Genomic DNA, 72,089 nt, shown 5'->3' on the forward strand with positions numbered 1-72,089 from the left:
TATTAATTGTGTATTTTCTATTGAAACTTGAAGTTGTTTACTTGATCAAAATTAAGTTTTAGAACTAGTCGCTAACAGTAGTTATTGAAAAGGGTTAGCCGAAATATGTCTTACATGTGTTTGCTCTATAAAACATATTTGTATGAGTTGCGTCTCAAGTTTTTAAATAAAATTTAAATGTTTAATTTAATTCTTGTATTTTATTCAGATAGAATAAGATTTATAATAATAATGTTTTAGTTGGAACCTCTTTTAATGGTATGATTTAGTGCGGACCCTGTTCAGGGTTCGTGCGCGTCAGGCTAAATCAGGCTAAGTCAGTCTAAATCAGGCTAAGTCAGTCTAAATCAGTTTTTTTGAAAAAAAGTTGAAAAACGTCAGGCTAAATCAGTTTTTTTATTTAAAAATTTGAGAATCTCAGTTTTTCTCAGTTCAAATGCTTGAAAATTTTTGATTAAAAAAAATTGAGAAATCTTTCTAAGATCAAATTGAGATGTGAATTTATTTCTAAATAAAGATTTAGTTATTAAGGACAAAATCAGTCAGTATTTATATATAATGATTTAGACCTTTTATTGAGTCTCTAAAACATTTTTAAGTTAATGCGTTATTTTGTTTTGAGTACATTGTATACGTCATAATTATAAAAGTTCATAAAAAAAATACAATTTAAACATTACAGTTTAGTTCAACAACTTAGCTGTTTGTTTGAATTTTAATACTTATGTAAGCGTTTCATTTTAAATTTTAATAAAACACAACAATGCACGTTGTTTTATTATAAATCTTCTGGTTATAATGTTTTTATAGTGCTTAATTAAATTAAACAGTTGTGTTTAGTAATATATATTAAATTTTACACTAGAAATAGATTAGATATAAAACTTATTTTAAAACTTATCACTGAATTTGTTATGTTAAGGGCAAAGGAGGGTTAATCACTTTTTCACAATTTAGTCTTATTTTATTGAGTTGTAACTAAGCTAGGAGTTGCTTTTTGCATATTTTTAAAGCTCAAAATATTTTTGGTTTAAAGCTTGTTGAAGTCCAGAGACTACAATAGTACAAATCAAGACCCCCCAGTACCTAAAATGACTTCCAAAGGGGATTTTCCTTACTTTGAAAAAATGTCAGGCTAAATTGGTCTCAGTCAGGCTAAATGAAAAAAATTTCGCGCACGAACCCTGCTGTTGCTCAAAAGATAATTTTATTGTACCTGTATATGCAGTGCTCTGCTATAAAGTAACAAAATATATAAGTTGTCAAGCATTCAGAAATAAAACCACCACCTTCAAATTATGGATGCCTACACTGTGTTCTTAGAGTTGTATAGAAACAAAAGATCACAAATACAAAGTGTTGAGACATACTTTACTTTTAGCCAGCACATGCTTTGCTAGCTCGGTCATTTCTAAGGATGAGCAACAAGTAAACCTCACTTTCTCTGTTGTGTACCAAAATAGTTATTGGCAAACACAATTGCGGTTGTTAAAAACTAGGTTTTAAAGACATCTGCAAGAGCCACAAAGAGATTCTAAATTATCATTTTATGAGTTTTAGGAGCTCGCTAATTACTGCAACAAAGTATAATCCTCATATACATAATAAAACTAAAAGAGAGAGAAAAGCAACAGTTATAACACTCAAGCAGTCAAAGAAACAAGAATCAAACAGAATTTTATCATATTTATATATATATATATATATAAACAAATTATACAGAATCTTCCTATATTATACCAACATATGATTCTGCGTGTTAACTGATTAACACACTTCAACTGGGTTCTGCTCTTTTAAGCATGTAAATAAAAAGAGTATCACAAGATTGTCAGATTTTGTTTGGCAGTATTTTGACATGTATGGTACCAAACCAGAAATGGAATGGAGCATCCTTCACCACGCCAACAATAACATCACTAGCGCGAGCAATATCTGCTAAATATGCAATCTTGAACAAATGGCAATTTTAGCAGAAGATAGTAAACAATTACTAAATAAAAGACGTGATATTTTAAACAACTGTAAGACAACCCACAGTTCTTCTTCAAATAACACCTTGGTGCTTTCTCACCAACCATATTTTCATTTACCTTTTACATAACAAACACATTCACTTAATATATACCAATATAATTATATACCCTAATTAAAATATAGTTTTATTCATATATTATTCATATATTTATTTCACACAAGTCACTTTCTATTCTCCAACATTTTATATATTCATTTTACCCTCCTACTATAATTCTTCATATCTTGAAGTCTGTGTACAAATCACAGATAAACTGTGCTTTTTTACCTACTAAGCTCAAGAGAGCTAGTAGGTTTTTTACTGCAGGTTTATACTTAGCATATGAGCACCTTGTTGTTTTATGTTTTACATTTTAACTTTCATATAAAACTCAACCTGTAATTAATAACACAGTTTAATTATTAAATATTTAAAATATCTGTATGGGATCTTTAATTTAAACATCGTACTTCTTCTTTATAAAACAATAATCAATTATTTTAATAATTGTTATATACAACATACATGCAATTTAAGTCATTGTGGTTTTATAAATGTTGCTGTAATTTAATTGTTGGTCAGTGCTTTGTAAGCTTAATAACAAGTTTTTTTTTTTTGTGCTTTGTTTTCTTAGATTTACATTTAAACTAAATCTGCTTCCAAATCACTTTGATTTTGATATAATTAAAACTTAATCACTATAAACATTAAATATGTAAATATACATTATATTATGTTCCTGTGACTTTTATTGTCTTTACCGTTGTTAAATTTATCGGTTGTTAAATTTATTGATTCATCAACTAATGGTTGTTGTTTTACTTTTTATTCAAAATAGATTACATACTACTTTTCATATTAAAGCGCTTACTGCTTTCCCAAACATAAAGACTAAAAAACCTAACTTTATATTACAAATTAAATAGCTGTCCTAATGTTCATATATATTATGACATAATTATTAAATATACTTTGTTCAATCATTAGTAACGGTAAATAAATTTGAGTTAGGTATTCCCTTCCATTCATGTAATTGGTTTATATTATGATTTGTTGTTTTGTTGTGCATTTTAGTTTACTTTATTTAATTTAGATTAAGGGCATATGGGGGGGGGGGTAAACACTCTTGTTTGGTTTTTGATCTTATTTTATATAGTTTTTTATAAGCTACAAGATAATTTTTACAGATTTTAAAACTTCAAAATAACTTTTGAGATATAGCCGGTCAAAATCGAGCCAACAATAGGTTCTTTATGGGAGGCGCGAACTAAAACGGCTAAAATAGACTATTTCACTAAAAATCTATCTTCTCCTACGTTTTTTGAGACAACTACCTCAAACTTTCAGGAAAAGTTCCTTGATATATTTAGAAAATTATGTCTGAACAGAATTTAAAAAAATAAGAAATAAAAATTTTATATAAAAAATAAACAAAAAAAACAGTTTTTTTTTGTTATTTTGTTATAAAATTTCCAACTTTTAATTTTTTAAATTCTGTTCAGACAAAATTTTTAAGTACTACAAGGAACACTTCCTGAAAATTGGAGGTAGTTATCTCAAAAAACGTAGGAGGAGATAGATTTGTAGTGAAATAGTCTATTTTAGCCGTTTTAGTTTGCGCCTCCCATAAGGATACTATTGTGGCCTCTGACTTTAACCTGCTATATCTCAAAAATTATTTTGAATTTTTAAAATCTGTAAAAATAATCTTGTAGCTTAGTAAAAACTATACAAAATAAGATCAAAAACCAAAAAAAGGTGTTACCCCCCTATGCTTTTAATAACTACAAATATTATATAGTTTTCTAACAGTCAGATTTAACATTAATAATATTACCTATTATTAACTATTAACCTTAAAAATCTGTCGAAATTATTTTTATTTTAATAAACACATGTATACACCTACTTTAGCTTCTATTCTTTCATTACAGTATTAATTTTTTACAGAACCCAGTTGAAGTGTGTTAATCCGTTAACACACAGAAACATATGTTGGTACAAAAAGGAAGATTACTGTATAATTTGTTTTTATTATATTCTAGTGACCTTGTTTCATTAGGATCTTTTGTTAGCAAACACTTTAATTTATATTTTGAATAGTTATATATATATATATATATATAACTATTCAAAATATAAATATCTATATATATTATATAAACATATATATATATATATAAAAGGTTTTATACAAAGTTCTGATCGAAAGTGCTTGACAAATTAAATACTAATAATAACTGTATAATGATAATAATAAATAACTGTAACTTACTGACGATCACATGAAATTTTACATTTCAATGTGTGAAACAGCTGTTTAAATTTGAGTTTTTATATAATTAGATAAATATATATTTATATAAGATGTAACGTTATAAGGCGTTAAATCCTGGAGATCCTGATAAGCTAAGCTTATCGGAATGTATACCACAGATGTTCTTGTGCTAAAACTTTATTTCAACTAACGGCGTTTCACTGCTCTCAAATAAATTTAAGAACAGATCTACGGAGTCTATAAAATGTTAACACACATTAGAAAAAAAGCAGAAAAACGCATGTATAATTATGTATAGTATTTATCTAGGTAGTAACTATAAATGGACTTTATGGTTTAAAAACAAAGTTTGGGATAAAAGCATAAAATTATAAAATTGTCTACAAAAAAAACAAATTTAATAAAAGTAGGCACTAACCTCAAAAAGCTCTAAGAATAGGCAGGTTTTAAAAATGAAAATTAAATTGAGTTGTGCAGAAATGTTACGTCATAATAATTTTAACAAATTGTTCAATAATTTATACAGCTTAAAAACATGAAGTATTAAACTTGCAAGTATATGTGAGTTTTGTGAAATAAATTAGTACATAAATAGACAGAGTTATTTAAAGTAGAATCGTCGGTTATGGGGACAGATATTCGATAAATCTTGCCGCTTATTCAGAAGTAGATCTTTATCTTCTGCTGCAATTACTGCTCTTTCTGTATAGCAAGTTGGGCAAATTCTACTTACTCCGTTGGATGCATGTTTGATCTTTGAAACAATACTCCACTCCATGTTTGGCCTTTTACCGTACCTGTGAAAAAAGCTCCAGACATAATCCGATAAACGCGTGCTTTGTTTTTTATTTATATTTTTAGAAGTATGTTTATGATTAGCATATCTATCCTTGAAACTACCTGCTGTACTTCCGATATAAATTTTATCTGGGCCCTTACTTTCAACTTTAACTTTATAAATTACATTTTTAATTAAACAATTACCTTTTAATGGGCAGTTATCTTTGTTTAGTTTACGGCAATTACATGTTTTAGGCATATTACTTAACTTATTACTATTAGGGTTAGTTGGTTTTGAATATTTATTTATAGTTTTATTGTTATGCATTTTACTTATACTTTTAGCGCTATTATCACTTACTTGTTCTAAGTTTTCTTTTATCATTTTAGAAATACTTCTAGTTATACGTTGATTATTATAATCTACACTATTGTTAGTACTATTGATATGGATATTTTCATTATCATTAATATTAAAGTTATCATTATAGCTTATATCTTTAATGTTTAAAGTTTTAATATGTTTTACATTATTGTTACTATAATTAAAATTTTTACTATTACGATTATCATTATTATTACTGTTATTAAAATTATTATTATTATTATTATTATTATTACTGTTATTATTAATTTGATTAGTATAATTAGAAATATTGTTCATATCTACGTTATTACTAACTTTATTACTAGAGTTATTATTTGTGTTAGCTTTGATATGTCTATTTTTAAAATTTGAAATTACTGTTTTGTTGTGCGATTGTATTAAAGTTTTAACATTACTCATGCAACTATAAGAAATTTTAACTGTCTTTCTATTAAAAATTTTGTTATAAAAGTGGCTATCGGGGAAGTGTTTATCGACTAGCTTTAAAAATTCTTTACCTAAGTTTATATTAACTGAAGAGCAATATGGAGGATTATACCACATTATATGTCGGTTACGCGGTTTTTTGCGTTTTTTATCTACATCTAATTTTTCATACTTTAATTTACATTTAAAACCTTGATTTTTTAATTCATTTTCGTACGGTGCTTTTATTTCGTTAAATATCTTTTCATTCGAAGAGAGGGTACTTAGACGTTTTTGTGTCATTACCGGGAGGCATTTTTTTACATGATAAGGGTGGTCAGAATTAATATTGATAAAGTTTAATAAAGAATTCGGTTTACGGTACGGACGGTAAGTATTATTAGATAAATTTAAAGTAACATCTAAAAAATTCCTTATTTGCGCTCCTATTTCTAAAGTTATTTTAAAACCGATATCAGACATCAATCTAAACGTTGACTTTTTAATTTTTTCGTAAACAAGAGGTTTTGAAAGATCAATAACACCGAGTCCATCATCTCTATACAACCCACAATTATCAAAAATACTTTTGAGTTTATCTAGGATGTATAAGCCTACAAGATCGCATACCTCCGCTCCATGAAAACTATGCTTTTATCCCAAACTTTGTTTTTAAACCATAAAGTCCATTTATAGTTACTACCTAGATAAATACTATACATAATTATACATGCTTTTTTCTGCTTTTTTTCTAATGTGTGTTAACATTTTATAGACTCCGTAGATCTGTTCTTAAATTTATTTGAGAGCAGTGAAACGCCGTTAGTTGAAATAAAGTTTTAGCACAAAAACATCTGTGGTATATATTTATATATATATATATGCTTATATATTATATATAAATAAGTTGATTAACTTAGTTAATTAAATTTTTCAACACAGAGCCCACGTTAAGAGCTTTTTTAATAAAAAGTTTATTTCAAGATGCAAAAACTCGAGTTTAGAGCCTATGCACTCCTCAACTGCAAAGTTCAAAATAAAGCACAAAAGAAAACACACAAATGAAACTTAAAAATTTGAACATAACTAGATTATGACGTAATTTTGAAACTGTCAAAAATCATGCAAAACGGCTTGTGCAAAAATTAATTTACCTATCTATAATAAAATTGCACAAATTCATAAAACTTCAGTGAAGACTACATATTTGAACAGAAAATTGAATTACAAATAAATAAGATAAAAAGTGTAGTAAAAATTGAAATTTAAATTCTTGTAAGATGAAATTAAAACTTATTAAATTTCAAAAGAGGTTTTTTTATTTATCTATAAGACTATAAAAACTCGCTTATTTTGTTTAAGCATCTCTTATTTTTCAGTGCATATACAACGGCTGTTGCTTCTTTGAGACATAGCTTACATGTCGGGCTATTACAGTCAGCTATAGGCTGTTCTCTTTTTATAACTTTCCAGGATATTTTAAAGTCAATTCCTCTGCGCTTTAAGCCACAAACATACTTTGAAAGCTCAGTGTATGCTACCTTTTAAATTTTTTTTATAATTGGCATACCTGAGTCTAAACTGATTCGAGCACAAGTCGACGTAGAACCTTATCTCAATGCCAGAGTTAATACATATATATATATATATATATAAACATTGATTTTAAATTAACTTGGGAGGTGATAAAAAGAGCACAGCCAATAGCAGATGGTAACAACCCTGTTTGTAGGCTGTGCTTAAAAGAATCAACAGCCGTTATGTGTGCGTTAAAAAAGGAAGGTTGTTTAAATAAGCGAAGCGAATTTATATCGTCTTGTCGACATATAAAAAAGCTTCTTTTAAAACACAACAAATTGTGAAGCATTTTATAGTCAAATAACTGTTGTTTTCGTTAATTTTAGTTGTTTAATTAGTTAGAAGGTAGATCGATTTTTGTACTGAATATTTGTAATGTACAATATTACGTCATACTGTTTTTTGTTTTTTTACATAACTTTTGTATCTTTGTTTAGTACAGTGCTTTGTATTTTGAATTTAACTGGCTGATGATCAAAGCTTTATGAAAAATTAAAGCTTTGTGAAACATATGTTCCAGAATTTTTAAAATCGCCATTTGAATAAATTATTTAAAAGCCCTTCAAGTGGGCTCAGTCGAAAGTGTTTATGTTTAAACATTAACCTTGTTTTATATATATATATATATATACATAATTTATTGAAATGGCGATTTTAAAAACAAAAACAATATGACATAAGAATTAAACATTGTACATTACAAATATTCAGTACAAAAGTCGATCTATTTGAAATTTGTAAACTTTTGCATCTTTGTTTACCAAAGTGCTTTTTATATTAAATTTGAACTGGCTGAAGATTAGAGACAATCTTCTTTGTCTTTATGAAACTTATGTTTTAGAATTTTAAAATCGCCATTTCATTAAATTATTTAAAAGCCCTTCAAGTGGGCTCAGTAGAAAATGTTTAAGTTCAAACATTAACCTTATTTTATATATATAAACACAGATATATATATATATATACAGAGTTGCCACACACTCATGATAAGTATTTTGAAGTTTTTGAAAATCTCAGGATGACTCAGGACAGTTCAGGATGACTCAAAAACAATTTTGAATTTTTTTTCCAATTCAGGCTGACTCAGTATAGTTTTCATTTTTATAAAAAATTCTAGGTAGTTTTTAGATTTTTAATATCTCATACCAGTTTTTTTTAAAGATTTTGAATCAGATATAGTTAGTATAATATTTTGTTAATTTGTAAGCAATTAATAGTTAAAGACCTTAATTTTTATTAGTTTAGGAAAAAAACTTTTTGAGGATTCGAAAATCCAGGATGACTCAGGAAAGTTCTTTGACTAAAAAAGTGGCAATCATGTATATATTTATTTTTTTACTTTTTATTAATTTGTTTTATTATTTGTTGTATTAGTGTGTTTGATATTAGTGTTGTGTGATTTATACATAATCTTTTTTCGAGCACAAATACAATGCTTATTTCAGCTGATATAAGGCCTATTGTTATAAACTTAATGATATATAAATTGAAAAAATTACTTCAGTTGTTTAATGTAGAGTTTAAATTTAATTTAAAATGTCGTCTAGCATATCTAGCTGGTTTACTAAAGTTTCTAATCCCAAAAAACAGGAAGAAGAAAATTCTACAACCAATGAGGTTTTTGTTATAATTATATGAATGTACAAACTATAAAACAAATAATAAATATATAAACTAAATTTAATTGTTCTTCTAACTTAATTTTTAGTTAATTTTTATTTTGATATTTTTCATAAAATACTAGCTTTATAAGTTAAATCAAATTATAAATTGAAAAAGCAGCATAACTTACGGTTTTTAGTATCTATATTTGTAGTAGTTTTTATCTTGGTTTAGAAAACATAGAACTTAATTTATTTATTTTCTTTTAAAGCTGATACACTTTGTTTAAATGGATAAGTCTGGTTGAAAACCAGAGCCTTATTTTTGGCAAAATTACAATACACACAGTAATGAAAATTTATATTTGTATTATAAAAGACTTCAAAAATTCTAAATTTTAATTCCACCCGTTCCATAATTACAGGGTTGCTATAGAACCTAAAAATACCTGGAATTTTGTTCAGAAATGGAAAAAGCTGGATTAAAAAAAAATTGATTTTTTAACAATCTTATTATAGAATATTGTAATTTTTAGCATAAGACTTTAAAAAATGTGTATTTATAAATATTCTTTTTGTTATGGCAACAATAATATTTAGGCATTAATTTATATTATTGACTTTATGTGTGACTGATACTTGATGAAACGAGACAATCATAATTTTTTGACTTTTTTGGTTTTGTAGTGTTTTATCACTTCAAAATAAAAGAAGAGTAATAATATTATAATGTAATAAGACTAATAAAAAAAATCTAAGAAAATAATTATTTTGCAAAAGAAAAGTTGCTGCCAAAAAAACTGATTTCAATCACAAAAATCACATATTTTTTGATTTTTGGGCAGCAACTTTTTTTTTTTGCAAAATGAAAATTATTTTTTGAATTCTTTTTAACTAAGCAAAATGACATCAAAATCATATTTACTTATTTTAATTATACAATATGACCAAAAAAATGTGCTGTACTCCCTACCTCTACATTTTACAGACAAATTTTGCACATATAGGGTGATTATAACGTCATAATACATCAAAAGCATATGTCTTTTAATATATGTCAATAAGTATAAGCTTTCATTTAAGACATAAATTATAAGTCTAGGACACGTATAGGTGATTTTATTACTGTTTAAGTCAAACATTCGAAAAGTATGTGATTTTTGGGGTTCAAATTAGTTTTTTGGGCTGCAAGCACACTTTTTTTTTTTGAATTTTATTTTTCAGATTCTTCTTAATGAAGCAAAAAACACATCCAAATCATATGGACTCATAAGTCCAGCAAACATCACCCAAGTACTTCCTACCCCTAGTAGTAGGTTAATTCTTTAAGTAGAAACTTCACCTTCATGTTACACATATGTCCCTAAACCCACTAATACATAGTCAACACTCAAAGTCTGAAAAATTAAAACTTAATTATTAGCTTTATGATGTCACTTGAAATAAGTTTATTAGTATTTTTAGGTATTATTGAAAAATAACAAATTGAAACTGATATCAAATTTTAACTTCTTTTCTGGCTATTTATGTTATATCAACATAAAGACTTTTCAATATTCATATGAGAAAAAAACTTTAAAGTAACTTATTAAAAATGTTTGTACAGGTTGCAAAAGAACAAAACAATATTTAAGTAGCTATTAAGTATCTTAATTAAGTAATTTAAGTCTATTGAAAAACACCTAATTTAGCCTAAGAATAACTTATTATTAAAAGATGCACTTTCAAAAACCTGAAAGAAACGCAGAAGAACTGTTAAAATTCAAATAAATTGTGGCAAACCTGTAATTAAATAACTGTTTTTTAATAGACAAAATCACAATCAAATTCACACAAAATATGAGTATTTTTTTAACATAAATTTTTAATACATTAGTTGAAACAGCAAAAGCAAACAACATGTTTTCAAAATTAGAACTGTTTTAATAAAGAATTATTTGTATTATAGTGCATTGGGTAATAGCTTATACTTTACAAAGCAAATACAGATGTTTTTTTGAATGTTAAGTTGAGATCAGGGTTTCCCAAACTTTTTTCAAAAGACCCCCTAAACAGAAATTAAAAAAGCTATGGCCCCCTCTAACAAGATAACTCAAAAAACTACCATTTAAAACACCTAAGACCTTTTGTTTTTTTACTCTTTGTCATCAACTCCGGAATGTCTAGTGTAAGTTTTAAATTATGACCTCATGGCCCCTTTACATCTCATGACCCCATTTAACCCCTTTCCTCCTCAAGGCTCCCAAAGAGCCCACTTGGCCCATTTTGGGAAACCCTGGTTTAGATGATTGTGAAATTTAAAAAATACTGATTAGAATAGTAAAACAAACAGGATCATAAGTGTACAGTACATCTATAACAACATGTTCATATTAAAAAGTAAGAATTTTTTTTAAGAGTTGTGCTAGAGTCCTTTGTCCAGTAAAAAAAAAAGATTTAAATAGTTATGAGGTTAAACTCAAAAATGTAAGTTGTACAAATACACAAATTTAAAATAAAAATTGTTGATCAACTTTGTATTATAAAGGGAATTGAAAAAGGTCTTCAATAGTACACAAAACAAATTTAATAACGATATGTGCAGAAATTTTACAAAAAATAAAGTTTTTGTACAGAATGTAACTGCCCTTTAAGCTAACAGTAAATATTTTTCTTTAAATGTTATGTTGTTACAGTGTTTTTACAACTAAAGTAAATTTTGGGACTTAATTCATATAATATTTTCAGAAAAACTCAAGTGTTTAAGTTTAATTAATAGTATATTATAAGCTAAAGTTAAACTCTAAAAACAGAATAATACAGAAGAAAAAGAAATTGTCAAAGAAACCAATGAACAGCAAAAAGGTTTGTTTTTGTTTTCTAATTCAAGTTTAATAGTAAATCAAAAACAAGTTCCAAGCTTAATTTACAAGTAAGAAACTAAAAAAATAAAAAGTGAAAACAATGTCAGTTTTACAAGCTTTAGTTTTTTAGAAACAGTTTATTAATTTATCATTTGATTAAATTAATTACTTAAATAAATTGCATTAATTTCAACAGTTTATTTTATACTTATGAATGTCTAAAAAAGAAAAGCTATTTTATTATTATTCAGAGTACATATTTAAACTTTGTTGATTTTAAAAGTTATTTTAGTTGAAACCCTGTAGTTATAGTGACTGAGACTTGGTTACTCAAGCAAGTTGTTTTGTCTTAAAGAAGGGCAATAGTGTGCTTAATAATATGGCGTCCTTTGAGTTTTCAGCTAGAAAAGTTCTTAAACTTGGTAAATACCACAAAAATTTAAATTTCTTAAAAATCTTAAAATTTTTAGTTAGTTGGAAGTCTTTATCATGTGGAAAATTACCACGAAAACACACTGTGCACAGTTTAAGGCTATACAAAGAAAGTTTTATGGTGTCACTTCTTGATTAAAAAAACATGAAAATTTTAGAAAACTTACAAAAAATAATAAAAATTACATAAAATCAAAAATTGCCTCCTTAAAACTTTTAAAAAATTGTCTTTAATTGTGCAATTTGTGTTTTTGTGATAATTGGCTACATGTAAAAAAAAATCCAGCTTAAAATTATAAGGTCAAATTTTTTGTGTCTTATACAGTTTGCAATGCTAAAAACTTAGGGTGCACGACTATTCAAATTTGGATAATTCAAATTCCGACAATTCAAACTCTTAAAAAATATTGAAACGGCCACAAATAAAAAAACAATGTACATTTGTCAAAAATAAAAAACACATATGTTAATCTTATAAATATCTACAGGGGATTTTTTTCTTTTTGCAAAAAATTAAATATTTTTTGCGATATGGCTTTAATAAAGTAAAAAACATGATATTTTTAGTAATTTTAAAATATCTTGAAAAATATTTTACATTTTTCAAAAAAAAGGAAAAAAGTGGCTTGTAGATAGTAATAAGAACTACATATGTATATTTTATTTTTTTCAAAATTATTTTAGTTTTTGAGATATAGTCTTTTAAATTTTTTCAAAGAATTTGAACTGTTGGAAATTGAGTTGTCCGAATTTGAATTGTCATGCAGCCAAAACTCAAAGATTGCTGTATTTATAAGAACCCTAAGAGGCATCTGTGTAAAACAATTCATCAGTAATTTTAAGACCCAAAACAAAAAAGTTTCAGCTGTTTTATTATAGATATATAAAAGCTTTAATAGAATATATTTAATAAAAAGCTGAACATTTAAGAATTTCTATAGAATCTTGTGAAAATTCAGAGGATATCATACCTGCAGAAGTAGTTGAAAAAACCCAAAAGCTAATGAAATCTGCTTTTTCGTTTGGAAGTAAGTTTGTAAAAATCTTCATTTTGTATTATGTATTAATGACTTTCATAGATTATGTATTACCACTTTTATTAGAGTACAATTAAAGACTTGGGAAAAAGACTCTAGAATAGCATAGATATACTAATTCTAGATAAAAACTTTAGACTAAATAAAAATACTTTAAATAAAAAATTAAGGACATATGAGGTAAATTACTTATTTTTAAGTCTAGAATTTTTCATTTAGTAAGATTAATAACTAAGCTATTTCTTGCTTTTTACAGCTTTTTTAGTTTCAAAGTAATTTTTGAGACAAAAATTATTAAAGTTTGATAGGCTGTTAATGGAAGGCTTAACTAAGAAGATGAAAAATATATTTTTATTTAAAAAAAATATCTTTTTTTAGTTTTTTTAATTGTTTTGTTACTTCATCTGTCTAGTCTTAATATAAAAAAATAATTAGAAAATATTTTTTGTAAACAAAAATATTCATAATTTTAAGCCTTCCATAAGAGCCTATCCAACTGCTTTTTTTGATAAACAAATAAACATATTTCCTTGTTTCTTTCTAATCATAACTTTTTGTGGTAATTTCAGAACTCTGTTTTAATGACATAGTTTATTATTATATTTTGAACAGATTTAAGAATTTTTTTTGATTATTTTAAAGAACGTTTTCAAGCTGTTTAAGTAAAATGAAGAAGAAGGAGATAATAGATTTATACATATTTTTTTTACAGCTTTTAAATAAACAGGGTTGCCAAAAAAATCTGAAAATACCTAGAATTTAACAATTTAGACAAAAAACCTGAAGAAACCTGGAATTAAAAAAAAAAAAACCTGGAATTTTGAATAAAAATCGCTAAAAAACGAATTTTAAACAATTTTTACCTATAAAGTAATGAAATTTAAATTTGACACAAAATATTTGTCATATAAATAGTTTTTTTAATAGATATTAATCTTTTTTTATTTGTAAAACAGATTTAAAGTAGCTTTCAATGTTTTTATGCTATGTAAGACAGTTTTTACCTTAACCTTAATTTTATACATACTAAAAATATACCCAAAAACTTAACTTTCGAAAACCTGGCAGAAATTTCTTAAACATTTTTAGCAACCCTGTATAAAGGTCAATTGTTAACAAAATAGTTGGAAACCTCCTATGGCCTCAAATCCTGTATTTAAGCACAACAGATAAATTAAGTAAAAACAATTAGTCTTTTATATAATGTTATTAAAACATAAAACAACACCCTGCGGTTTATCTTTGCACTTTTGACCTTGGGTTTTGACTCTTTGTAACAGATGTTAAGGCATTCAGCTAGTTTTGATATAATAAACAGCTGTTTATTTTAAAATTTGTGTACATATTTTTACGACCTTTCATTGTTAATTTTCTTGTAATTTGAACATAATTATCACTTACTCTTTTCAAGCTAGAAACCTTATTTAATAAATAAATATTTTTTAATGCCGTATTATAAATGTTTAATGAAAAATTATAAGTATTAAATTCTTATATGATTAAAATTGTATTATAAAGAAAACTTTTACAAACTTTTATTTTTATTTTTTTTTAAATAAGTTAAAAAAATTTCAAAAGTTGAAATAAAACTACTTGATGACAGTAGGCTGATCTAAGTTTAAAGTCAACTTTTTCTCTTTTTTAAATTGGAATATAATAAGAAATTCATTAAACATGATTGTTTTTATATAAATATTTAACATTTGAAGTTAATTGTTTGCTAATAAAGATCCTAGTAAAGAAAGTTCACTAGAATGTATAATAACAAGTTTTCATACATTTATATTTTAAGTAATGAAACATTTTCAAATTATATTATATATCTTGTAGTATATAATAAACAGTTAAAAATAATTAGTAAGGCTATTTGAGGCAAATTAATTACAATTAAGTTATTTTTACTCGATCAAAGAGTACTAATTCTAGTTTTTAAACGTTTTTCAAACAATTTTACTTAAATTTTACAAAAAATATCTTTTGTGGGCTAAACTTCTTTCAAAAATTAAAGTTGTTATGAATAATAATTAGATAAGCACTGTGTACTAAAAATCAAATTAAGAATCTATTTTAAAACATTCTAAAAATTTGAAAACACATAGTTCAAAACAAGACTAAGTTTGTTTAATAAGAACACAATGGCTTCAAGCTAAAAAAAATGTTGCTGGCTGGATCCAGCCTGCAAGCTGCACAGTGCACATTGTCTATTTCTTAGCTAAATAGCTAAAACTAATTTGCGTGTTCATATTATATTCAGTTTGCTTTGCAGATTATTTACTTGAAGTTGCTTCAGAAACTACCAAAAAAGTTTCGTCTAATTTGAATGAAACTGCAACAAACCTCAAGAAAACAGTGGAAGAAAAGGTGCAAGTTTAAAACTAACAAAATTTTTGAGGCTTCTTAAATTGGCTATGTTCTAAATTTACTTTTACTGTTTGAAAAGTTGTTAAATTTTCACCAGTGGTCCTCAAAATTAAAAAAAAAATGTGCATTTTAAATCACTATAAATATGTTTTGTGTGTATACTAGGTAATTATCTAAACATACTTGTTATAAAAAAGATAGTTTTAATGTTTTTGTTACTAAAAATAATATTCAAACTTCAAACTGTCGGAGCTTAAAAGAAATATAATAAGTATCAGCTTTAAAAATATGTCCTTTAATTTTTAACTCCTAAAAAAGTTTTGTTATTTAAGGAGTAGGAAGTACACCACATCTTTTTGGTCATGTTGTCAAATTCACATGAACTGGTTGAATTTGGATGTGTTTCTGCTTCATTAAGAATAATCACGAAAAAATCAAAATTTTGATTTTTATGGGTTACACCCCAAAAGCTAATTTGCCCTTAAAAGTGTCATATTTCTTGCTTTTTTGACTTAAATAGTTGTACGACTCTAATACATGTCATAGACTAATAATTTATATTTTAAGTGAAAGTTTATATTTATTATGTTATTGTTAATTAAACAACCAACGAAAAACCGCTCAAAAAGTGTGGTTTAAGGACCTAGAGTACGAAAATGCCTTTTAGTTATCGAGTCATACTCCACAGATACAGTTTAGTGTCCAGTCCAGGTCCATAACCTAATAGGCATGTATTAACAGATATTTAAAATACTGTTGATGTATTTTGACATCATAAACACACAAAATATACCAGTTTAATCTATAATGTGGTACTTTTTGCAAATTTAAAAAGTATTTATTGCTGTTTAAGTCAAAATAGCTGAAAATATGATATTTTGGAGGTCAAAAAATCTTTTGGGGCGCAAATTGAAAAAAAATTGATTCTTTTTCATGAAACCAAAACACATCTGAATCCAACTAGTCCATGCGTGCAACACACATGGATGACCTATAGTACTCCCTTCCCCTTGTAAATTTTATGATTTTTTTTGTACAGTACATCAATGTTTACTAGTGCATACTTTAAATAATAATACTGCTTTTGACTTTAAGTAACTATATGTATTAATGGTTTATTTAGTTGGAATCTTTAACATAATTTCATTAGGAATCTTTTCTGAGAAGTAACGAAATCCTCAGTGAGGTTATACAACTTTGTACTCAATTTTATTTTTGATTTTATTTTGGTAATCACTGATTAACTGATCTAATTTTATTCTGAAAAAAATTATGTTTTTAGTTAAATTAATCTGTAGAAAATACTGGAAAATTATAAAAACGTTCAATTTTACAGGAAAACGCCAGATAAAATTTAAATATTTCATAACAAAAAACAAGATTCTATTATTTTTTTGATTAATGGCAAACCATTTTTTAATGATATATAAATACAAATGTATATAGTTACAACTTATGTTGTATGATAGAAAAGTTTAGTTATAACCAGGAAGCCTTTAATATAAACTTTATTTAATATTTAGTGTCCTAATTTTCTTTATAGTCACATTAGAGGTGATAACTTTAAAAATAAAAATAGTCTTACTTTTTAATTGATAACTAAGCTACCTGTTGCTTTTTACCACTATTATCAAATTTAAGCAACTCTTGAAAATAAACTATCTAAATTTCAGAGTTAACTAGGTTCTTATATAGTTTCTATATAAAGGTAACTGCTTGATTTTTTGAAATAAAATTAAGGAATTTAAGAAAATTTACAAAAAGTGATAAAAATTACATAAAATCAAGAAGTGCCTCCATAAAACTTTTTTTAAATAGTCTTAAATTGTGCTTTTTTTTTTTGTGATAAGGTTGAATTTTTTGGGTCCCATTAGTTTGCATTGGTGTGGTTTTCAGGAAATTGAATAGTGCCAAGGTGAAAGTATTTTCAAATTATATAAATTTTTGCACATGGTGCTTTTGTGGTATTTGATAAATGTAAACACTTTTTTTTAGCTGAAAACTCAAAGGTTGCCGTATTTATAAAAACGCCACTGTACACGGAGTTCTTATAAAAAATATGTTTCTAATAAAAAATATTTTATTGAGTTTTCTTTGTACAGTTTATCATAAAGTGCAATTAAATGGATAGTATTAATGAAAAATATTAAAAACAAAATTAGATAATAAAAATGACTTTACAAATGTTTTCAATACTCATTTTAGTTTATCTCCAGTTATATTAATGAGCAATTTTTTAAAACGCAGACACACAAACTGACTGAACGATTGAATTGCTGATTAACTAACTACAGCAACTAACTGGGCCGAATAGATTTTTTATTAATTTATTTTTTTTCTTAAAGTAATAGCACAATAGTTTTACTTACAAACAAAGGATTTTATTTTCAAAAATTTTTAGGAATCCGGAGTAGTTTGAATTTATTTTGTGATTAAAATATTTAGTTAAGAAAAAATTAAGTTTTTTATTTCCAAAGGATTTCAGGTGAAAAAACTTATCTCTAAATGCATGCAATTCAATTGATTTTACAACAACTGCTGTTAATGTATAATTGCACTTTTGTTTTATTTATAAGTGTTTGATTTTAATCTGAAAAAAAGTCTTTAAATTTCAATAGTTTTTAGTTAATGAAATATTGAAATTTTAAAATAAATACTGAGAATTTATGGCTTGAGAAATAAAATAGTTATATTAAAATTTTGTGATTTTTTTAATGCTTTAGAAATGAAAATATATATGTCTTAAAATATTAGTAAATTTAATTATAAATTTTTTATCTTAAAAGCAACGGCCTGGTTATTTTAGAACACAAAGCGTACAATTATGTATATATTTAAAACCTCTACCCTATACTTTTAAGTATTTAAAAGTATTTCAGAAGCAGCTTTTTTTTCAGAAACTGGCGTCTATGATAAAGACTCTAGCTTGTTAATTAAAAAAATAGCTTATTTACGTAGTAAAAACTTTCATCCAAGTTTTTTACAAAAGTATTTTTTAAATTGTCAGCTATCATAAGCTTAGACTAAAAATTTGCAACCTAAAGTTCAGATAAACTACCTCTTGACTTTTAATAAAAACATAGTTTTATTATCAAATTTATATATTTATTTGCAAAATTTTACAACTATGATATAGAAAAAGGTTCTGCGTAATTTTATGCTTAGTTCCTGCATTAGCTTACATGAATGTATTTACAATTGATTTAAGTTTTATTTAAGGTCCCAAGAACTAGTTTGTTTGAAATTTAAAGTTGTAATTTTTCAAAATGACATATGTAATAGCTGATATTTTTTTATTGGCTATATCGCCAATTTAGAACAATTATTTTTTAATGTAAATGATATAATTCTTTGAATGACTTGGTTTTCTCTTATATATAAAGAAATTTATTAAAAAAATATAAGCTTAAGTTGTAGTCTACATAATAAGTTTTGCAAAAATGTTTTTATAAAAGTTTTGTAACAACATTTACACTGTTATAGTTTTTATAATTAATGTTATTTTTGTGGAACTGGAGTTTTTATTAATTTTAAATTTTAAAACGGTTAAACAAACTTTTTTAAAGTAAATTATTTTAGTGCTTATTTAAAGGCTTTTTTTTATAACTTAAAAACTTAACCAGTAATTATACTGGTGAGATTATTTTAGTGTAATACTTCAAAGTTTTTTTTTGAATGATAAAATAAACTATTAGTAAATGATGTCTCTTACATTTAAAATATTCAATCTGCTTTGATACTTTTTTAAGTAGTTAATTTATGTTTTAAATTATTTTATTTAATTCAGTATTTTTTTTTTAATTTCAAGTAGATACTTATTTATATAAAAACTCTTTATTTTTAAATGTGATATAAACTTAAAAATTTGTATTGAATTATACCTTAGTTGTAAACGTATATTATAAGATATGATATAACTTTTAGACATTACTGGGAGATTTGAACAAAGAACAAAACGAGTTTATAAGAAACAAGAAGTCTTTTGGAGGTATAAGTATTTAGTATGAATTTAAGAATTTAAATATAAATTGATATGTTTTAAGTAAAAGTTTTCTTTTAATTAATTATTTTTATGCATATAATAAATATTTATTTGCTGTAAACTTTAAAGCGAAAAGTTTAATTATATGTACCAAACTAAAATAATACCTATTATAAAATATATTAAACTAAAATAATATTATGAATTACTTTGTTTTTAAAGTTTGAAATAATTGCAAATTAGAAATGATCGGCTTCTGATACAAACGTAAAGAAATATAAATTTTTAATAGCCAGTTTTCCTGAATTAAAAAAAAAGTTAATATACATCTATATATTTCCTTATAAGGTTAAAAAATAATTTCTTCAAGTTTTTAAGATATTTTTTTTTAAATATTACAAACAACTTATAAAAGGCGGCTTTTTGAAAAACAACTTAAAAAACTTAATGACTAAAATAAAATGATTTTTTTTCAAATAATATCAAAATTATAATAGAGTCAAAATTTATTGATTAATAGGTCGAGAAAAAAAAATAGTTCAAAAACTGTAGAAGGAAATAAAATAGGTAAATAGTCAATTTTATGTTTTTGATTTGTGCTTATCAAGGAACCTGTTGAACACTCTATTTTTAGTTACTTATATTTCATAAGTTAGTTTATATTTAAAAATTAAAAAAATACTAAGTGGTTAGTTATTAAAAAAGTTAGACTTCGAAAGTGATTTACATCCCCATATGGTCTTAATGCTATGTATATGTTTTGAAACATTTTAAATTAAATAAATAATTTTTACTATTGCATTTAATTAATGCATTTAATTATCCCTAAGATCTTATAAGATTAGGCTTACTGAAATACTCTAGGTACACACATAATCAATATGCAACTTGTCTTTGAAATTTGTAAATACTTCTTGTTATTAATTATAAATACTTTTATACAACATAATTTTTTCATGTAGTCAATAGGTTGATTTGAATTTTTTTAAAAGGCAAAACAATGTGTTTATGAACTGTTTAAAATAGGAACTGATCTGGATTGCACGCAGACAAAATTGCACGAGTGCACAAAATTTGCATGAGGGCAAAAATTTACACTACTAGGGAACAAAGTTGTACGAAGACGATTTTGCACCAAGGATCAATTTTGCACGAGGGTAAAAAAATACAAAAATAAACAAAAAATAATCTAAAAAATAATTTAATAAAAAAAAAGAAAAGTTACTGACCAAGGGTTAAGGTTAACAGTGATAGTAAATAAAAATAACTAATATAAATTATTAAAAAAAAATTTACAAAAAAAAAACTACCAACAGAGGGTAAGGGTTAGTGGCAAAAGTGATATAAAAAAAATAATAATAAAATAAAAAAAACTAATAAAAAAAATAACTTATCAACCAATGGTAAGGGTCAGGGTTAACAGTAATAGTATAAAAAAAAATTTAAGCCGTGCAAATGTGACCACTTGTGCAAAAGTATCTTTGTAAAATTTTGTGCACTTGTGCAATTTTAACAGCTATCCGTTTAAAATAGCTACAATTTGCAAAGTAAAAAATGCTTCTTTTAACTTACTTAACAAGACAAAACAAACTACTGTTAATGTTATATGTTATTGAAATGAATTATAAACTTAAGATGTAAAAGTTTTTGTGCGACTTTAACTTGCTATTTTTAGATGATGGAGCAGTTCCTGTGTGGTGTGGCTACCAAGAGGAAGAAGAAATGAAAAATCAAATTTTGCAGTTATCTATGGTTATTAAGTTTTTGAGTACTTAAAATTAAAACTTGCTTAAGACATTATTTTGTTCACTTTTTATTTAAAATATAAATTGTTGTGCAATGGAATAAAATTAAAAATAATAATTTCTGATATTTAATTTTTTAACACCGAATAATAGCTAAAATGTATTTATTTTTACTAAAATGCGGTTTATTTTAAAGCAGGGTTTCCGAAACTTTTTTCAAATAGCCCCCTTCAAATAAATTAAAAAAGCTATGGCCCCCTCCACCAAGACTACTCAAAAAAACTACCATTAAAAAACACCTGAGAGCTTTTTTTTTTTTTGCTCTTCATCAGCAACTCAAGACTATCTAGTATAAGTTTCAAAATTACTAATAAAAACACCCAAGATCTTTTTTTTGCTCTTCACCTGCAACTCAAGAATATATAGTGTAACCTTCAAATTATGACCTCATCGCCCCTGTTGCTCCTTTACTGCTCATGGCCCCCGAGTTCTGTCATGGCCCTTAAGGGGGCCACTTGGCCAACTTTGTAAAACCCTGTTTTAGAGTAACAAGTTAAAAAATTAATTAGATTAGCATCATGTTTTTCTTAATTTTATTTTATTTGTTTAAAAAAAAAGCTTATGATTCTATTCATTATAGAGATTAAGTACGTACCTTATGCAGATGCATTATGCAGGTGCGTACGTTAACGATGTCCCTAATGTACTTTAAATACGAGTAAATAATATATATAAACGCTCTAAGACACGAATCGAGGTATGCTATTAAAATTTTAATTAAAAATTTACAAAGTTTAGAACACTGAATTTTGATCTAAATACGTACTTGATATGAAGTAAAATTATAAAATACTGTTAACGTTACTAGTATTATAAAAGTAAGTTTTAGATGTACGTAAAGCCAGGGTTGTCAAAAAACCTGGAATCCTAGAAAATCCTGAATTTGACAATTAAGACTATAAAAACCTGGTAAAACCAGGAATTTAAGAAATTTAGAAAAAGACCTGGAGTTTTAAACAAAAATACTAAAAACCTGGAATTTTAAACAATTTTTACATGGCAAGATTAGTGAAATTTTGATTTAACACTAAAATTCTATCATATATACAAAATATTTTTGACATCAAATTTTTATAAATAAAAAAACATTTAAAGTAGTTTACAGTATGTTTTCAATGTTGTTATACTATTTAAGACAGTTTCTACTTAAAACTTAAGTTATACCAAAAATAGACCCCAAAACTTATAGTTTTTAAAACCTGGAAGAAATTTCTCAAAAACCTTTGGCAACCCTGGTAAAGCACAGAGTTATCAAGCAAGTTGCCTTTAAAAAACTTTATTTTTCCAATATTTTTTATTAACTATTTATTTTACTTGCTGTTTAATATTACAAAAATTTGTATACTTTTTACTTTCTTTAAAATAAGTTGTTTATAAGTTTACTAATTATAGCTCACAACCATAGTTTGCTAAAGTATCCAATTGAGCATCAAATTAATACTCGAATAGGGCAAACAGTTTTATAAAAAGTTTATTGAAATTTTAATGTAAGCTTAAATAGTTTAAGTTTTGACTAAATAAGCCTATTTAAATTTTAATTAAGTTACAAAAATCCTTGCCCTGGGTCGTGACAAAATGCCTTTTCAATGTTTCATAAGGTTTGGTTTACTTATTGATAACTTTATATTAGTTGTTTAACAGTCGTTTTAGTAGTTTTGGTTAAACATAGATATAAAAAAAATTAACTTATCAATACAATTAAAAAATTTATTTTACTATTCGTGTGTAAATGCTCTTTATAATTTTTAAGGTAATAATTACATAAGTTGAAGTCGTTATTTTAATGTAGAAATAAGTCTAAACTTAAATTAAAACGTCTATTAAAGGTTAAAAAATTTCGTGTCTAAATGCTGTTTCAGTAATATTTAAAAATATAATATATATAAATACTGTTTAAAAGTTATATTAGTTGTAGTTTTATATTTTACAATCTTAATTCGTATAAAGTAGAAGTTGTTTAGTTTTTTATTGGTGTTTAATCTTTGATTTCTGTGTTTTGTTTTACAAGTAAATCAGCGTCACCTTTTAAATGGTTTTTATCAAATAAATTTTCTCACTTGAGACAAACAAGTATTTAAAAGAGATTGTGGTAGGTTGTTTAGTTCATACTAGTTTGTTTTTTTGTTTTTTTTAATTAATATTAACAAGTTATCTTTGAATTTTTAAATGATACTAATGTTGAATTGGGGTTAATATTTTATAGTAATAATATTTTAAGTCATCTGAATCAAAAAGTTTAAACTTAAAATCAGTTTTAAAATAAATAGTTAAGCTGTATTCAAATATTTAAGTTTCATCATAGTCTCTTATGAATAAGAGATTGCATTTTACAGCTAATAAAACAGTATATATATTAAAATAAACATTAAAGTAGTAAGCACATAATAATTATTAAAAAAAAGATAAATTAGTCTGAAAATACAGTTATATGGTTCAACAATATTTCCCTAAGTCTTATGAAAGTTTCACAATTATTTCTCTTAATTTTCCATTTAAGTCCATAGTAATAACAGTTTAGCTTTGTTTTTATTTTAGTTTTTAATAAGTCAACCCTGCAAAATTTACGCTTCTATGACTTTAATTATTATATTTAACTTAATTTTATTAACTTTTATCATAGTATTTATGTAAGCATTGACAAGGTCGTTGACCGAAACTGAATTTTCATTAAAATGTCTTGAAAGAATTAAATAAATATAGTTTTTATACTGTTATATTATTATATTAAAGGAATCATACTGACTATTCTTTTGTAGGAATCTCGTAACTTTTTGCGCAGTCCACCAACAGGAATTCAATTTAATTTTGAAATGGATCACTATTTTCCAACTGCAATTGCCACGCTAAAAGAAGACAAAAATTTAAGAAAAATGAGATTTGCTCTAGTACCAACTAAGTAAGAAACTATGAATACACTTTGCTTAAAAGATTTAACATTTTTATTGTTTATACAGTAACCTATTCAAGTATTTTTTGATAGCACTTATTTTTGTATGTTTGTCGCTGATAGTTTTGACTATAAATTTTTAACAATTGTTTCGTTCATCTTCTGAGTGTTTTTTGTTTATGTTATTTGATCTGTAAATGAAGTGTGTGAGTTTTTCTTCCAACGCAGCCAAAATGGAAATAACAACTGTAACTATAAATGTTAAACATGAAATGTACGATGATTTACAGACTATCCTTTTGTGTTTAAAGTTCTGTTTATACTTGAACAAAAATTGTTAAACTAAATTATTAGATAATTGATGTAAGTGGTGCTCAGCACGTGTGAAATACGTCTTAAACTAAATATTGTGATATTAGAATGTTAGTTTTGTTATAAAAAGTTATAAACTTACAAATTTAATCTCAGAGAGTATAAATTTTTTTTAGACAATGTAGTAAAATTTTTGATTAGTTTTCTATATACTCTTGAAATGAAGTCTCCTTTAGGAATCTTTAACTGTTAAAACATTTCTATCTTTCACAAGTGAAAATTATGCTATAATTATATTCAGAATTACCTAATTCTAAAACTATTTCAGTCACATCTGGCCCTCCGACTAAAGAAGTTACATAATTATATAATAAAATATTCAGTAAAGTGTACCAAGGATAACTGATTTAGAAACTAAACATATTCATTAAATTTCAAAACAGTTCAAAAAGTTCATATATATTCAAAAAAAGAAGCCAAATTACAATTAATCACCATTATTTTTTATCAAACTAAGGAACACATGTGCTATTACAGTTCAAGTTAAATATTTTTATTGAAAATTTTCGTTTAGCATTTTCGGAACTTCTATAACAACGAAAAAATACATCATTACAGTTTGTAAAATTATCTTTTACTAAGTATTTGTTAATGCTTTATGGTTTACTTGTATTTTTTAGGAAACTTTTCGTTATAAATTTAACGTGATTAATAAAAAATATACGTTTTGTTTAACTGAAAAAATGAATTTTGCTCATTTCGATTCGGCCGCATCTTATAAGAAAAGGTCGGATCCAGGTTTCTTTAACCGATAAATCACTAGTTTTACAGCTTGGAAAAATAGATTTACTTTAAAAGTTTAAAAGTATTTTCAACTAAGTTTGCCTGCATATAAACTTCGAATAATCTTAACTAAAACGAATTTAACTCAAAAGTACTCAAAATTTTATATTCAATACAAAATTGTCGATTTTTTACAAAAAGAGTCCTTTTATCAACTATTTTTTTAGATTTTTTCTACTTTTTTTTTATACTAGAGAGCTCTAATTTTTAGCAAGCTTTTAAAAAATAGTTTAAGAGTTTTGTAATGATGAAGTTTTTAAATATTAAAAATAAAAATTTTGGATATGAAATAAAAAAGGTGTAGTTGTTTAAATGTTTATATTTAGTAACATAATTTTCTTCACTAGAAATATTAAAATATTAGCAATAGACTTACTGTTTAAAAAAAAAATCGCTTGATAATTGAAAATAAAATATATTTTTAGAAAAATAGCATTTTGTGATATAGAAAAATATACACATGTTGAACTCATTAACTTTGATCCCATATGTCACCAAAACTGTTTTAAATTTTCATAAGCAGTTTAAAGTGTCTGTCTGATAGCTAAATTGATAAATAAGATCAACTTGTAAAAACAAGGAGGAACCCCCTTTGGCCAAGATAAGATAAGAAAATTACTATAAAATAATAAAGCAAAGTATATTTTAACTTAGTTTTTAACCATATTTAACTAAATTAAATTGTCTAAAATTTAAATAAGGTGAAAATGTAGTTAAATGAAGTAGTTACACATTTCGTAAAAAACATTTAGTTTTGCTTTTTTTATATTTGTAAGTATTGCAAAGTGTTACTCTAAGCATGTTGTTCGTCTATCAATACTTATTTGGTCTTTTAAGTAAAACATAAATGGTGTGATAACTCTAACTTTTTAAATATTACAACTCAATAAAGTTAAAAAAAAAGAATGTTATATGCATAATGGTATAATAAAAGCTTATTAAAGATATAATCAATAAATAAATAGAATGATTTCTTCATTATATGTATTTATCTATAATAAATATGTCTATAGTTTTTGATTGTTAAAAATGTTATTTCTAATCTTTAAAAGTTTTTTGTTGTTGTTTTTAGGTGAAATCTGTGTTTCTTGTTTTTAGTAGTCTGCACTATGTTTCTGAATAAACGCAGTGAAAGTATATAAATAAATTTAGAAAAAAAAATCGTTAATACTTCATTTATGTACTGATAAATTCTAAAAATATACTTTAGTGTTAATCGGAGATAATCTGTATGTTTTTTAAGTAAACTATTTTTTTTTTACGTAATTCTAGGTGTTATATTTATAAACTTATGGACTTGTAAGTAATAAACTTAGGTTGTTTTTTTTGATATTTTAAGTTTTGAAATAAATCTTAGTAAATTCTCTTTTATTTAGTATGCATTTTACTAACTTTCATTTATACTTTGATAGTTAATGTTATATATTAAAAGACAAACGTAAATTGATATAATTATTTATATATCAATCTCTGCTTCAATAAATACTTAATAAAAATAAAAGACTTTAAAAAAATCGAAATTATCTTAAAAGTAGAAAGGAAATTAGTTTTGTTTTCAAAAACAAAGCATTATGTATAAAAAAGTTTACCAGTCAAAAATTGTTCTAGAAAACGTTTATATTCTTTACTCAAAAGTAGTTTTTAAAAAGTATTAAAACAAATTATTCAAATATAAATAGCATTAAAACAATAAAATTAGTTTTACCTAAATTTAGTTCATAGATAAATTTCCTAGTCTAGAAAAAAACTTATCTCAGTAAATATAATTTAAACTTATTTTCCTAAAATAAGTATGGAATTAGACATGAAAAGTCTTTTAAAAGTTATGTTTTAAAGTTTATTTAAAAGTAAATTAACTTTTTATTAACTTGTGTAAATATGATTCACATGCTACAATAAGTAAACTAATTACTATCTTAAACCACATGAGTTACTTTACTTTTTACGCTTGTTATTAGCGAACAGTTTCTTTATTTAAAGAATAGCTTTATTCATTAATTTATTTAGCATTCTAGCAAAAGTTTTTTTTTGATGCATATCAACAAACAAAATTAACTTAAATTTATAAGCTTTGTCACTGACATTTAATAAATCTTTCAAGTACTGGTGCTTATAAACGTATCATCATCAATAAAATTAAAGCCACAAAATGATAAGTAGGGCAATTTAATAAAAGAGTAAAATTAAATAGTTATAAAATAAGACAGTTTTTTAAGCATCAATTTACAATTATATAAACTTAGTTATGTTAATTAGAAGTTATAGATTATTGTTGTTTCATATTTGTTAGTGTGATGGTTAATTGGAATTATGTATTAAATCCGTTGGAATAACATTTTTTAAAGATAAAGTTACTAATTTAATAAGTAGTAAATTATTGTAAAGAAAAGTAATTTTTATAAATTAACAAAAAATAACTAGTTGAAGTTAAGGAAGCAAATGACTTTTACAATGAATCATACATTAAATTTAACAATTTATAATTTTTTTTTTTTTTTAAGAATGTTACCTGAAACGTAGGTTATACAGATTTTATTTCATTTAAAAAACTCGAGTCAAAAAAACATTTATAAATTTATCAAGTTTAAAAGTATTTTAAAACAAATCTTGAGCTACCATCTCGATTGAAATCTTCAGAACCAGATTGTAAAGCATAACAGAAAAATGCTTTGGATATACAGTAACCTCTCGCATCTTTACGCACTCGTGATGTTACGTTACTTTCGTTTGGTTACGCATTTTAAAAAATTCAAAAAAAAAAAACTTCGTTTTTTTTAATATTGCACAAATTAGGTTTATTGTATATTTTTTTATTAAAATTATGTTTTTAAATGCTAACTCACCTCTCTATATCTTTAGACTTTGTATGTATTAACATTAACAATTTTTATTAAACATTTTTCTTATATTTTATGTATTTTTGTTCAAAAGAAGAAATCCATTACAGCACTAAATGCATATTTTTGTAAAAGGCTATAGAAACAAATTTTAATATAGACACCACTCCATTTCTTAGCTGTAAACAAATGCTTAATTATAAATTGAATTTGCTAAGTAGAACAGAATATAAATGTCAAGTATCAAATAAGTCACATAGAAATAAAGATAAAGTCTACTTATTAATAAAGTTAGTAAAACTTTTCTGCCAGTATTATTATTTTATATAAATATAAATCCCGTTTTTTTAATATGTCTATAGTTGTATATTTTGTTTTCATATTTATAAATAAAGTAGACAAGTTGTTAAAAGTTGGAAAGTTTCAGTCTGCTTTTAACTAGAAGTAATATCAAAAAACAGCCGTTGTAGTAAGTATACTTGGTACCTCTCGTATCTACGATCTCTCAGATCTTTACGCATTTTTCTGTGGACACAATGTGCGTAAATAAGCGAGAGGTTACTGTATAAAGAAAGTTAGAGACTTGAAAACAAAAGAAAATCGAACAAAGTAAAGAAAACGTTATAAAAACTGTTTTTTAATAATAAAACTAATTTCTGTTTTGATACAATCAATGAAACCCATTTAAACTTTACGTACACATATAAAAAAAAGAATACAGACAAGAAAAAAATACAGCTGGATATAAAATAATAGAATTAATTGTACAATTGTTGAAATACTTATGTCGTTATCAATATCTAACTAATTTGAGGCAAAACTAATAAAAATGCTAACACACGAATTTATTAAACTTAGAATCTATAGCAGTAGAAAAATAACTATTGCAGATATTAGTACAAAACAAATTTATTGAATAAAATGTTTTTATCTCAAATGAAACAAGCCTATTTTTTGTTTGTTAGTTTTACTCACTATAAATAGTTGAATACTTTCTATAATGCTCATACTTAAATTATGCACTTGAATATTGTGTTTACAGTTATTATAGGACTAATTTTAGGTTATTGTTTATGTTATTAGTAATTAATTATGACCATAAAAAATTAGACAATGGATTTTAAAATACCTATTCTATCTAAGTTTAGTCTTAATTATAAACTATTTAAGGTTATTTACTTAATATACAAAGCTTCAGTTTTATTACATTTGTAATTAGATTAAATAAATTTATTAAAAAAATCAACTATTTTTAATTAACTCATCGTTTTCAATTAAATAAAAGTCAAAAATATCAAACAGGATTAAAGAGGAGTTGTTTTGGCGCAATTACTTTTACAGAGTTTCGTTGATAAAACAGACTCTGCAGTTGCACACTATTCAACAAACTTCTTCTAAACCACAGCAAGTAGTTAACAACAGCGATACTTCATGTGACTCTTCTATTGTTGTTGTTTCGGGAAATTCCACAAATACTAATAATCTAACCGATGCACCAAATGATAATCTGTTAGTAAACTGAATTTGTTTGTATATTCCATAAATGTGTCTAATTAAAACATCAATCTAAGGTTAAATGATTACTTTGTAAATTTATGTTCGATCTTACATTTTTGGGTATACACATACAGTTTCGATATTTAATTAAAATTTAATGTTTTAGATTTGCATAGTACTACTATTAGTTAAAAAGGCTAATTATCAGATCAATAATTTAAAATAACATCAAAACGTAACTTTTTAATAGTTAAGTCATAGATAATTTTTTTTGTAATCTAGTTTTTAATAAATTTGGTTGTTTGTATGTTTTATTGCACATTAAAGACTATTTCACAATCAATCCAGTAATTGGTTATTAAGCAGGCAATGTAAATTTATTATATACATTACTCATAACCAAACACTTGCTGGTTTTTTAAGCTACAATTAGTTACAGCGCGGGATAATGTAATATAGTTTTTTTAATGATGTAGTACTTAGCAATTTATACATATGTATATATTTTTTATATTTCTTTCTTTTTTATCATTTGAAAAAATGTTAGTTTGAAAAACTTCACACATAGTTTAAAAAGTTCAATCTTAATTACTATTTGAATAATATTTGATAAATTTTTACAAAACATAGTTTTTTTAATTTAATCATTTTTGAAAATTGATTTGAAAATTTTATTAGTGAGCATTATTTATTTGAGTTTTATTATTTACAGCTTTGATTTTTCAAAATTTAGCGTAATTGTTCGCTATAGTTTTTCTTATGTTACTTAAATATGAAGAACACAATTTCTAGCAGCATTGAATGTTGTAAAACAAGTTTTTTCCGTTTATGGTCGCAGCTTTTTGTCTACTAAATATAATTATGTTATGTTGTTGTTTCACAAAGTTTTCAACATTTTTGTAATCTAGTTCTAAGAAGTATATAAAAGTTTTCTTTAAGTAACGTTAAAAAAATAGTTAATTTAAAATAAACAGTGCAAAACTTTTGTCTAATTAATAATTTTATATTATTTGAAAATAAATTTAGTTAAACGGCAATAAAGCATTACTAGTATATTTTGTACTTCTTAATAGCTGTGTTGCTACAGGATAGTTTAATGTTAACAATATTAAAATCGTTTTACTATTTAATTCTTAAAATACGTATGTTTAATACTTGAATTTACTTCAGAATTGCAGATGAAGTAGAAGATAATCATAATGCATGTGATATAAATGTAAGTTATTTTATTTTTCAATTTGTACTTTTGTTAGCAATGTAGTATTATCCAACATTGAAATAGTTTAAGAATATACGTAGATTATCAAGAAAAGTTTTAAATATGTTATTAAGTTGTTTAGTTTTTTTTAGTTACCTTTAAATAACTGCTAGTGAAGTATTTTCAATATTCATTATAAATAGGTTATGCGTAATTAAGTACGTATTTTATTATAGTACGACGCGTATTTTTTTATTTTATAAATCAGACCGACAAAATTATATTTTGTTTCCAAATAGCAAACCTGTTTTGTTAATTGTTACTTTTTTCAAAATGATAGGAAGATGCGGAGTTTGAATCAGACGCTTTTTCTAACTCTATGACGGAGGGAATGAATGCGGAAGAACTAGAAAGAGAAATGCGGCAACTCGGAGTTACTAATGAGGAGTTTGCAGCTAACGAAAACAATAAAGACTGGGAACCCCCAGAATGGGAAAAAGAAATCCAAAAAGCTCTACAAGTAAAACATCTATACTTTTGACTAAACATCAAAAATAATTTTAAAAGTTAATTGATACCAATAAAACGAGTCATATATAAACGTCGTAAAATTCCAATAAGCTGTATTCTACTAAAACTTGATAAGGAAATTTAATTATTTAGCGTAGAAATAAAATTAGTTAAATCAGTGCCTTTAATTTAAGTACGTGGTTATAAAAAGTAACTTTTGCGCAGTTAACCACCTAAAATTATTTATTTATACTAGCGATTCTTAACCTGGGATATATTCACCCCTGGGGGTAAATTTCCTTGTTTTAGGGGGTAAATTTTTTTTATTACAAGTTATGTAAATAAATGTTTATCAATTGTCTTTTTATTTGTAAGTTAATATTTAACTATAGTTTTTAAAAGTTTAATAAAATCTTTAAATTTTTTGATTTTTATATATAATAAGCTTAAAGTTCAAAAAATCTAGTTTTTTCCTCAAAATTAAACATTATTATGTATAATGGGGGTAAATTTATTATTTTTTTTCTAAAAAGGGGTTAAATTGGTAATAACCTTCCAAAAGGGGGTAAAAGATGAAAGTTTAAGAACCGCTGATTTATACAGTAAACGTAAATAAGTTTAAATCACTAAAAAATTTATTCGTTTAAAATTAAGTTATAAAAAAGATTAAATACAAATTGAACTTTAAAAAGTAACAGTATAATCTTTAATAAATGAAATTTTTAATTAACTAAAAATAAAATATTTTACTTAAAAGCGATTGTCCGTATTTTATTTCATGTTTCTCATACGTAGATTCCTGTTTACTACGTTAGAAAACGTATACTTTAATAAATAATTTGTGTAAAATGAGAGTTATCAAAAATTTTGTTAGTCAAGTCATAAAAATGATTTTAATTGTTAATAAGTTATGTCAACTAAAAATATCTTAACTTTTTACTCCAGTTTTAAAAATTTGTCTTAAATTAAAGTGAACTTAATTTTGTTTAATGCTTGTATTGATTTAGGATATTAATCTGTATCAAAAGTATTATAAATTTAATTAGTTTTAAATCTACCAAACTGATTACTCAATTTTTTCTATTGAGTATAATCAAAAAATATTAAAAAATAGTTTTAGGGTACTAGAATATAAAATACTTTATAGATTTGTTTGAGGCTCTGTAAATAAGTTGATTAAAAAAAGTAACTCGGACCAATTTGATTTTTGCTTAGTGATCTAATTAACTTGTTTTTATACAGAAAACAATGATGACTAAAATTCGAACTCTTACCTAGAGTTAGAATTCATTTCGTATTTTAAAATATTTATACAACTTGTTAATTTATTTTCACAGGCATACGAAGTCGTTGATGAAAAAGAAGTTGATACTGAATTAGATGCAGAGATCGAAGATATGCTAACTAAAGTTGATGAACCCAAACAGTAATACAATTTAATGAATTATATTAAGACTATATGTTAAGAAAAAAAAAAGTTTTTAATGTATTTTTATTTTCTATTAAGTTATAGTACATATAATATATTTTATATTCTGAAAATACGGAATATATAAAAGCTTTTTTTGAATAATTTTTATACTTAAATTGTTTCTGGTATTGTACATAGGTTGTTTTTTTTTTCATAGTATCTTTGACCTAATGTAAAATTTATTATAAAAATGAGGTGTTCTATACGAGAGAAATTTATTTTTTGATTTTTAGGTTTGTGTTAATACAATGTTTTATTTTGAAATTTTTAATTACTCTTAAAATTTTCATACTATAGATAACAGTTATTCCTGTAGTTTTTTTTTTCAGCAGCAAACATTATTGTTATATAATCTGCAATATACTAACAGTCACTGCTTTTTATATTCAGCTTAATAAATTTTACCATATGAAAACGTTACTTAAATGAAATAAATGTTTTTGCGATAAAGAACAGAAAAACCTACTTAAGTTGTACTCAGGGTTGTCACAAACTCAGGTTTCAGAAAAGCTAAGGCTAGTTTTAAAATTTTTGAGTTAAGTTGAAAATCTCAGCTATGTTTAAAGTTTTTTTCCAAAACGCAAGCTATTTTGGATTTTTTAGTTTAAGAACAATTTTAATGACCTTTTAACTGAAGTTATATATTCTATATATTAAGTCCTTATGATATTACAATTCTTGTTTTTCAAGTATTCAAACTTTATAGAAAGTCGTGTTTATTAGATTATAATAAAAGCTACAAAAAATTATAAGTAATTTTATTTGTTGTTGTTTATACTAAAGAATATGGTAAAAGAAGTAACAATTTAAACACAAAGTCTGTGATTAATTTATTTTTAGAAAGAAAGTATTTTGGTCTAAGTAGATTCTGCGTGCCTTTCTCACGAGTAACTTTTAATATTACATAACAAACACTTAGTGTCGTTATCATATACTTTATTAACAAACACTATACGTGTACTATAAAAAGAAGCTTTTATAAAAACATAACAAATATAAAGTCTATATAAACAAATTAACAAAAAGAAACTAACAGTATGTGTTTTTGTAAACGGTTTGTAAATAACAAATAGTTTCTTGATGATTGTTCCACCTAATGTACCAATTCCAGACAGGTTTCATTCAGACTAGCTTAAAAATTCGTTCAACTTGTATGTCCTCAATTAAAGCATAATTTCAACTTGATCTCCTTAACTTCAATTATGTCGAATTCAATTTACTTTCAAACTTGATTTGCTTCGTAACTTGATACTGATACAGGGTTGCCACTTTACCTGGAATTTGACAATTTAGGATAAAATAACCTGGAATTTTTAATAATTTTAACATTTTCAGTTGTAAAATTTTGATTTGACACAAAAAATCTATCATATAATTAAGATTTTTTGTCATCATCAAACATTTTTTTATTAAAAAACACATTTAAAGTAACTTTACAGTATCTTTTCAATATTTTTATACAATTAAACACAGTTTCTTAAATAGAAATTAACTTAAAACTAAAAAAAAACCAAAAATGTGTACTTTTAAAAACCTGGAAGAAATTTGAAAAAACGAGTGGCAACCCTGTGGTACGGCACGACAGGTTTTAAATAACTGCGCGCAATCGAAAGTCAAGAGGCGTTTTATACGCATTCTAAAGAGTACTACCCATTTCACTACAGAGCATTTATAATTTTTTTATAAAATCTTCAACAAGTGTTAGTTTTCACAATATCTTAGCTTGATTTGAGTTATTCTATAAAACAAAATACGTGGTTACGCTACCGTGATGATAACATGTCTAAGGTAAGTAAAAAAAAAAAATACTTTAATAATATAAGTAATGTAAAACTTTTGCATAACAACTAGAGACAAAAATTCTGTCTAGCATTACAAAAGTTTTTATTCTAATGCTAGTTATTGTTTAATTCTTTATAAGTTTAACTCTGGTAAGTTTAAAATTGAAAAATTTTATTTCAAAAAAGAATAAAGTTTAAGATTAAGCACGTAGCTAGAATTAGTTTTACTTAATGACGTTTTAAACACCTATAAAAATTATACAAAACTGTTATTTTACTTGACTTAACCTCTAGTTAACTTTAGTATGCATTTCGAAAAAGAATGTTAGTTGATGTATTTCTAGTATTTTTTTATATAATAAAATAAGTTTATTGAATAATCAAAAACAAAATTTAGTCTAAGGACCTGGTGTACAAAAAGACTTCTCGATCATCAAAATGAACATAGAAGTATAAACTAGTATTTTAACTTAACATCTTAACCTTTTTTTTAAACTGCTTGTTACGCAGTGTTTGTTAACACCAGAGATCGGTAGCCGTTTAAATGAAGCTCGTTTGTTAAACTTCATATTTTTTTATAGTATCTTGTATTTTTGAACACCATCGCAAAAGGTTGTGAAGCTTGTTTTTCTGTTCACCAGAACTGAAACTGATTTAGTTAAAAACGAGTAAAAAGTCAGTTTTTCCAAGATAAGTTCGCAGTAAAATTATAAATGACACAGTGAGAAACAGTAATGCTGCTAAAAATAGAGTGATAAAAAAACTGCCTTTAAACTTTACGATTTCAGAATGAACTTTGAGCTTTTGAAGTTTTTTCCTAAAACTACTTATATTTATGCTGTTCGAAAGACTAAACTATTTTTCTCGTAGTTTGAGAAGGTGTAATGAAAAATGAATTAAAGAAAAATAAAAATCAAACCCTATTAACTGTTTTTAACTGTTGCTAACTAAAGACCAGAATAAAACAAGTTTTATTCAAATGTAACAACTGCTTTAAAAAGAAATCAATTTATTAAAAATTAACGACGTTTGTTTGTGTTGATTTAATAACACAGCTCTTTGGAGTTTTGTAAAAACATAAGCACTTCATAGAATATACATGGAAGTTAAATAGGTGTATTTTTTAAATAAAAGCTATACGTTTAATTAAAAAATATTAATTATGTAGATAGTTGATTTACAGAAAATGTAAATTATATAAATACTTACTAATAAATTTCTCTTATTGCTTTGCAAATTTGAAATAAGGACTAATAATTATTTCAATTACGAATAGTCTACAACGGAATTGATTCTAACTCTCGGTAAAACTTTTAGTCTAAGTCCTAGATGATATTTCTAATTACTATATTCGAACAACTTTTTCCGGTGCATAGCTTATGAAAAAAATATAATAACACACACTTTATTATTACTTATAGTAAAGTACCTTCAGCTAAGACTTGTGAAAACTGTCTACTTACTTAAACAAAAGTATAGTGACGTTAAAAAAATTGTTAAGTATAGAATGATCTAGTAATTGAGTGTAAAATTAGAATTCGAAAATCAACTAAGTATTAGTGCTTAAAAATCTTTAGTGTTTCTGTGAAAAATTATTAGATTTAAAACTATAATTAAGCTAACTAACGATTAAATCAAAGCTTTAGACTATTTAAGAAAAAAACTTTAAACTACTTAATAAAAAAAAAAGTCTAGTGTGATATACGAAATTTTTCAGCTTACATAACCTAGGCTTTAATAATTGAAAAATAAGGCTTCCAGAATAAGTAGCTGAAAAGAGTTCTCAGCAAGTATTTAAATTGAAAAGTTTCTCTCTTTGTAAATATTGGCACACTCATGATTGTCAATTAAGTGCTGTCAAATCGCAGAAAAATAATTATTCTCATGTTTTTCCGAAAGACCATTAAACCAGCTTGAAAGGTTTTTGCACATGCTGATCAATTCGTACAGTGCTAAAAACTCAATTTACTTCTTCAAAAACTTTTAGTCGTTCAATAAACAATTTATATATTGCATATTTCTTTTACAACATAGTACTAAATCTAAGTATTTTATTCAATAAAGGAAAAACTATATTAAAAGAATAAAAAACGTTAAGCATGTTAAATAGAGTAAATATTTTAAGCCTGAATATCTCATTTTGTAAATGAAATTATGAGCTTTTTAAGTTTATTTTATATGCTAAATTTATTAGGTGTATATTGCACATACATCATTGGCAACACGGGAGGTCCAGAGCAAGATAAATTGCCTTATACAATTAGGTATATAGGTGTTTCCCATATTTTAACAATTCATTTATATTCAAAGTTTTAACATAACTAAATGTATAACTTAGTACTGCACGTAAAATCAATATTATGCATAGGCCTTGGTACTTTTTTTGTTTTTGCAACTTCGTAATTGTTTTTAATTTGCGACGTCCCTGGGTCAAATGAACAATATACTATTGTCGTCTATATCTATTGCTAAATATTATAAGTATATAAATAATTGTTCATAATTTTCCGTTATTATTTATTAGTGTACTCACAATCAAAAGAGATAAACTTTGGTCTAACAGAGTACTTAAAGTCATTAAAGCTTGAAACGACTTAATTGATAAATTAATATTGGAAATATAGAATAAATTTTTATGGTACTAAATGGTCTGTAATTAAGAAAAAAAAACAATAAAAAACTAATATTTCACTTGTATTTAAACTAAAAACTTAAGCTATACTTTAAAGCGCTTTCTAGATTAGCAAAAATAAAAGCAGAACCACTAACATTTATGATACTATGTAAAAAATCACCTAAAACAAATAAATATTGTAAACAACTGGTGGTACTAAGAAAATATTGAAAACATAATCAAAAGTGTTAGATGCATAGATTTTGAATTAAAAATGATAAACAGCATTTGTTTTTGTATTTATAAACTACTTCTATTAATTCAAATAAATTACTAAAATTTAAAATAAAATAGAAAAGAAGAAATTCAAAATAAGTTTTACTATTTTTCTGTAAGCATAGAAAAAACTAGTATATAATAATTGTCGATTAGCTGTTTCATGTTCTACATAGTATACCAAAAAAAAATTTATTTCAAAATACTTAACTAATTAAAGCTATAATATTATGAATTAGAAAGAAAAAAAAACTTTAGGTTAAGAATTAAAACCCTAACATTAATAACTAAAGCTTTATATACATCGGGTCTTTGCTTAGAACAGGGGTCAACAGCCTTTAATTAATCACGGGCCAATTATCTATTTAAAGTTGCGCGCGGGTCGCAATGTATAAAAGAAAGTCTTTCGCGAGTTGCAGATGTATAAAAATATTTTTAATAATCAACATAAAAATAATAAATTAAATAAAAAATTCGATAAAATAACCAATAGTAAAGCACTATTAATGAGTAGTTACTAAATTTATAGCCTATTTTGGAGCTATTACCAGAAAAACTTTTCTTTTTACTGTTTTTAATAAAGTATGTTTTGAGCTTAAAATTGGGCTATTAGTTTAATAATTACTTTGAGGGCCGCATTTGGCCTGCGAGCCGCAATTTGCTATTCCTTGGCCTAGAAGAATAAACTAACTAATTTGGATTTCAAAATGTTTAACTAAAGTATAATGGTACCTTGAATTTCAACTAAAAATAAATAAAACATTTTTGACAAATAAATTATGAAGTGTAAAGAAAGTGTATTTATGATTTAGTTCTTATAAAAAATTATTTCAAGAAATCTACAATTTCATCGATTTCTCTTTTTCTTGCTTCATGGTGGGCCCACCTTTGTTCTGCAATCCGAGGCGAAATGTTGAACTTGTCGTGAGCAACTCGCTTCCCGCAAATTATACATTTTTTTCCACCTAAAATATTTTATTTTATAGCTTTTATTATTATTCTCAAATGTCAATATCAGTGTTTTTTTTTGAGTACTATTTAAGACAAAAAACTAGCATGAATTATTATAAACTAACCAGAGTTTTTAAAAAACCATATTTAAATTCTCGGCGCAATGACTTTTAGCCAGTTTAAATGTATTTTATTTTAATGTGTATAGGGAAACCTTTGAGATATGGAAGTATATTTCTATATATTTATAAAAGAGATTTTATTACTTTTAGATACCAATTAACACAAAGACAGGGTATATAATTTAGTAATGTTTGCAAAAAAAAACAATAAAAAGGAATAAGGTTAGACAAATAAAATAATGTCAAAAACTACTTCTTGGATCCTTAATGGTTATAAACTATTCTCAGCCTTATCATAACTTAAGATTAATGAAAAGGCTTGTTTTAGACCAGGGTTTCCCAAACTTTATTGCAGATGGTCCCCTTCAACAAGATTACTCATAAACTACACATAAAATACACATATAATTTTTTTTTTTTTTGCGTGTTAGTAATGTATTAGGCGTATTTAACATCAGCTTTTTGATAGAGGGGGGGATAGCTTTTTTAATGTTTTCAAAGGAGTTCTTATGAAAAAAGTTCAGAAAACCGTGATATAATAATATATTGAAAACAAAGTGTTTATTGCACTGTTTTACCTTAGTACAAAAGTACAAGCTAAATTTTCTTTCAAAATAAATATTTTACATAGTTTAAAATTAACCAAACTCTCGTAACATCGTACATAAATATTTGAATACAATAAAATTGTTGTAACTTAAAATATTTTTTTAAGTAAAAAATATTTTTAACAAAAATTATTATGTATTTAGCAGTACTTTAAGAGTGAAATTCATGAAAATATCCTGATATAAAAACATGAGATATTATTACTTTTTTAATAGTACTCCTTCACTCATACTACAGGGTTGCTATTGGTTACTTGCAATCATTTTCCAGATATTTTGAACTTCTTCCAGGTTTTTGAAAGTACAAGTTTTTTTTTTGAAGATTTTTAGTATAAAATTAAATCTCAAATTAAAAATATAAAACAGTCTTAAATAGTATAAAAGAGTTGAGTAGATACTTTAATGCTACTTTGGATGACTTTTATGATAAATAAAATTTAGTATGATTTAGACAAATTAATTTATGCGACAGATTTTTTGCAACTAATCTAAATTTCATTATTAAACATGTTAAAGTTGTTTAAAAAAAAAATTCTTTTTTTTTCTAATTTTCAAATTCCAGGTTTTTCCAGATTTCATGGCAACCATGTTATAATAACTAGTTTATAGATTCAATCATTAATAATTTACACTTGATTTTTAGCAATATCAAAATCATTTACGGCACACAACTCTAAGAAAACGTCACTTTTTAAGGCAGTCGCAAAAAATATAAGTTTTATTCATAATCTAAAAAAGAAAATAAAGTATTTTCCTTAAGAACTGTAGTATATTACGATGAGTAATTTTGTTTATATATAAATCATGTACGTTTAGGAAATAAGTTAAAATTAATAGAATAATATTTTAACATCGAAACAAACCTTTAAATGGAGGAGTTTTCATGTATTTATCAAGGCAACCATGATGGTAAAGATGACTACAATAAATTCTCTCTACATAATTTGCATGATCACCGTTTTTCACTACATCCTGAACATTTATACAAAAGTAGCTTAAATATTAATAAAATATTTTATCACCAAACAAATTGTATAAATTTTCAACTAAAAACGCATAAAATTTAACGCAATAGCAGGCTGTTATTTTTTCTGAAAACAAACATTTGGCACTTATTTTGTACTGATTACTTAATTCTTTAAAATTCTTCATCTCAAGTTAAAGGTAAAGATAAAGTATCTTTTCGAACAAAAAACTCTGACAAGCACACAGTTTAAAATAAGTTAAGAATAAGTTGTATTGTAATGAAGCAAACTGCTTTAGAAAATCAAGTGATAGATAATTAGGAAACTAGTTTCCACATTGTTTTTTTATTTGTATTTTTTATATGATGCCTAAAAAAGTTTCAGCTTTGATCTTTCATATCTCAAATGCTACTTTGAAATCTTTTAATTTATAAAAGTAGCATTTGGTAGTTAAAATAAAAGTCTACAAAATAAAACAAACTTAAAAAACAATGTAAACAAAAACTATTAATATATTTCTTTAACTTTCTTTTACGCAAAAGATCTCAAATGTTTTTACTACATTTATTTAGTATTTAAAAATACTCGAAATTAAAAGTACACCAGCATTTAATAGACTATAAATGTTTAAAAACAGGTAAAAAATAAATCATTTACTAGCTTAGTAATCGTAATAAAAAAAATTAATATAAAAATTTAAAACAGTTACTTAAAAACATGACTTACTTTAGGATCATCAGGTAAGCACTGTTTCTTGCAGAGAGGGCATGCTGTATTTGGATAAGTCTTAATGCAATCTTGTATAAGAAATTTCATTATTTCATAAACATGTGGATTTGGAATAAATTTTTCTCGTCTATTCAGTTATTTAAAATTGGTTTAGCTCTAGAAATTATGATATAGTAGCTATGTTTAATACTAATCTAACAATAAAATTTATTAGTTACTTATTCATCACAAGCACATTAACTAACTAAACTTTACATGATAAATTTTAATAACTAACAGAGTTGTCACTCTTTGAATCATAAAAATAAATATCCTGAGTGAAAAAAGTGTCCGGAGTGACATTAATAACTCATAAATCATCCTAAAATTTTTTCAACCCTTAATTTTTATTTCTCTCTAATGAAAACTACTTCTAATTAAGTAAAACTTTCTTCTAAATAATAAAAATAAAAGCGGTATATGCATATATATATAATAAGGTTAATGTTCAAACTTGAACACCTTCTACTGAGCCCAGTTGAAGGGCTTTTAAATAATTTATTGAAATGACGATTTTAAAAATGCTGGAACATATGTTTAATAAAGACAAAAAAGATTGTCTCTAATCTTCAGCCAGTTTAAATTTAAAATAAAAGCACTTTGGTAAACAAAGATGCAAAAGTTTACAAAAAAAACAAAAACAATATAACGTAAGAATTGAACATTGTACATTACATATACTCAATACAAAAATCGATCTACCTTCTAACTAATTAAACAACTAAAATTAACGAAAACAACACTTAATTGACTATAAAATACTTCAAATTTGTTGTAATTTAAGAGGAGCTTTTTCATATGTCAACAAGACGATATAAATTCGCTCCTCTTATTTAAACAACCTTCCTTTTTAACGCATACATAACGACTGTTGATTCTTTTAAGCACAGCCTACAGACAGGCTTGTTACCATCTTCTATTGGCTGTGCTCTTTTTATCACTTCACCTCCCAAGTTAATTTATAATCAATGTTTTTGCGCTTGAGGCCGCAAACATACTTCGAAAGCTCAGTTTCATTTTCGTATACACCACCTTTAAAGGATTTTTATGGTTGGCATACAGAAATCTGAATTGAGTGGAGCATAAGCCGATGTAGAACTTCTTAAGGTTGTTTAAATAAGAGGAGCGAATTTATATCATCTTGTCGACATATGAAAAAGCTCCTCTTAAAATACAACAAATTCTGTATTTATATATATATATGCATCTAACATAGATGCATCTATGTTAAGCAAAGTACTTTTTATTTTGAATTTAGCTGGCTGATGATTAAGGCGTCTAGTCTTATGAAACACGTGTACCAGTATTTTTAAAATCTTATTTTTCTAATAAATTATTTAAAAGCCCTTCAAGTGGGCTCAGTAGAAGGTGTTCAAGTTTAAATAACAACTTTATTATATATATATATATATATAATTTATTCAAATGGCGATTTTAAAAATTCTGGAACATATGTTTCACAAAACTTTAATTTTTCATAAAGCTTTGATCATCAGCCAGTTAAATTCAAAATACAAAGCACTGTACTAAACAAAGATACAAAAGTTATGCAAAAAAACAAAAAACAGTATGACGTAATATTGTACATTACAAATATTCAGTACAAAAATCGATCTACCTATATATATATAGATCTACCTATATATAGATCTAAATATTTGTACTGAATATTTGTAATGTACAATATTACGTCATACTGTTTTTTGTTTTTTTGCATAACTTTTGTATCTTTGTTTAGTACAGTGCTTTGTATTTTGAATTTAACTGGCTGATGATCAAAGCTTTATGAAAAATTAAAGTTTTGTGAAACATATGTTCCAGAATTTTTAAAATCGCCATTTGAATAAATTATTTAAAAGCCCTTCAAGTGGGCTCAGTTGAAAGTGTTTACGTTTAAACATTAACCTTATTTTATATATATATATATATATATAGAATTATGTTATTTAACTTAATAAATTAAATTTTTCACACTGAGCCCACCTTGAGGGCTTTATTATTAAAAAGGTTTATTTAAAGATGCAAAACTCAAAGGACTCGAGTTTCGTGACTATTCACTCATCAGCTTCAAAACAAGTTTAAAATAAAGTACAAAACAAAATCACTAATGAAAATTAAAATTTTTTTGCATAAATAGATTATGACGTAATTTTGAAATTATCAAAAATCATGCAAAATGGCTTGTGCAAAAATTAATATACCAATCGACAATAAACTAGCAAAAATTCATATAACTTCAGTGAGTAACTTTATATTAGGACAGATAATTGAAAGAGATAAAGATAAAATTAAGATGCAAATTGAAATTTAGGTTATTTTAAGATGAAATTAAAACTTGTTAAACTTTAAAAGCGACTTTTTTATATGTCTACAAGACGATACAAACTCGCTTCTTTTGTTTAGGCATCTCTTGTCTTTCAGTGCATATACAACGGCTGATGCTTCTTTGAGACACAGCCTACATATTGGGCTATTGCCGTCGGCTAGAGGCTGTGCTCTTTTTATAACTTCCCAGGATATTTCGAAGTCAATGCCGCTGCGCTTTAAGCCACAAACATACTTCGAAAGTTCAGTGTCATTTTCATATATGCCACCTTTAAAAGATTTTTATGATTGGCATACCTGAATCTTAACTGAGTCGAGCACAAGCCGACATAGAACCTCGTCTCAACACCAGAGTTAACTGTGGCCTTGTAGACGATGTTCTCTGAACGGCAATTACCCCCTTTCAAATTATATTTACAGCTACCAGCGCAGCCACATTGACTTTGAATTCCTGAGTTTTGATTTAAAATTTTTTGGTTGTATGTCTTAATGATATTCTCTAAATTTGCTGTACACGAATAACTTATTCGCATATTATGTTTGTTGAAAATTTTTGTTAGCGGATTTTGTTTATTGAAGTGTTTTTTGAATAGATTTATAAATTTTCTTCCAATATTAGTTTTTACAGAATTGCTAAAAGGAGGGTTGTACCAGATTACATTTCTTTTTCTTTTGTGTTTTTGATTATTAGGTTGTTGCTCAGGTTTTTCAAATTTAAGTTTGTTGTCATATCTGCATTTTTTCATTATTTTTTCATATTCATCTTTAGTCTTTAGAAAATTTTCTTCTTTGCTTGATCGTTTATTTAGGCGTTGATTTATTATGTTAGGAATTTGTTTTATGTTTTTAGGGTGGCTTGATTGTTTGTTGACTTAATAATTTTAGCGTTTTGTTTCCTGTAAGGCATAAAATAGTTATCATTCAAGTTGAGCTTCACATCTAGGAAGTCAGTTATCACTAGTACCACAGTGACTCTCAACCCCATAGATTTGAAAAAGGCATGAGTTTGTTTTTTTAGCTTCTCAACTTTAAAGCCAGAAGAGTTGGGCAATACAGCTAGACCATCATCTCTGTATAACCCAACTCTATTTAAACCAAAGATATCTTTTAACCCGTCTAACAAGAAAAGTCCAACAAGTTCGCATAGTTCTGCGCCCATGTAAGATCCCTGTGCTACGTCAAAAAGTGAGTTGGTAGTATTTACTCCATTTTTACGCCACAGAGCTCCTTGTTCGCAGAGTACCGATTTGCAGGCATTTCTTATCAGACTTAAGTCCTCAGCAGGTACGCTAGTGTAATTATTAGCAAAGTTCAGTGATTTAATCACCAACTCTTCACTAATAGAAGGATAACAATCGACCACATCGAACTTGAAACATCTGTACTTCTGTTCCTCCAATCCAATAAACCAACTTAAGACTTGGTCTGTGTTGGTCCACTGCATAAGTTTGGATTTCAGACGCACAGCTTTGTTGAAGCGGTCGATTTTGACCTTACACATATGTCCTACATCAGACTTAGTGGGGTTAATCAATCTACATTTAGGGTGTGTTAAAAAATTCTTTTTGTGGTCTTTAATCGTTATATATGCACTTTTTAATGGTAGTTTTTTTATTCTGTCGTGTATTTTAAGTGTTTTTGTTAAATTTTTAGCTTCTAAATTAAATTTTCACACTGAGCCCACCTTGAGGGCTTTATTATTAAAAAGGTTTATTTAAAGATGCAAAACTCAAAGGACTCGAGTTTCGTGACTATTCACTCATCAGCTTCAAAACAAGTTTAAAATAAAGTACAAAACAAAATCACTAATGAAAGTTAAATTTTTTTTGCATAAATAGATTATGACGTAATTTTGAAACTATCAAAAATCATGCAAAACGGCTTGTGCAAAAATTAATATACCAATCGACAATAAACTAGCAAAAATTCATATAACTTCAGTGAGTAACTTTATATTAGGACAGATAATTGAAAGAAATAAAGATAAAATTAAGATGCAAATTGAAATTTAGGTTATTTTAAGATGAAATTAAAACTTGTTAAACTTTAAAAGCGACTTTTTTATATGTCTACAAGACGATACAAACTCGCTTCTTTTGTTTAGGCATCTCTTGTCTTTCAGTGCATATACAACGGCTGATGCTTCTTTGAGACACAGCCTACATATTGGGCTATTGCCGTCGGCTATATATATATATATATATACATGTATAAAATTAAAATACAGAAAATAAACTTTTGCTTGGGACAGCTGTTTCTGCGTTCAATACGCGTCTTCAGCCAACTTTTTTATTCAATGAAAAGTAAACGTTAAAAAAATCATAAAATCCTCAGTTATCTTGAACGTTTCGAAATACCTTGAGTATCCTGAGTTTGTGGAAACACTGAATTAAATATAATTTGACCTATAGTAATTATGCTCTGTATCTGTAAACCAAGTGTATTTTGTTTCTATGTTACGTTTAAATAATTTAAATTTATAAAACCTTACTTTTTTACGTCAAGTGGCTTCATGGTACTTGTTCTAGCAATTTCTCTAGCCTGACAGACAAAATAGTATGCAAGACTAGCTGGAAAATTACTTTTTTCAGGCTTTAAAACAACTGGTACACTAGGATAATCATCAGGAACTTCAATCTTAACCTAAAATTTGACTAGTTATTATTCATTATACACTAAAAAACTAAATTCAGTACTGCTCAATCATTTTGTAGAACTTTATAGATAAATAATAAGCATAAAAATTTACTAAAGATATAATAAATTTTACAATAACACAGTATATTATCTATTTAAGACCAAAATGAGAAAACTTGAAAAGAAATTTTTAAGACTGAAGAAAAAAGATCTTTATTAATAACTTAGTTTTTTGTTATTTTAGTTTGCTTTTATTATAAGAAAGCTGCTAAATTACGAAACTTTGATTTGTTATATTTTCAAAAACTACCTTGAATTAAAAAAGTAAACAGCAATTGGTAGCTTGCCTAGTAATGTGCTAATTAAAACCATGTTATCAAACTGTCTTACCCCCTAAGACTTTAATTTTACCGAAAAGTATATCTGTATAAGTTTTAAGACTAGTATAGCAATTAATGGTGAAAAATTAAATTGAATTTGAACTGCTGTAAATGTAAGTATTATTAATCACTATTTATGATTATTGTAACATAACTTTTATTATAAGTTATACCAGCACAAACTTTACTAACTTTATAGGAGTAATTATTTTTCTTTAAATCCAAAATTATTACTCCTTGCTTCTTTTTCAATTTTATCGTATCTGTATCCTTTTATGTACGTAATATTATTAGTTTGAATTAAAAACAGAGATAGTAGTATTGAGTACAACTTTTAGCAAAACAAATTTTATCAAAAACACAAAAAAGTATTTAATGAACACTTAAATTAAACAAATACATTAAGTAAGACAAACTAAAGTGATCTTGGTAAAAGAAGTTTTTTAATATTTCTTACAGAATTTCTGATATTTTTCCAGATTAACTTAACTTTTTCCTTCATTTTTTGATTCTGTGCCAGTTTTTTTAGTCCACGTTTTATTTTCGTTTTTGAATAAAAATATACAAGATGTTTTAAGTATATTCAAGTTAAAGAAAAAATGCTGTGTTACTTTTTCTAATCTGCAACAATTTAATTGAAACCTGTATCAGTTTTTCGAATCAATTTCCTTTTTAATGATGGTTTTTGAAAGATTTAGGCTTTTAACAGCACCATTTTCTATGGTAGACTAATTTACAATACTTTGCACAAGTTACATTAAATCTTAAAACCAGTTTGTCTTTCTGTAACTAATATTTGTACTGTTGATTTTCCAGTCATATATCCTAAACCCTAATTAAACATTTTTATTTGGAGACTTTACTCTTTAACTACAGCTTTTAACTTTTTAAAGCTTTTTTTTAAGTTGTGTAAATAAATAATTCCTCTCATAATAATCATTTCATATTTAATGTAAATTTTATATACCTGCCATACTAAAATAAAAAATTGCTGTTTTCTACATCCACAACCCAATAATTTTAAAAAGACAGAAATAATAATTAATTAAAAACTACAGTAGGGATATTGATATGGTAGCATTCGCGTATGGTACATATCATCTTTAAAATAATAAGAATAATCAAATAACTGAAAATTTACAGATCTTGTAAAACATCCAAAAACAAAATATTATAATGAATGAAAAATAACGCAACTTTATTTTAAAAAAATTTGTAAACCTATTTTTTAACAAAAATAAGTAGATATTAATCCAAAAACTAAACATTAAACATATAGCTTTTCATACTACTATAGTTAAAATCTATAAATTAATGCTTTAATTAGTGATTTACTCCATTTTACAATGAGAGTGATCAGGGCCATAAGGGATGTTAACAATTTTTCAAATGTTAATCTTATTCTAAAGATCTTTAACTTAGGTGACAATTGATATTCACGGATTCTTATAATGGTAATCAGTTTTCGAGATAGAAGGGGACAAAGTCAGAGAGTTCAACTGGATCCTTATGGAAGGGCAAAGTGAAATATGCAGAAAAAAAAACTATTTCATTAAAAACTTACCTTCTTCTCAAGTTTTTAAGTAATCTTTCTCAGTCTAATTTCATGTTGAACTATTTTAATACAGGGTTGCTACAGATCGAGCTGAAAAAAATTCTGACTTTTTTTTTGACTTTTTGATCAAATTGTTAATTATAACAGTTTCAAAAATACATAAACAAGGACTTAAAATTATGTAAAGTTTTTAATCTTAATTTTATACAGGTTAAAACAACAGTTCTTTTGCTGGATTCAATTAAATAACTTCCAATGCACTATTTGAACCATGTGTATGATCAATGTATATGCAATAAGCTCTATAATCAAAATACTTGTATCTCTACCACATGGTAAATACACACATGAGATCATAGAAGATTTTAATTTATTCCAAAATTTCCATTAGACCATGAAAAAAAAAGAATTGCAAAAGCCAAATTTTATTGAATACAACATTAGCAAAATGCAGTAATGATAAACTTTTTATTAATAGCATGTTTATATCAAATTTCCTGAATTTTCCCGACACTTTTTCAAAAATCCATATTTTTTCTTGACTTCTGTAATTTTTATTTTTCCTGACTTTGTGGCAACCCTGCTAATGAAGGAATTTAAAAAAACTTGAGTAAAATTATTCTTTTTCAAAAAAAAGTTTAATTTATGTGATAAAAAAATTTTAATATTTTAATTGCTAAAAAAGATTTGTTTTTGTAATTCAGAGACATCTTATGAAAATTCAAGGTCAATAGCTTGTCAATAATAAAGGCGAATATAAAATTTAAGTGATTTTTTAAATTTCTGATTTAATTAGCAGTGAAAAAGCTGTGGCCTATACGTTTGTATCTGAAACATTTTACAAAAATGACTATATCTCACAAGTTAATTATTTTTGTATTCTTTAAATCCTGACTTATAGTTAATACTTCAAGCTTTAATACAAGATCCTATGTTAATTTTTGTAAAAATATACTTTTACAACCCTTTGCCCTTAACATATATTGTATCTAATATTAGTTACTAGTATATAATTAATAACTATGGTTTATACTTTAGTAAATACACATATTCGTTTTCTTTTTCTCCTATTCTTACGAAAGAATTCTTAACGTGGAACAGTGTTAACTATTAAGCACAGAGAAACATATGTCAGGCAACAAAGATTAGTACTGTGAAAATTGTTGTTATCCTAAGCAGATAAAAGTCATTATTTGTTGTGAGAAGGATTACATTTGTCTCACAACTGTAAAATAAGTATTTAATCTAGGGAACGGAGTTTTGTCTGGGTAGGAGGTTTGAAAAGTTTACATTTTTAAATTCTTTTTACACACTATTTTCTTTTCTACACAAAGTATAGTGGTATACAAAATACTTTACATTTTTTAGTTAAAAGAAAAACATTAGCTTTAATAAAACTATGAACTATTTCTTCAAAAAGTGTTTGTTTCTGTTTACAAATGATGTTAATATTAGTTTTTTTAACTTACTTATTTACAGCTCACAAAACTATAGCTAAAAAACCAAAAAATATATATATACTGAAAACATTAAGCTAAATATTTTATGAGTTTAATAAATTATAAATTAAATTTTCCCAAAATTCATTATTTATCCATGATTTTTTCCTAAATTTCAATTCTATGACATTTAAGAAACATTTAGACTAAATACTTTACAAAATATAATTAACAACAAAAACTTTTATAAACATAAATAAACTCTAAAATAAAGATATTTTAATTGAAAAATTGTATTATGCTTTTGTTTTGTACAAAATAAATTTTATAATTTTAAAAGTATGAAAATTATTCTAATGTTTTGAAATTTAGTTTTTTGTTTTAGTACTAAATATTGAGTGTAAAATCAAAAACAATTATAAAAACATACTAAAATTATTTTACCTCCAAAAAACTGTTTTTAGCACGATTTAATTCATCCTTACATGGTAGTAGAGGGGTATCATCAAGGAGCTTTTTTAAAAACTTTGTTGCAAAAAGAACCTAGTCAAAAAATTTTTAGAAAATGTTAACCAAATATTGAACAAAATTAAAATTATTTTTATGTATAAACAAGTAATGATACTAATTTTAATTAATTAAGCTCAGATAGTTTTGAAAAAATATTATGCAAAACAAATAAAATTAGGTGCTTTACAAATTAAACTTTCTGTATCCAAGTTTTTTAGAGATCATTGACTCATTAAAAAAAAACAGATTAGAGGTAGGCAACTATTCTATTTAGTGGGCCGAAATTACAATAAAAAACTTTTTTTTCACGACTTTTCATAAAAAGTCTTTGCAGGCCAAACAATTTTAGAAATTTATACTAAAATATTAAAAGTAAATATAAGAAAGTTTTATTAAGGCCATAGGGGGGATCCAACACTTTTTTATAAAAAAATTAACTTAGGCTTTCATATGAAAGCTTATAGTACAAACTACAAGCCAGTTTTTATAGAATTCAAAAATGTCATTTAACTTTTGAGATATTTTATTTTTTGTAAAAAGTTTCCAATACAACCGTATGGACCACAAATTTTTTGGGGTCAATTTTTTGGAAATTTTTAAATTCAGTAAACATCTATCTTCTTTTTATTTTGAGCAATCTTCTTCAAATTTTCACGAAATGTCCCTTATATTATAAGAAAAAACGTTACTTATGAATTTTAATAAATTAAAAAAATAAAAAATTATGACAAATTTTTTTTTATTTTTTCAAAAAGGTATTTATACTTAAAATTTTTTAAAGTCCACAGTAACGTTTTTTGTTATGGTATAAACATTAGAATGTGAAGGTTTGAAGAAGATTGCTTAAAAAATGTAGGAGGAGATAGACTTTAAATAAAATAGTCTTTTTCCACTGTTTTAGTTTTCCCTTCCCCTAAGGAATCTATTATGCAGCCCGACTTCGACCGGTCATATATCAAAAAATTACTCAAATCTTTTAAAACGGTAATTAACAACTTGAACCTTATTAAAACCTCTATAAAATAAAATCAACTTGTAAAAAACATGACCCCTATGGCTTTAATATGATAATTTGTAAAGAACTAGTGAGTACTATTTTTCCTAATGGGTTGCACCTTTTTTGGCATTAGAAACATAAAACCAAAAAACATTAATAACAGAGATGATTATAACTTAAAACCTTACAAATTATTCTTTAATACAACTGTAGGTTTTTATTGTTAATTCTTTTTAAATGACGGAAAGGGAAACTAAAATCACCTAAAATTTGGATGGAAATTGATTGAGTGGAAAGTAATTTAATTGGGATCTGGTTGGATGGGAAATTTCAAAACTTTTTTATACTGTTAAACAAACTACTGGAAAGCTATTAATATAAAGTATAAAAAAAACTATTAAATTAGACTTCAAATAATCATTATGAATTATTATTTAGGATGTCTGTAAGGGCAACCGAGCTTTAATGTCAGCACTGATGAGTGAATTGAGTTTGCTAATGACAATAATAAATGGCAATCTTATATCAACAAAAAAAAGTACTATTTTAAGAAACAAAAGCAGACAAAGAAGTGAGATTTTAAATAAATTAACTTTATATATTTCTATATTCACTATTTATTGATTTTTTTGTTGCATCACTGTGTTTAGCTTTGTTGTTTAGTGTATTCTGTACATTTTTATTTTTTGAGCACAAAACAAATAGCTAATTTTGGCTAAGGGCGGGCATATTATCATTATATCTGAATTTATTGTCAATCATATCAAAAACATTTCCTAAAAGTTTGAGGTAGTTATCTCAAAAAAAAGGAGTTTAAACCCCCCTATGCCCTTAACAAGACTGATTGTAAAATTAAAATATTGAAATTAAATCTCATTCATAAACTTGAAAAAAGCAACCTGAAACTTTCAGAAATCTTAAAAATATACGAAGGTTTTACCTAAAAACTAAATTTTTCTGAGTCATCCAAAAAAAACATCAAAATAGTCTAAGCTATTCTGAGTTACCCTGAGATTTTCAAAAGTTTCAAAATATCCTGAGTGTGTGGCAACCCTGCTATAATTAGACATCTTCAGGTAAGTTTTTTTAAGGTTTATTAAAAAGTTTTAGCTTGTATTTTCTCAGCTAGTTTTAACAAAAATCAAAAAAAAAAAGCAATATTAAAAAGTTGAAACATTTTTTTATTCAATTAAGGTTTTTAGAACAGACCTTGAGCTTTTGACATAATATTAAAACTACTGAATATTAAAACATACTTTAATACTGTTAAAATTTTAGTAAAAATAAAAAATAATTTAGTGTGTTTCATATTTCCAAAAAAAAACTTGAACTTTAAAAATAAATGATTTAAAAAAAGAATTTAATTGAGTTTATATTGTGAAAAATATTTTAACTTTAAGAAAATTAGTAAACAATAAAACAAACCATCAAATATCACACTTATACTTTTATAAAACTCATTATAACCAAGAAATTTATGAGCAATTGATTTTTATTTAAGGGGTTAAATTTTTTTGTTATAGTTTTTTATGTATATAAAAATTTAAAGATAATAAAGAAATTAGGAAATAATGATGTATTAGTCAATGTACTAAAATGTTTTAAATTTAGAAAGATAAAGATATAGCATTTAAATGTAATAGTTTAAACTTTATTTAAGCTCTATTAATTTTATTTTTATTAATTAATAGAATTTTGAATTTAAACTATTTTAATCTAAGACTATGTTTATAATGTGACTAAATCTATTTAAACAAAATATAATAAATAAATACAAATATGTACTTACTTGTTGATGCCCAACTTGAGATTTAAGTTCTTCCATGCAAACTTTTGATATTTGTTGCAAAATGTCATAAGATAAATATTTACTTTTAAGTTCAACATGAAGAGTTTGATTTGGATAGTTTGGTGGATAGTGTAAAGATACAGTTAATTTTCTGTAATCAGTTTTTCTGAAATACAAGTGGGTTTTTTTGTTTGCTAAAACGAATTAGAAAATAGTAAGCATCACTACAAGTCAATTTATTCTATAATGTGCATTTATATTTTTAGAAACAATTTAAAAAGTAAACTAGTATACTTTTTTTACCATAAATGACAGAGTAAGGAATGCGTTTTATGTTTAAATATATAGCCATTACCTAAAAATATTCAATTTAAGTAAAATTGAGAGCAGTGTTGCTTAAACTTAAATGTATGTACTTAAACAAGTGTACTAATCTTGCTGCCCATAAAACCTCACTTTAACTCTGATTCCAGTTATAAATATCACTTTTGTTAAAAATATTTTTATCAGTTAAACATTACAATAAACACATTTTTTGAAAATCTATAATACAATTAAAACATTTCCTACTAAACATTTAATCAACTTTTATTTTTTAACCAAGGGAACTTTTTTATAGAACAGTACTTACAGTCCTCTCTTGAAAGATTAATGTGATGCAAAAGTCAAGCAAGCAAGTTTCATAATATGTAGTTTCACCTGCTTTGTAAATGATTAAAACTCAGTTTTTCAAAATTAACTTTTTTTTTTCATAATTAAAAAGTTTTAATGGCTCAAAATTTTGCAAAAACCGTTATAGTTATTTCTATAAATTAAAAACCACAAAGTGTGGGAAAACCTTTTTGCTCAAATTCAAAAGCTAGTGTTTACCAATAGTACAATTAAACAGTACTTCACCAACAATAAAATATTGTATGATCCCTGCTGCCATAATAAATATAAAACAAGCTGTTAACAATGTACTAAAATATTAATTATAAAAACTCAGCAGTAAAACTTTGCTAGTATGGATTTACAATACTAAAAGTATTCTAAATCCTAAAGTTTTATCTTAACTATTCAGACTTTTTTTATTACATAGCAAAGTTCAAAAATCTTATGAAAAGTAAGGGATAAGAATTTGTGAGTTCAATAGGTTTCTTATGAAAAACGAATAAACACTGATTCACTAAAAACTATATTTTCATTTGTAATTAATCATCTCAGAATTGTATCAGTTAGTCCATTACTGATATTTATATAGTTCCCATAAAAGAAATATTTAAAATAATGTTGAACTTTTTTTACAATAACTTTAAAATTTCAAATTGTGTTTTTTCTTTTAAGCTTATAAGGAATGCTTTGAGTTAGAAAAAATTCTTGGTGAATTTAAGATTTCAGAGGAAATGGATCATGAAACTATTGTGGTCTATTAATTCGTATTATTTTGATATTTAATTTTTTTTTTTTTATGTTTCTTGATATTGATGTCTTAATTTTATTATACATTTGTCTTATTTTTTTTTTGTTGAGTGAAGGCCATAAGGGGGTAAGTCATGTTTTTTACAACTTGATCTTAATTTATAGAGATTTTTCTAAGCTTTAAGATGCTTTTTATCATTTTAAAAAATTTGAATAATTTTTTGAGACATGACCAGTCAAAATTGGCCCGCATAAAAGGTTCCCTATGGGAGGGTAAATCTAAATCGGCAAAAAAAGACTATTTTATTTAAAATATATCTCCCTACATTTTTCAAGCAACCTTCGTCAAACTTTTAGAGTCTAATCTTTATACAATAAAAAAACATTACTTTGAACTTAAAAATAAATTTAGTAAAAATTTTATTTTTTGAATAATAAAGACTTAAAAAACATTAAAAAAGATATAATTTTACTGAACTTTAAAACTTCCAGGAAAATTGACCCCAAAAAATTTTGTGGTCCGTACATTTGTATCAGAAACTTTTTACAAAAAACAAAATATCTCATAAGTTAAATGACATTTTTGAATTCTATGAAAACTGGCTTGTAGTTTGTACTATAAGCTTTCATATGAAAGCCTAAGTTAATTTTCGTAAAAAAAGTGTTGGACCCCCCTATGGCCTTAAATTAAGAGTTCAAAAACTTTAAATAGAGTTTGTATAAAATTGTTGTATTTTACTGGTCACTAAAGGAATAGTTATCTTAATAATTTAAAACTAGAACTAAAAAAAATTGAATAAAAAGATTACTACTTGACCATAAAAAATAAGGAAAAATTTTTTATGGCAATACTAGAACACTTTTTTTTTATTGCTTCAGAACTGCTTCAGAAATTGAGGAATTTCTAAACTTAAGTAGTTTTTACATTCACATATTTGATGAAACTTTCATTTTAATTATTTAAATTTATATATTTTATAAGTATACATTTTCTTCTATTCTCATTTAAAGTTACATACAAAATTACTAACAGCAATAATTATGCTTTGTTTTTGTTTACAGAAAAGCTTCATTGTATATTATTACCTTGTTTATTTTTTAAAGCAAAAGTTTAATTTTTTATTTGAAAACTGACAAATTAATAGGTTTATAAACAGAAATATCAGTTTCTTATAGTCAAAAATACTGTACTGAGTCATCCTGAAATTTTAAATTTCTAAAAATTTCTTTAAAAAAATATATTATACAACTTTTGAGTATCTATCAATAAAATGAAGTTCTTGATCAAAATAATTTATAAAACTCTAAAATATTGGAACTAGAACAACTAAATAAAACCTAACATTTATTTTAAAAATGGGCAGAGATTAAAAAAGCAAACTGTCCTGATACAGGCTGAGTTTTACTAATTTTAATCTATCCTGAAAGTGTTGGGCAACCCTGTAATTTAGTTTTGTATAATTTCATATAAATTAAGACATTAGTTTGTACATATATTAAAACAAAAGTCAAAAAAAAAATTTATACTAACGTTATTGTATAAGTTATAAGCTTTTTATGACACCCTATCACTTTGACTCCAGGAACATTATTTTCAAGATCATTTTTCACAAAGTTCACTTCTAAATCAACTGCAGTATCCATGTTAAGAAGCTTAGTTTTCTGTTTGAAAAATTAAAAAACAGTTAATATAAGTTATCTATATTATTAAAATTTTATTAATATTATAACTGAGTAATACAACAATTTGATGGCAGTTTATTAAAGAAATTCTTGTATTGATTAAACATGTGTTAAAATTTAGAAAAATATAATTTTTGAACTTAAAAAAAAATTTTAAGTAGGGTATTTTATAAGATACACATTTTATTTACCTAAACAGAGTTAATAAAAGCTTGTAATTTTTCATCCATAGTTGAATATCAGAGACTTATAAACTATTTAATAAAACAAAGAACAACTAGATAAAAATTACTTTAAAGTATAGCATTTCTCCGACAGAATGATCAAACTTAACATCGATAGTTGATACTAACACAAATAGAAACTTACCAATGAGAAATAAGAGACTTAATTTAACTTTGCAAATTAATTTTACATTTTAGTATGTGCAAAAAACATTAATTTAAACAAAGTTGTAATCTAAGTTTATTCCACATATTTACTTTCAATTATTGAATAATTCTACTGACATTTTAGTTTTAACTAAAGTCGTGTAAATAAAAATGACATTTTTTTTTTAATATTATTGAGTAAAAGTTCGAAATAATGTCGTTTTTACCTATCTTAACTTTTTTTATTAATTACGTATTAAAGTTAAACCTAAACGTTATTCAATACTTTTCTAAGAACCAATATAACTTTACAATAAAAGTGTTGGTATATTAAAAACCTAATTGTACAGTATTTTAAAACCAAAAACCTTTGATAGTGTCCTTGAGTTTTTTAATTTTTTAGTTATAATAAATACGTTGTTCTACTAAACGAGCAAGACTGTATACTATTTTAAGAATCCCTGTTGGTAACAATTGTAATGTATACAGTATATAATATACTATACACAACTAATCGTTCCTATTAGGGTTTCTTTGTATCATAAGCCAAATTTTTAATCATTCGTAGGTAATTTTATCTTATCAGGTTAAAACCATAACAAAATCTAACAAATCTCGTCCTTGACAAGACGTTAAAAGTTGTGCAACTCGATAACCGAAAGGTTCTTCGTGCACCATGTTCTAGGACAGAATTTTTTGAGCTTTATTTTTTTTTTCGTTTAATAAACAAGTAGTTCTATATTTACAAACCGTTTGTAAAAAGATAAATAAAATTTAGGAAAATCACTAAAAATATAAATTTAAGCGTTTGCTAACGAAGATCCTAGTGAAACATGTACTGGTATATACAACAATAACAAATTAAACAGTATTCTTTGTTTATTACTTGCTACTAACTTATAGATCACTACCATGTTCGTTAATTACATTTAAATTTTTGTTAAAACCTTTAACTGTTTTAAGACGGAGCAAAATAAATGTCAACACTCAACAGTCAATAGTAGGCCGAAAGGGGAACTAAAAAACTATCAAGTCAACAGTCTCTTGATTCCCCTTTAAGCTCATCAACAGTGTTGGTGATATATTCATAAAACACGGGTGCACGACTATTCAAATTCAGACATCTCAAATAAAAAAAACAATTAAGAGACATTTTATCATTAAGTTTTACTTTATATGTGTTTTATGGTTACATGACAATTTAAATTCGGAGAATTTAAATTTTTTAAAAAGTGTTTAAAACATTATTTCTCAAGAACTAATACATATTAAAAAAATATATATATAGATTATTTTAATATCTATAAGACATTTCTCTTTATTTTTTTAACATAGATATTTTTTAAGAAATAGGACACAAACAAGTTTCAAAATAATTAAATTTTTTACAAGTTTTAAACATTTTAAACAAAAAATTTTAAATTTTTGGAAAAAAAGCCTTATTGATACTAATAAGATCTACATAGATACTTTTGTTACAAGTATATATTAATTTTTAAGATATGGTATCTTAAACATTTTTTGAAGAATTTAAATTGTATGAATTTGAATTGTCATGTAACCATAAAACACAAATAAAGTAAAACTTCATGCTAAAGTATGTTTAGAAATCTGTTGTAAAATAACCCAATTTTAGTTGCTGAAAATGTTTTTTCATTATAAATTTATTTTCTACAATAAAAAAAAGTGTAGTTTAGTTTTAATGACTATTTGAAGTAAAACTGCAGGATCTAGTTAAAATAAGTAAAAATAAAAAGCTTAAATTAGTAAAAAGTTTATATATACAAATAGTATCTCAAAACTTAAAAGTTTATTATTACATCATAAAGAAATTTCAAATAAAAATAGTATCAGCTGTTTGTAAGTAGAGCACAGCACAAAATTCTTTTAACGACTTTATGAAACTTTCACATGTTATTGTTATATTTAACAACTTAAAAATTTAAGAAAGCACAAGCAGATCTTCTAAACTAGGTAAGGTTTCTGGTTAAACTACGATTTTATTGATTAATCTATTTTTTCAAATCTTTTTTTAAGGGGTCTAACAGGTTCAAAGAAACCAGTCTAAAGACGCCCCTAGTATCAAATCATACTGACTAACCATTTTTTGGTCATTGGGTAGTATCGAAGTTTGGAGTTGTTACTTTTTTATTTTGTATTCGAAATATTTCTTTCAATGAAAGACTTAAATTTGAACGTCTTTAAGTTCTTCAATTAATACAGACCATATAATGGGTGGGTGTCAGAATGACACAGCGACAAAATGACACGGTGCGTCACTTTGGCACGGTGCGTCACTTCGACACGGAGGGTCACTTTGGCACGGCGACAAAATGACACGGTGCGTCACTTTGGCACGATGACAAAATGACACGGTGCGTCACTTTGGCACAGCGACAAAATGACACAGTGCGTCACCTTGGCACGGTGCATCACTTTGGCACGGAGGGTCACTTTGGCACGGCGACAAAATGACACGGTGCGTCAGAATGGCACAGCGACAAAACGACACGGAGCGTCACTTTGGCACAGAGGGTCACTTTGGCACAGCGACAAAACGACACGGTGCGTCACTTTGGCACAGCGACAAAATGACACGGTGCGTCACTGTGGCACAGAGGGTCACTTTGGCACAGCGACAAAACGACACGGTGCGTCACTTTGGCACGGAGGGTCACTTTGGCACAGCGATAAAATGACACGGTGCGTCACTTAGTCATGGTGCGTCACTTTGGCACAGCGACAAAATGACACGATACGTCACTTTGACACAGCGACAAAATGACACGCTGCGTCACTATAGCATGGATTAACAAACTTATACGCAAAACTCAACTTCTTCAGTAATATAACTTTTAAATGTAAAATTTTGATAGTAATAGCTTAAACAAAAGATTTATTATATTTTTTCTAAACTATAGTAGCTTGATTCATTTGAAACTATATATGATACATTGCTTTAATATTTAAGTCATAGTATAAAAACAAAAATATTGTTAAGTTTTATTTTTTACGTTTCACGACTTTTCATATTTCTGTAATGAATAAAATTTAGTATTATTTGTTAAACGTTTAATTAATTATTATCAGGAATTGTTATAAAAAACAACTAAGTTTTAATTCAATACAGAGTTATTTCGTAGTAAGAATAAGTCATGCGTGTTTTAACTCTAGTTTTTAAAAATACAGATGCTTTTGTAGTAACTAGCCATTTAAATTAAATATGTATATATATTTATATTCAACAAAAGTTAATAAATTAGGATGTTTACTTAAAACTCTGTATTGAAAATGTATAATAAACTTGTCTAATAGCAAATAATTAAAATAAACGGTCCTGGAGCCTAAATTTATGAAAAAATTAGTATTATGAACAGTTGAGAAAAAATTTAGAGTCTGATGCAACCATTCATGCACATTTATATATTTGTCACTTTAAAAAAAATTAATCACTAGAGGTTATACATACAAAATGGCTGCTCAGCCTTCTCATTAAAGCTACAACCATTCTATTTAAGTTAATACTATAAGTCTTTTTTATTTTTACAAAACTTTTTAGTTTAAAATATAAAAAAAATAACTTAGAGTATGACAGTTATTATAGTAATTTATTGCATATAAGGAATTAAATGGCATTTATATTTAATACAAAATCACTTAATAAATTTCATATTAATACAATAAAAGCAGATTTTAATTTGCTTGTAAAACATTTCTGCTATTTTATATTCTTGAGTTTTATTTCAACTTTAAAAAAACTCGGTTTTGTCTTAACTCTGTTATGAAAATAATTGTTAATTTCTATTTTTTAATCTTGCAAATAAAAAAAGTAGTTTTTTGTAAAAGTAAATACATTTTCTAGGATTTCTAAAAAATATTTTATAAAATTTTAAAACAATATTGTTTATTAATTAGGAGTTAATTTCTTTCTGATGAAAAAGTAAAAAAAAATAAATTTTATTTACTTTTGATATAAAATAGACAACATTTTGAAAGTATGGGGCAATTGGGAGTAATTGGTTAAAGTAGGGGTGGGCAACGTAAATAGTTGACGGGCCGGATCCAAAAAAAATAGTCCTCAGCGGGCCGGAGCATTTCGAGTTAGTGATCTACCGAATTCAGCTGGATCCTTTTTTAGATCCGGATCCTAATTTGAAAATATTGTTCTGATCCGGCTAAATACTAATTTTAAACAAAGATCCGGATCCGATGGAAGCTAATTTAAAAAAGATTTCGATCCAGCTGGATGCTATTTGATCGGGTATTTCAGAACTTTGAATCAATATTTTAATTACCAAGGTTCTCAAGTATGAAATTTTGTGTTAGTTTTTATTAAGTATTCATAACTCTGTATTTATTATAACTCTGGACGGAATTAGTACTAGTTAGTCTTATAAAAACAATAACTTACTTAGTAAAAAATATTCGAGCCTAATATTTCAAGCTAAAACATTAATTAAAAAATTGTTAATTATCCGAAATTATCTAATTTTGGCAATCCTTGGCTAGAGTTTTCATTAGTTATAATATTCAGAAGTTAACTAACATTACAAAATTAAACTACTAACTTTTAAATTGAACAAACTAATAAAGATTCATTAAATATTTTTGCACGTATAAAAGAAACCAAGCAACAAATAATTCTGATATAATAAACAGTTTTACCATAAAAAGCGAAAAAAGAAAATTAAAAGATCTCGATGAAACACTTAAGGTTAATCATATATTACAGTTGTTTAAGTCTAGTTGCATGACGGTTTGGGAAAATCTGCAAGTGCACTGAAATACCGATTAGGTTTGAAATTAGCTTATGCTTGTTAATAATTATGGTCAGAAATGTTTGTTTTTAAATGTATGAAATCTCGAACAAAACAACTAGTTTCATGGTCATAATTTGAAGTTGATAAACTTTGGCTCGTTTAATAATACATAAAAATCTATCTAAAAATCTACTTTAAGCAACGAAAATTATATGTTTGATTTAAATTTTCATATCAACATATTTAAAAAACAGTTAAACCTAGATAAATAACTACTTTGGCTTTTAATTCTAGTACTTTTACTTTCAAAATAATATCAAACAGTAATGATCAACTTATGAAACTTAACTAAGTTCTGTACTCTAAAAATAATATTATCAAAAAATTCATCTATTACACTTTTATAAAAGTATAACATAAAATAACGAAATACTAAAATAAAAAAGAGATTAATTTATAATTAAACACGATAACCATACTAATTTATTAGACTTTTAGATTAAGATCAGTTTCACAAATAAAAATAGTACTAAACGAAAAACTAACATATAAAACTTTTATATTATATTTTAAATGTAAGGTTAAAGAGTTTAGCAAGAATAATTACACTAAAAAGAAGTCAATGAGATATTTGTAGATCATCAAAGTTTTTAAAAGTTATTTAAAATCTTAAAGTATATTCTAAGTAGATATTCTCAGTAATGACTGCAGATTGGTATCAGTAAGATTTGAACGCAGCTAACTTTTGTTTATATACATGGTTGAGGTTGTTTGTTCGCAAGAATATGTAGACCCAAACAGAACAAGTAACTTCATTGCCATCTATTTTAAATTAACAAACTTTGACTTGTTAAGTAGGGCGTAGAATCTGTCAAACTTTTAAGGTTCTTTTTAGTGTACTGTCACATTGAAGTTTAGCAGTTCTAATTGTACACTACTAGGTGCATTTTCGGTGTCAAACGTCAACTATAGTGACACAATATCAAACTCTTCTATTAGTTGTTGAAAGTCTGCAAAACGACGACCAAACTCATTATCAAATAAAACTATTGTCATCAATTGGTCATTACTAAACTTAACCATATAATTAATCAAAAAGTCATAAATAAAAAAATCAATAGCAGAAAAGAGTGGAAATTGTAGTCTCAACTAAAAAAAATTATTAAAATTTAATGTTGAGCAGTTTGACTTAAAATAATTGTCAGAGCTTAAAAAGAGTTTTTTTACTTTTCTAAACAAGTATAAAAACAACTTACTACACATCTAGGATAGACAGCAATTTTTAACACGTCAATTTTTTATGAAAGTCATTATGGTAGGTAAGATCATCAAAGTTAGTTCAGCAAATAATTGTTTTTGGATAAATTGAGAAAGGATTACTTCAACTGACTCGAAACAGAGAAAGAGACTTTAACAAAAGAGTGTTTTTATCACCACAAGACAAAAAGCCAATTTTACAAACGTTTTCAGGGTCAAAGTGTTACATTTTTGTTTTATTAAAATAATTCTAAAATGGTTTTTTACAAATTTTGTAAAATTTACATTGGTTTGCCGGATTTCATATAAATTTTGAAAATGCTTAGCGGGCCGGATCATCAACTCGCGGGCCGGATCAATTTTGTCCGCGGGCCGGATTCCATTTAAATTTAAAAAAGGTTTGGGGGCCGGTCATTTTCACTTCGCGAGCCGGATCCGGCCCGCGGGCCGTACGTTGCCCATCCCTAGGTTAAAGCGATGTTCTATTTACCTAATTATCATGGGCAACACGTGGTCTCCAATATCTGTATTGAGACATTGGAGACCACGAGTTGCCTGAGCTTTAGGAATATTCTAATAGGAATCAGACGCCTAATCCATTAAAAAACGGAGCGAGAAAATAATTTAGATAATTACTAATCAATTTTTTAAGGAGTTTATAATCTTAACAATATCAATTGCGATAATGTTTTATTTTGCGAAGTTTTACTATTATAATAGTAAGAAAAATTGTATTTTGTTAAAGCAAGTCTACAATTATATTACAAGTGTGTATTAGTGGTTTATTGAGTTTTATTTAAAGAGATGCTTGATGTAGGGAATTTTTTACTAAAAAAACTAATTTATTTGCGGTTATTTGTACTTATACTTTTATCTATGCATTTTTAGTGCTTAGGTGCACAGTTTTTTTTGCGAAAGAACATTATGTTTCTACTTCTAAGTGCACGATATATGTTGCAACTAACATAAGTCGCATAGAGGCGCAAAATTTCGATTTTTTAAGTCAAGTGCACAATGATTTTTTGAAGATGTTGCTACTAACGTAGGTCGTCAGGGAACGCAGTATTTTAGTTCAAAATTGCAACCCACTAAGTCGCTAAAAGAGTGCAAGTATTAATTTTTTAAGCATAAAAACGTAAAATAAGAACCGCATAAGAATTTAGAACTACAACAGCAGAAAAGTTATTTTCGATAACGTCTGAGTTTTAGTTTATAAAACAAACTTTCCTCTGTATTTACTTATACTAGTTTATTATTTTGATGTGCTGAATGATTGATCTATAATGTAGATTGTATTTTTTAAATCAGAATGTTGCTGAAGTTTAAAAAATATGTTTATATGAGTTTTTATCTTTCTAGTCGTAAAATGGCAAGTCATTTTCTAATTTTTATTACTCGTTTCAAGTTCTAGTACTAAACTGTGTTTAAGTTTTTCCATTCGAAAGAAATCAAAAATAAATTCTCTTTAATTTTGGCAGTCGTATTTTGTTAAAAAAGTTGCTGCTTTTGCATCTTTGTGAACGTTGTTTGATACAAACAACTATTTGTCGTTTATTAAGCACAGCTTTTAAGCACACCTAGCACTTTGCTACTGCTTAAAAATGAGTATGTTGTTTATAAGTACGACGATGGACAATAGAAGGTATAAACATTACGTTTTTTACTTTATTTTATGAAGTTACAATCAAAAATTCTTGCGGTCTTTGTTTTTAAAGTTAATCAATGTGATTGTTGCTAATTCTACAAAACCGGTTAGAAGAAAGGAAACCAAAAAGTTTCCTAGAAAAGTAAGATCGTTGTCCATACCAATGAAGATTGAAGTTTCACAACAAATCGTTCACTTCCTTATTAACCACCGTGTCATTTTGTCACTGTGCTTAAGTGACCCTCCGTGTCATTTTGTCGCTGCGCTAAAGTGACCCTCCGTGCCAAAGTGACGCACCGTGTCGTTTTGTCGCTCTGCCAAAGTGACCCTCCGTGCCAAAGTGACGCACCGTGTCATTTTGTCGCTGTGCCAAAGTGACCCTCCGTGCCAAAAAGACGCACCGTGTCGTTTTGTCGCTGTGCCAAAGTGACCATCCGTGCCAAAGTGACGCACCGTGTAATTTTGTCGCCGTGCCAAAGTGACCATCCGTGCCAAAGTGACGCACCGTGTAATTTTGTCGCCGTGCCAAAGTGACCCTCCGTGCTAAAGTGACGCACCGTGTCATTTTGTCGCTGTGGCAAAGTGACGCACCGTGTCATTTTTTTGCCGTGCCAAAATGACCCTCTGTGCTAAAGTGACACACCGTGCCAGAGTGACCCACCGTGTCATTTTGTCACTGTGCCAAAGTGACGCACCGTGTCATTTTGTCGCCGTGCCAAAGCGACCCTCCGTGCCAAGGTGACGCACCGTGTCATTTTGTCGCTGTGCCAAAGTGACGCACCGTGTCTATTTGACGACCTTGTCATTTTGTCGCTGTGTCATTCTGACCCGCTCCCCCATATAATATATATTCAATAAAATGAAACATTCTTTAAATTATAAGTAGTAGTAACAACTGTAAAATTATTAAAAAAAAAAGTTGTTAACTATTGACAATTCAAAGTTATTACTTAAATCTCCTAACAAAGTTATTCTTATGCCGTACATAAAATTGTTTGGTAAATAAAGTTATTTAGTTTTAAGTAACTTAGTTTATAAAAATCTTAAATGCATCTATAAAAAGCATTAAAATAAAAGTATCTTCAACTCAGAAGCAAACATAAAAAAATTTTGGTTAAATAACTATATAAAGAAAATGGTGAAATATCAATGTTGTAGGTCAAGAGTTAAAATGACACGGTCAGAATCTAGTTAATGTAAGAATCAAAACTTGAACAATTAAATCATACTATAACTTTTATTATTATTATGAAAACATCGTAGTAAACAAAGTGCGGAAATCTGCTGTATAATAAACAATTTTTTTTATTTCTTTATAATTAACATTAATAAAGTATTGCTTCATATTTTTTTTTTCTAAAACAAACTAAGTGTAACTAAACTACAGTAAAGAACATTAGGTATTTTTGATGTAAAATGGTATTTTTTAGTTCAAAAAAAGTTTATAATCATCATTAACTTAGTTTTATAAACATTTTTATTTAAAGACTTTTGACACTTAGTATAGAGTTTTCTTTTATTAATATAATAATTTAGACTATAAACTCATTATGACACCACGATTTTAATTTAAATTAAAAAATGTTTCATCTTATTACAATGTAATACTAGTATATTTGAAACTTTAGTCTAGTGTTAACTTTTTGTAAATTCAATATTATTTGTATAAAGTTTAGGAATAAAACAGAACCAAACCTACTAACATATGTAAATTTTATTTTTGATAAATAACATTTTAAGTGAATATCCAAAGTCATTCAAAAAATTAATACTCGAATAAAATCGATTTTGTCCTTTTTCTTTCTTTTTTCTGGGTTTGCAAAGGCTCCAGAATTCAAGTCATAACACACTCCTAATTCAAACAGTAAGCAGTAATTTTCAACTAATTTTCAGCTCAAATTACTAGTTAAGTAATTTTATAGCTCAAATTTATATAGCTTTTCACAATATACTTTAGTTTTATTTAGTTTATCAAGATTTTATACTGAGTACACTATTATAACTTTTGTTTACTTCACAAAACAAACAGTTTCTGTGAAATTTAAGTTCAGAGTTTTTAAAACAAATAGTAATCTCTTAACTTAAGTCAAATTAAATACGCTTAAGGTTTAATGTTTTATAAATATGACTAATTAACTAACGAAGATTTACAAATATAAGTGTTGTAAATTGTTTTGTAAATAAGTGCTTCCATCATTGTCAGAAATTATATGAATAGAAAAGCTAAATATTTTACATTATAAACTTTAGGTTGTGCAAGAAGAGATTTTACGGGAGTGTAATTGAAACTAACGCAATTTATAGAATATGCTTATTTAAAAAAGTTTAGTTATGATAAAAAATATAAAACAAATAATAACTCGAGCTATTACTTAAGTACGTCATTATTTCATTTGAAATTAACTATATATAGAAACATAGTCAGAAAATATCTATTTCAATTAAATTTTTACGTGCGTAGTTTTTAACACCAACAGTTAAAGTTTTATCTTTTTTTTAGAATTTATAACATTTTAACCTGACTGAGTCTTTGCTTTTAGAAAAAAAAAGCAACCAATTAAACGTCATTTCTTTTTATGTCAACTTAACAAAACTAATTGTCGCATTAATTTATTTTTTTAAGTATTTTTGAATTTTTATTGTAGCTTTAGTTTTCATCTATGAATTACTCTTAACTTAAGTCAGTTAATACTATCATAGAGTGTATGATTTTATAACCGACTAGTACTTCTATACACCATGTCCTTAGTCTAAGGACCTTAGAATTAGACCAAATTTTTGAGCATTTATTTTTCGTATACAATAAAATACTATTGTATTATACGGTTTAATAATAAGATATAAAGTTTACCTTAAAATATTTATTATAGTTAACATTTTAATAACCATCTTTATAGTCAAAACTTTACTTTTAAATAAGTTACAAAACTCTTCTGAGTTAAATAAGGACATTGAAACGACATACATAAAAAATATTATATTAATATTGATAATAAAACATATGCATTATAGCTTGTTTTTATTATAACGTTAAGTCTTAAATATCTTACTGAAATTTAAAGGTGGTTTTAAACGTCATTGTTCAATTTTTTTTAGCTTTTAATTTGTAAAATCAGTTAACAGTTTATTTATAAACATATTAAAATTGGAAAAAACTAAATAGTAGGTAACTAAAGTTCTTTAAAAATTATATATATATTCAATATATGTTAAATATTGAGTGTTAATTATAGATATGCTTTAATAATTAGTTATAACAGAGAATTAAAAAAAATATATTTGAGATATTATTTTTTGAAACGAATAAAAAACTGTTATAAATCATTATTTATTTTATTACATACTTTAATACTTAAAACCGTCATCTTTGAACAAGATTCAAAAACATTATAATATAAGACCTAAGTTTTTAAGCATGTAAAAAGTTAATAAAAATAAGTTCAAATTATAAATTTTAAAGCCATTTACTTGTATATTTATGAAAAAGGTAGGCGTAAGTGTTAAAAAGCACAGCGTCACTTTTTAATTGGCCGACACTCTAGTACGTAAGGACACTTTAGCACGAAGTGATGCTTTAGCACAGAGTATCTTTTTAGCACGGCGTCACGTTTGCACGGAGTGATACTTTAGCACGAAGTATAACTTTTGCATGTAGCTTCACTTAAGCTTAATCAAAACTATTTAGTTAATAATTTTAATGAAAATTAAGATTATATTAAGTAAAGTGTTAAAAGCTTTACTTAATACAGTCAGCATCCTGTTGAGAACGCATTTATGCATTTCAAAGCGTGAATTCAACAGGAAAATTGTTTTTATTGAAAATTATACTTAAGTAACGACGAAATTGTAAAACAAAGCTCTATAAGTAGATTTATAGTAAGATAAATAGTTCGCAGATAGAAATAAGTTTAAAAATATGTTTTGTAGGCTTTACTTTTAGAGAATAACTATACTTAACAAAAAATTAAATACTATAAAGCAAGCAGTTGGTTATTAAACTATTAAATATTTGAGTAAGTGCTTTAAATTTTAAAGAACAAACATAAACGATAGTTCAAAAACATTACTTGACCTATACTAATGTTGTACGCAATTCCGCGTAAAAATTCCCTCAAAATATTGTTTTTAGTAAAAGTTTACAAAGGATTGTACAACAAACAATACATATTGCATAGTTAATTTTCAGTTTTTTAAATGTAATAAATATAATAACTTTCGTGCTAAAGTTTTTTTTTGCTAAATTGATTCTTTGTGCTAAAGTATCATTCCGTGCTAAAGTGACACCCCGTGCTTAAGTGCCACTCCGTGCATAAGTTACGCCGTGTTATTTTGAATCATTCATATTCTAATTTATATTTAAAAAAATAAACCATAAGAAGTTCAACTTTAAGCTCAATTAAAACTTTTTAAAAACAAAAAGCTTATTAAATTTTCAAGTTGTTGCAATATAAAAATTAATTAAATAATTAATATATAGTTCAAACATTATTATTTTTGTTTTAGACTTAAAGAAAAGTTACTATTAAAAAAATTATAGCTAAAGAAATAAAAGGGATATATTTGAAGCTTGACAATCAAACAAATCACAAGTTATGGTTTTAGCAACATCTTAAGTTTTGACTTGACTTTCGTTTCTCAGACTTCAAAAAGTTTTCTTTGAGCTAAAAAGCTTGAACATCAAACTTGTGATAGTCAGTCAATCAGAACTAAGACTATATTTTAAGCCTCCTAGCGGCATAAACAAAGATGAAAAATCTAATTAGTTTACAAACAAAATTGTTGGTGATTACCAAAAACATTTAAGATTGGTTATATTTTAATATGAATGTTCAAGAAGCACCCCTTTATTATTCTGTTACGAAACAATCCAATTCAGAAATACTATGGGAAGATGGAGAGATAAAGTTTGATGTAAAAAAATCGTTAGTTTAAAAAAATTGTTATTGTTTTTGTTATTTATCTAGTTTTTAAATTAAAACCATAAGTTTTCATTAACAAAATTAAATAAAGTTTATTCTAGTGCAATTTTTTTTAATACTAAGCAAAATGTCAGTTTTGGTCAGTTCAAATGCTTGAAAGTTTGATAATATTGTATTTTTCATTGACTTATTAAGTTGTGAATATCTTTTTTACTTAAGCATTTGGTGTTTGTAGAAGTTTAAAGAAGTAATACTGATATTCTTAGAATTTAAACTATATTTTTGCAACTTTTATGCAAATATTTAAGTACTTTATACTTATTCTTAAGATCTAAAGATTTACATATGGGTTCTTCAGAGTTCTAAGTTATTACTCATAAGTTCTTGAAACGATTTAATAATTGTTTGATAAAAAGCTTTTATTAAAAAAACAACTCAAACAACTGATTTACGTAGGATAGTTGAATGAATTTTAATTTTTAAAATTTTATATAAGTATTTTTGTATTTTATATTTATTCTTGAGATCCTGGACATGACTTTAAACTCTATCCTGTGTATGACTCGATAACCAAAAAGTTTTTTTGTACACCAGATCCTAGAACCAAATATTTAAGAGCTTTTTTTTTCTTGTACAACAAACAATTTTAAAATTTTACAAATTGGTTCTTCAGAGTTCTAAGTTATTTATTACACATACATTTTGTAATGGTTAAATATTTAGTTAGAAAAAAATAAATAATGTTAAATAAAAATAACTCAACCTACTTATTTATGTAGGATAATCAATGAATTTTTATTTCTGTAATTTTAGATTTAAGTAAACGTTTCTTGTTTATATAAAGTTAATAAGTTGGGAAAATATTTTGGTAAATACCTAGCATGATGTTGCACTATTATCAAGCTGAAATTATATTATATTCCATGTGTTTTTTAACCATAGTTTTAGCTGAAAAATTAATGTTTTAAGCCTAATATGTTTAATATAAATTATACTTTGTTTTAAACAAGCTGTACAAATATAGAGTAAGAATTTAATTTATTAATCATAAAATAAAGTATTTATTTTAATTTTATTTACAATTTTGTAATCAATATAAAATATTGTATTGATATAATTGATATATATTGTAAAATAAAAGCTCTTAAATATTTAAGTTTTATTAGTTAATGATAATAAATTTTAATTTTATTCATAAAATTTAAATTTTTATTTTAAAATTATGATTAAAAAAGACATCAAATATAACATAGTTTCAGCTTTAAATTGGTGCAACATCATCCTAAGTAGTTACCAATCTTTTTTAGTTCACTATGATTAAGAAATTATATAATTTAGTAATAAGCATAAATACTTAAATCATGTTAGTTTAAACGTTACCTAGTTTAAGTTTCTAAAAAGGATAAAACAACACAGTTTAGAAACTAAGCTTATAAGTAAATAAAAAGTAACATTTAAATATCTGAACCATACTTTCTAGTTTTCATCTACTTATTCTTGAGAACCATGTACAAATAAATCTCAAATTAAAAAGAAAATATAGGCCAATTTTTTGTTAAGACATATTTGCCAATAACAGCTAAAATGTTCAAAGATTTTTTAAATAAAGTGTATAATTTAAAAGCTTATTGATTTTAGGACAACTACCATTTAATTTATGATGCAAAACTGATATAAGTTTTAATAAAATAATTAAGAATAGCCACTCAGTTTCCTTAAATGGTTAAACTTTTAGTATATAAGATAACAATTGTATTTAAATTTGATGGTTTAGATTAAGTACACACATTTTTATTAATTTTTTTTTTTACTTAAACAAAAATGTTTTTTAACTTATCTATACTTTGTGCTTCCAAAATCAATAATTTTTTTTTTGTTAATTTAGCCTAATTTTCAGTGTTTACGAATTTTTAAAATAACATATTTGACTGTAATATTTTTTGCTTTATATCACTGCCTATCTTTTGCTTTATGCAAATTTGATATCTAGAGGACAAAATGTTACTAAATAAACTGAAACGCTTAAAATTTTATACTGAATAACTTTGGAGTAACTTTTAGAACAATGTAATCATTTTACTGTTTTTAACTAACACCTTGAAATAAATTCTTGCAAAAACTGATAATTCCGTATATTTCTTAAGAGTTGTATGTTTCATTTAAAAAGTGTTAATTGCTAGTATTTTTTTTTGATGATATTAAAGTTATATAAAAATAGTACAAATATGGCCTAAGTTTTAGAAACTAAAGACATTGATTACATAATAAGTACTTACTTAAAATGTCATGCTTAAGTAGATTTTCAAAATTGAAAGGATTTATAATGCTTTGGCCCACCGAGGGCTAAGTTTTTCATACGGCCAAAACGTTGCCAACCCTTTATTGAAAAAAATAAAATATAAATGAAGTGCTTCAATATTTGCAGAAAAATTACAAAAATCTAGTTAAAAATATAAAAGTATCAGTATTTATCTACTATTAACTTCTTGTTAATTTTTAGTAAAATTTAGGTAATATTGGAAAAATTACAGTTTTTGTTATTCCAAATACTTGAAAAGTTCTGAGTCTTAAAAATAATTTAGGATTTTTTTGATTCAGTTATTAAGTTGTGAAGTTTTTTCTAAATAAACATGTGGTTTTGGAAGCAACATGACAGTATATTTTTGTACAAATGCTTGAAAGTTTTTGAACATCTAAAAGAAATTCCGTATTAATTAGTACTATTTTAAATAGATATCATTAATTCTGTACCAGTATTATACTTTTCAATTCAAGGGTTTTTTGTTTAGAGGTTAGTATTAGTGAGAGGGGAGTATCATGCATTAATTTTATCAGTGTTGCTTGTTCAAAAGTTCTTAAAAAAAAGTGTGAGCTAGCAATTTGAAATAGAAATACTATATATTCTGTAGCAGTTTAAGACAATTCAAGTTCCAAAAACTATTATTTTTGATAGTTTCCGGGCCCTTATCTAATTAAATGTTTAAGAAAAAAAATAGTGCTAAAAAGTTCTTCTTTTAATAGACTGCACTATTAAAACAAATCTTATAGGTTTCACTAATAAGTATCATATACTTTTAACTGATATAAAATATTAATCTAAATTGAAAGTAAAATTTTGAAGAGTTTATAAGTAGGTGCAAAATACGAAAAAGAAATTAAATGTTCAACTATCCTATTGTATTTGTTTTTTTTTTACGAAGAGCTAATTTAAAGTTTATTTGCAAATGTTAAGCTACTTAGATTTTTTTGTTGTTTACAAAAAATTACTGAAATT

General features: G+C 25.5%; 3 protein-coding genes across 3 annotated transcripts in view; 2 read left to right on the forward strand and 1 right to left on the reverse strand.

Moving 5' to 3' along the window:
* Positions 1-8,939: 8,939 nt before the first annotated feature.
* On the forward strand, positions 8,940-33,747 carry LOC145840406 (synapse-associated protein 1-like). Its single transcript, XM_082947657.1, has 11 exons — positions 8,940-9,063; positions 11,840-11,891; positions 13,264-13,350; positions 15,626-15,720; positions 19,645-19,708; positions 21,378-21,454; positions 24,264-24,403; positions 29,689-29,895; positions 31,054-31,099; positions 31,422-31,601; positions 32,929-33,747. The coding sequence occupies exons 1-11, from the start codon at positions 8,983-8,985 to the stop codon at positions 33,019-33,021; spliced, it is 1,122 nt and encodes a 373-aa protein (XP_082803783.1). The 5' UTR covers positions 8,940-8,982; the 3' UTR covers positions 33,022-33,747.
* A 4,146-nt stretch (positions 33,748-37,893) lies between these two features.
* Positions 37,894-56,123, reverse strand: LOC145840451 (uncharacterized). Its single transcript, XM_082947714.1, has 9 exons — positions 56,055-56,123; positions 55,712-55,842; positions 52,780-52,945; positions 49,928-50,026; positions 46,682-46,759; positions 45,964-46,115; positions 41,106-41,235; positions 40,278-40,386; positions 37,894-38,698 (listed from the first exon to the last, which is right to left on the reverse strand). Exons 2-9 carry the CDS (start codon positions 55,822-55,824, stop codon positions 38,559-38,561), a joined length of 987 nt encoding a protein of 328 aa, XP_082803840.1. The 5' UTR covers positions 55,825-55,842; positions 56,055-56,123; the 3' UTR covers positions 37,894-38,558.
* Positions 56,124-68,659: 12,536 nt separating this feature from the next.
* Positions 68,660-72,089, forward strand: part of LOC145840301 (BBSome complex member BBS5-like) — an 18,416-nt gene continuing 14,986 nt past the window's right edge. Inside the window, exon 1 of the mRNA XM_082947511.1 lies at positions 68,660-68,818. Within this exon, the coding sequence (XP_082803637.1) occupies positions 68,718-68,818 (101 nt within the window). The 5' untranslated portion in view covers positions 68,660-68,717. The remainder of the gene's footprint in view (positions 68,819-72,089) is intronic.

The sequence above is a fragment of the Thalia democratica genome, chromosome 7 (genome assembly GCF_965202585.1).
Source record: "Thalia democratica chromosome 7, ktThaDemo2.hap1.1, whole genome shotgun sequence".
NCBI lineage: Eukaryota > Metazoa > Chordata > Thaliacea > Salpida > Salpidae > Thalia > Thalia democratica.

Excerpts from the sequence above, each read along its gene's own strand:
- LOC145840406 (XM_082947657.1), top strand. The coding sequence starts at position 8,983 with ATGTCGTCTAGCATATCTAGCTGGTTTACTAAAGTTTCTAATCCCAAA. Across the intron at positions 21,455-24,263 it reads AAATTTTGCAGTTATCTATG|GAATCTCGTAACTTTTTGCG; the intron begins GTTATTAAGTTT and ends ATTCTTTTGTAG. Across the intron at positions 31,602-32,928 it reads AAATCCAAAAAGCTCTACAA|GCATACGAAGTCGTTGATGA; the intron begins GTAAAACATCTA and ends TTATTTTCACAG.
- LOC145840451 (XM_082947714.1), bottom strand. The coding sequence starts at position 55,824 with ATGGATACTGCAGTTGATTTAGAAGTGAACTTTGTGAAAAATGATCTT. Across the intron at positions 46,760-49,927 it reads CTAAAAACAGTTTTTTGGAG|GATACAGATACGATAAAATT; the intron begins GTAAAATAATTT and ends CGTACATAAAAG. Across the intron at positions 41,236-45,963 it reads AAGCCACTTGACGTAAAAAA|ACGAGAAAAATTTATTCCAA; the intron begins GTAAGGTTTTAT and ends ATAACTGAATAG.